At 39.1% G+C, this 72,089-nt stretch overlaps 3 protein-coding genes and 1 long non-coding RNA gene across 6 annotated transcripts; 3 read left to right on the plus strand and 1 right to left on the minus strand.

Moving 5' to 3' along the window:
- Window positions 1-8,536: 8,536 nt before the first annotated feature.
- On the plus strand, window positions 8,537-10,521 carry LOC110883708. 3 transcript variants are annotated; one of them, XR_002560578.2, is made up of 7 exons: window positions 8,537-8,601; window positions 8,690-8,779; window positions 8,992-9,120; window positions 9,696-9,798; window positions 9,966-10,052; window positions 10,180-10,241; window positions 10,334-10,521. It is a non-coding gene; the product is annotated as an uncharacterized LOC110883708 (long non-coding RNA). The 3 variants fall into 3 exon arrangements; XR_004870056.1 differs by having other exon boundaries at window positions 8,565-8,601; window positions 8,687-8,779; window positions 9,696-9,837; XR_002560577.2 differs by having other exon boundaries at window positions 8,565-8,601; window positions 8,687-8,779.
- A 13,459-nt stretch (window positions 10,522-23,980) lies between these two features.
- On the plus strand, window positions 23,981-26,326 carry LOC110883559. Its single transcript, XM_022131281.1, has one exon. It carries the CDS (start codon window positions 23,981-23,983, stop codon window positions 26,324-26,326), a length of 2,346 nt encoding a protein of 781 aa, XP_021986973.1.
- A 24,126-nt stretch (window positions 26,327-50,452) lies between these two features.
- Window positions 50,453-51,196, minus strand: LOC118482776 (secreted RxLR effector protein 161-like). Its single transcript, XM_035978438.1, has one exon. The coding sequence runs from the start codon at window positions 51,194-51,196 to the stop codon at window positions 50,453-50,455; it is 744 nt and encodes a 247-aa protein (XP_035834331.1).
- A 4,471-nt stretch (window positions 51,197-55,667) lies between these two features.
- Window positions 55,668-56,775, plus strand: LOC110883561. The gene is made up of 2 exons (XM_022131282.2): window positions 55,668-56,597; window positions 56,704-56,775. The coding sequence occupies exons 1-2, from the start codon at window positions 55,668-55,670 to the stop codon at window positions 56,773-56,775; spliced, it is 1,002 nt and encodes a 333-aa protein (XP_021986974.1).
- The last annotated feature ends 15,314 nt before the right edge of the window (window positions 56,776-72,089 follow it).

The following is a 72,089-nucleotide window of genomic DNA, read 5'->3' on the forward strand; positions in this document are numbered from 1 at the left end:
TTAGGTTGTTTTTTGTTAAGTTTTAACACCAATCGCATCAAGCGGGTACGATTGTTGTTCGTTCGTTAATCGGTCATCAGGAGGGTGTTCGATTTTTTATCCGATCATTACTGAGGGTGTTTGGATTCTGAGTTTTTTTGTTAATTCAAATCACGGCAAGAGGCTACGGTTCGAATTAAAGAAGACGGAAGCAAATCTGAGAAGTTTGTATTCCGGTTTGAAAAAGCAATCGCAAATCTGAGAAGTTTGGGTTGTTTAAGACACAAAATCTGAGAAGTTTTGTGATATCAAAGCATCAAGAGGGTGTTCGGTTGAGAAGTTTAGTCGCAAATCAAGCGGGTTTGGGGCTGATTGTTTTTGGGTTTGTATTTAGAGAGTCGCGAATCAAGCAGAAAGAAGAAAAAAACGCAGCCAAGAGGGTTGTTAAGAAAAGTCAGAAAACCGTGCGGAGAATCACGATAAGAGAAGTCGGTCGGTTCGCAAATTCCAGGTTCTACGTTCTATTTCTTCTGGAATTTATATAAGATTTAGAAATTGGTTCGATTCCACGTTAGAAAGTTAGTGTGAATTTTTTTGGGAATCATAGACTTCGGTTTTAAGAAAAAAACCAAAGTATAGAAAGTGAAAATTGTTGGAAAAGAAATTATGGCGGATTCAGGAGGAGCCTCTCCATCAAACGCGGTAGTGATTAAAGATAATAGTTCATTCTCCCAGTTTCAGTGTCCTATCTTAAAGTCTACAAACTATACGGTATGGGCAATTCGTATAAAAACCATTTTGAGGGCAAATGGTTTATGGGAAATGATAGAACCAAAAGAAAATACGCAAGCGGATGAAAAGAAGGATATGATGGTGACCGCTTATTTATATCAAGCACTGCCAGAAGATGTGATAATATAAGTTGCAAGTTTCAAGAGTGCAAAAAAAATTTGGGATGCATTAAAGACTCGACACGTCGGTGCAGATCGAGTGCAAAAGGCACGTCTTCAAACGCACAAAACAGAGTTTGAGATGTTAAAGATGAAGGAGGAAGACACTATTAATTCGTTCACTGCAAGACTAAATAGCATTGTCACGAGGGCAAGTGGTCTTGGATCAACTTTTGATCAACCAACTTTAGTACGGAAACTTCTGAGTTCTGTACCAAAAAGGTTCGTTCAAATTGTTGCAACCATTGAACAATTCGCTGATTTAGAAACAACGACGCTAGACGAGACAATTGGAAGATTGAAAGCCTATGAAGAAAGGATCGGTTTGGTGGATGAAAACCCGGCATATAATCAAGAGAAACTTATGTATACACGACGCGACAAGAACTATGGTCGTTGTCACACCCCGATTTCCACGTGTCACCGGTGGGCCCGGTGTGGGGTACGTGACGTGGTTGGCGTCGTCATAGACAAACAACACAACATAATAATGCACAGCGGAAGCAGAATAGATACATTTCAACTTTTAATTAAAATGACATAACAACATCATAAATAGTTGAAACGGATCCACAGGCGGATCAAATAAAAATAAGATAAAGTTGTTCAACAGATATTTTGTCGTCCGAGCTTGCGAGACTATAGTGGACGCTCTTAGGAAACAGCCAGCCTATTTTGTTTAGTACCTGCACTTAACCTTTTGGGAAAAATACGTCAGTTTACACTGGTAAATACAAATCGACTGACTCATTTTGAAAATGATTGAAAATTGATTTAAATGCACAAGGCATAAATATTTTTATTAACTTGGGATAATTATGCAATAGAAACTTGTGAACGAATTACATGCACTCGTATCTTTGGTGGCCCGGGATCTACTGTCCGGGCTAAAGATTAAATGACACACCACATTAAAGAGTTATACACGTCGGGTGTACGCCTACACCCCGTGCTCTGGTCGTGGCCATCTCGTAAGATAATGCCAAGGATATCCGGGACACAGTCAATAACCCCCCAAAGCCTTTAAGTAAGGCAAGACTGTTTAAACGAAGTCGCACAAGCTATTCAAGACTGTACACCCATAAGGCGCAGGACTTGTGCGCCCGATCAAGCGGTATTTTAAATACCGTACCCCAAGCCCGTATAGGGAAAATAAGTCAAAATGTATTTACCTGAGCAAGTATGTAACACAAACGGTAAGAGTGGTAGCTTTTACTGGGCCTCCTAATCTGGAACAAAGGTTTATAATTAACCTATTAGATTCCTAACGGGTCTTTTATTTAAGCCTAAGCTTTGACCGGTTAGTTTTAAGAATGATACGGTTCACGCACGATTAAGCGAAAGACCGGATAGAATGTGATTTAGACCCGACAAGTTTGAATACTTGTATAATATGGGTATACTAAATACATTCTGGATTTTGAGATAAAAATGATAACGTTTGACCCGTTTCGGTCAATTTACGCAAACTAGTTACGTGAACCGAACCGAACGCAATAAGGGCGTTACGGGTAGCCAAATGAGTCAAATGCAAGTTCCCTGAGATAATATGCTTTAAATATGACATAATATCAGTAAGTTATGTTCTATATTGCCCGGAATAATTTTAAACTCAATTTATGCCTTAGAAGGGCATTTTGGTCATTTAAAAGATCATAAAAGAGTAAAATTAGAAATCTGAGTTTCGGGTCTGGTTCATACAGAAAATATACTTAATTTAACATGTTATAACAGTAGGGTATGACCCATATACCAAATTTATCATTTAAAACCAAACTATGCACCGTAGGGGTATTTTAGTAATTTCACAAGGGCTAAAAATGCCAAAACTGGAAATCTGAGTTCAACATATTATACTTACTGTTATCATATGAAAATATACAATTTACATCAGTAGGTATAAGTCTTATATGTTTAAAACGAGTATAACGCTTACTATGCGCTTAAAACGCTAAATATGCGATTTAGAGCCGTTTCCGGGTTTATATATGAAAGCTGAGATTTTTATATTTCCAGAAGGCTCAAAATAATTTATTTAACATTTAAAATCAGTAGAAAAAGGTTTCGGGTCAAAAGGATGTGTAAAACTCATTTTATGGCTTAAACGGTCAAAACCGACATAACCCGAAATAACTAGGCGATCTAGGATCCGTTCAGCCAAAAATTAATTAAAAATCATCAAAATTCCCAGAATATTATAATACATCAGTTGGTAAAAAGTTTTGCATCAAAACGTGGCCAGAAATGGGTTATACACGAAAAGGGCCGTTTATGTAAATTAAGAACATAGTTTTACGCTAATGGCCATAACTCAAAATCTGGACCACCAACTGATCCGAAATTTTCGGTGCAAGTCTATATATTAGAAATAAAGATTTCTACTCTTTCACTTTTCTAAAAATCACGTTTTATATCAAAAAGGGCAAAATAGTCAACTTTATGCATAAATCGGAAACATGCATTCGAATCGGCTAAGCATAGACTTAATCAACAAAAAAATTCCAGAAAGTTTTACCAAAATAAAAATGGTCAAAAATACTCTCCAATACAGATCTCAAACATGCATGTACGAATCCGAATCGATAGTCTACGAATTAGTCGTCTTATAGGACTTTCGGTTCCGATTCGTATTTATACTATAGATTGTCGAGTTGATGATGATAAAACACATTCTTATATGTATTACAAGTTATTTATGATGATCAAACAGATTGCATGTCCTTTATATTAACATTCAAGCTTATTCTTGCAAAAATCACTTCTGTTGACTTTTTAGAAATACGTTTGACTCGACATTTAGCATGCATATAGTGGGAATCAGAGAATACCCTTTTGAGGGTTTGTTTCCCATATAAATACCAACATATTTGTGGTTTCAATTCGAGAAATGACTGAGACAAATTTGTTTAATCAGAAAGTCAAAGCATAAGAACAAACAGTTTGACTTTTACTAATAATCGATGCAAGAACGAATTAAAGATTGAATTAGGAGCTTACAAAGGTCCTATGGATGCTTAGATAACACTAGCAATCGGTCTTGATGATCAGATTAACTCCAGAAGTCTGCCTTGAAGGTTCTTGAGAGCTCTTGAGAGTAGAGAGTTCTTGATCAATTGTAAATGCCCAAGAATTTGATGAAACATCTGATTTAAAGCTGGAAATTCAGAGGTTACTGTGTCCTAGGCATGCATGCAATGTTATTGGAGCTTTTGGAGGCGAGAAACAGCTGTTTAGCACTTAAATTCGGACCCAAATCAACCCAATTCGCAAATTCTGTCGCTGGCAGCCCCATGCGGCCCGCTTGGGTCAGACCAGGCGGGTCGCCTGACCCCTGATCAGCAAAACTTGTTTTCATTTTGACAGCTTTAGTCCCTGAACTTGTATGCGATGTTTCGGCTGCTTATTTCGACCCGTAAACCCCCAAACTTGGTTTCTAAGAACCTTGGGACATTTACCAACATGGTAATGTCCTCGGATAACTTTGCGCTCAACCGAAAAGCCATGAAATTCGACGTTGACGCTTTTAGTCCCTTAAGTACGGTTTTGGCCATAACTTTCTCATACGTTGACGAAACTTCATGAAATTTTAACCACATATTCTAGTGAGTATATTTTAGCTTCTCAAAGCTTCGGGTCTGCCAAAAGTTCACTCAGAGGTATTAATTAAACATGTTGACACTTTTGGCCCCTATAGTTTGCAATACTTCACTTTTGTGCAATTTCCGCGTCGTATGATCCATGAACCATCCGTTTAAGGTTATAAACATTATGTGGGGTTATCATAGAGTCTATTTATCCATTGTTGACACTTTGGACCCTTACGTTCCATAGTTTTCACTGTTTGTCACTTTTAGTCCCTCTAAAGTATGTTTTCACATACCGGAACCTTATGACACGTGTCAATACATTATTGGACGGAATTTTTCGAGGTGTTACAGTCGTGGAAGGCGTTTTGGGAAGAATGGACAAGGAAGGTTCAACTCATCGCAAGACAAATGGCGTGATGGAAAGTTCAAACAAGAAGATGATGATGAAGACTCATCACATGATGTTTACAAGAGTAGAAGCAACCAAAGGAAGTTTAGGAAGGATTTAAGCAAGATAACATGCTACAATTGCCAAAAGTTTGGTCATTATGCCTTAGATTGTCCTGAGTCAAACCAAAGGGAAGCAGAATCAAATCTGGTACAAGAAGACGAGGAACCAACTCTCCTAATGGCAATCAAAGAAGACTGCAATGATCTACTTCAACAAGCACATAATGGCAAGCAAGACATGGAGAAGGATCAAGGTGCAACTTAAGGATGTTCGAGATTAGGGGGGTGAATGAAATCATAATCTCTTCACATCCTATTAGTATTAGGGTTCAATATGTAATTAGTTAATAGTTAGTTTTATTAAAATTAGATTAGTGATAGAAGTATGGGGACTAGATGTGACAAGTTAAAACTTAATAACCTACATGTTTTTGAATCGACACATCCAAGGGACGCATCCCTTCTCTAATCGACATCAGGAAACAAGAACAAAGGGACGTGACTATTCAAGGAGACATACCTCTTCAAATCGATTGAGAGCCACAAGATCAAAGGACACGACTCTTCATCAAAAGACACAACGGTTCAGACACACCTCTTCGATAAGTATAAATAGGGTTAGATTTTTCTATTGTAAAAAACATTCTCAATCATTCACTTGTACATATTCACGATTTGTATTCATTCAATCAAGGTTAGTTTATGTTTATTCGTTCATTGTGATTTTCATTGTTCGTTAAGAAGATTCTGGGCAACAATAATTGGGCTTAGTTTTTGACGTCAAGTTTGTAATTTGTATCTGTTGTGGGTGCAGAAAAGTGGTGTGGACTTCTATCGCACAGGGACTGTTATTTTACAAACGCACAAGGCAAAATCCAGGTAACCTTACAAGAATAGGAAGTACTTGTCTCTTGATTTGCGTCCTATTAAAACCAGAGCCATTCGTAGGCGTTTGACCAAACATCAGGTATCTTTAAAGTCTTTTGTTTATGATCTTCGGTGTGAGAATTTAAATGTGACGAACATGAATCTCCACTCCTGGTGTTGTCGTTGGGTTGGGTGGAGTATTTGGTGTTTATCTATTGTATCTTAATCCTTTTGTTAATCGGTTAGTCTTCTTTTGGTTTTGATATCTGTTTCGTTTTTTATGTTTGATCGTTCTTTGTTGCTTGCTTAAGGGGATTTTGATCAGTTTTGATTAGTATATGATTCTTGCTATGGTTCTTGGTGTGGTTTTTTGTTATAGATCTAAAAGCATTCTTAGCAATTTAAGGTTTGGTACTACAATTTCTTTCACAAAATAGTTCCAGTTGCTTGCCATGTTAACCTTCTTAAGTGTTTTGTAAGCTCGTAGATTGTGGGAAGAAAGTCATTGGCTGCCGCAGATGAAGTCACTTGTGATCAAACATGGGCATCGGACTTTAATCCTCAAGCAAACATATATGAAGACATTTTTTAATTTATTATTGTATTAACAATTAATCAATGTCGTGTAAAAGTTTAATGAAATAATATGTTACATTTTAATAAAAATACATGTTTATTAACTAATAAAAATAAACAACCCGGGAAGCAGTCCTGGGTGATAACCTAGTAAACAAATATAACTAAAAATTAAAAACCAAACCAACAGTTCCAGGTTGCTTAATAAATCAAGATTCAACAGGTGCAGTTTGCTTTAAAAATCAACATTCAACAGTTTCGATTATAGCTTGTGTGAATTTGAAAAATAAGTTTTATTATAAGTATTTCCAGAGAATAACAAACCTGATCCTTATCCACCAATACTGCCCTAACCCCTTCAGCAAAATCACTTCGAAGTGAAGCCCTTAATGCAATTCGGTATTCGGATTTCATAACGCCGTTTAACTAACACAACAAATAGAAGCATATAGCAAGCAATGTTATTAATTATTATCAAATCTATTATCTATATTAAACAAAACATTTTAGTGCCACTTGGCATAAATTTAATCCACTAATTGCCACCTGGCAACTTAATACTCCTCACAATTGTGATTTGAGCGGCAATATACCTCATGTACGCTTCAATTATACTCTCTCTCTCTCTCATTAATCGTTCCTCATCTACTAGAAAACCCTAATCTCTCTCTGTTGAATAAGAATCCTCTGCGTCTCTCTCTCAGTACCATCGGCGACAACATTCTATCGAAATTGACGGATAATTCTTTGAGTTTAAGGGTGTTCAAGGTGATTTTTAGGGTTTCAATTAGTATCTTCGTATAATTTAGGGTTCGATTTCGTATGATTTCATATTTTACCATGTGTTTAGGGTTCGATTTCATATAATGCAGGTTCAATTTCATACGATTTCTTGAATAAACATTCGTTTAGGATCCAACTGGTAAGATTTTCATCTTTTGTTTTTCGATTTGTAAATCTGTTTTGCATATCGTTTAGGATCCAACTGGAAACGCATATTGAAGCCTTATGAAAGGGTGTTTTGGAGATCACGTTTTTTTCAGGTATGGAAAAGTAAGAATGTAGTGGAAAGATCTATAAAATGTTTCTCATGGTTGTAAAATGTTTGATTTTCAACCTTAATTGTTCTTATCTTACCGGTATTGTTTTGTAATGTGAATTGTAAGATGGAAAGGTGTTAGATGCACTGCAACTGTTTGATGAAATGTCTGAGAGAAATTTCAATTTTTTGGGACAACTGTTAATTCTTCATACGTTGAATAATGGATTTGATAAAAAAAACGATTTAACAGGCTTTATTCAATTGAAATGCAATATGAGAATAATGAACTATTAAGAAGCAACTCAAGTTAAACTAATGAGGAAATTAACAAGAATGATAAAAGGCATAGTAATCAAACTAATGAGGAAATTCCTTTCTTACACGTGTTGGATACTTGGATCCATACTTGGATATTTGGTCTTACAGGTTAATAGGTACGTGTTGTGAACTAAGGTTTTGGTTCAGCATTTTCGTTGGGGATTTGGGGGTTTGGGTTATTGCTTTGCGATTGAGGTTTGATTGGCGTGTCGTTGTCTTTTTAGCTGTAGTTTCTGCATTCAACTCAGCGTTTGTCGTATTGTTATGCAGGTATGTTTTCATCTTTTGATTTTTATGTCTGTATTTTTATTTTTATTTGTGTTTGTTATGTTTTTTGAGGTTGTTTGATTCCAGTTCGTATTAGCCACCACCTCTAATTCAGGCCAATCTGAGTGTTCGGATACATATTGTGTTATAGCTGACATAAAAATGAGATAAGATAAACTGAGCGGGTCGGGTAACACGTCATGACCCGTTAATATTTTATATTTTTTTGAATTTTATATTTTCTTTTGATTCAATGTCAGTTTGTTGACTATACCATCTCCATTTTGTTTGCAGAACTCTTATTATTAGCAGCTCTTACATTTGATCCTCTTGAAATATAAAAAAAACCCATTAATGGTTAACATCAACAACCAGTGTTTACATTGTATATATATAGGTTGGTTTTTAAATGTCTTATTTTGTAACTTTAGTACATAATTGCATGTTAATCAACGAATTAAAAATATGCAATGAGATGGTTGTTTTTATTCTTACATAGGTGGTTCTCACTATTGTCGATTTTGTTCGAGCGAGTTTGACTTCCAACGGATCAGCAACATTCTTGGTAAAAATGATAGTTTTAATAACTTTTTTTTGGGGACAATACATTAACTTTATAGATTTATGTTTTAAAATATTAACTATACCAGCAGGAGTTTGGTAATTTCAAGTCTCCAATGTACTCAAGACTTCCTCAGTATTGACACCACCGCTGCCATTGGTGATCGATGACGGTAGTTGAGGTAAACGTTAATGGCAATCTAATATCGATGGTTTACAAAAAAATACGTTTGTCACATCATCAATTGTTTTGGGAACTTTTACTACATATTTTTTAACTAAATTTTTGTGTACCTATTTGGTTATATTATAAGAACTTCGTTGTTCCTGTTTTCTCATGACTTTTTGATGAATAAAACATGGATTTTAATTAGCTTTGATTGTTTACGAATAGTCGAGTAGAAGATCAGGTGTGGTTCAAGCAACACTATCGGAGAGATGTGGGTATCATTCACAGGGAATTCCTACTCTTTTTTTCGATGCCATCAATTACCTAATTCACATGAAAAATCTATGGATCAAGGTAAATTGATATCACCATATGTTTAAAACTGAAGTTGCAGAAGTTAATTATTACGATTTATTGAGTTTTACTTGAGTTATTTTTAGTTTTATCTTTGTATAGAGGGTTAAATTTGTGGGTGTTGCTTCAATCAAGAACTTTGTTTTGCTTGATTAGCTATAATTTAATATTAATTTTCTATATTTCGTGTCCGTTTGTATAATCATTGCCAACGACTATATTTAGGGATTTAGATTTCATCCCAATATGATAACACAAAATAGTAACTTGGATTATATTTTGTATGTTTTCGTCCCAATATAGATGAAGGAGGAGATCATTAGTGAGGTTGATAAATTATGACCCAATATTGACGTAGGGATAGGATATTCTTAGTTCCATTCTGGATGATGGTATAGAACCTTCAATGGCTGAGGAGACGGGTGTTATGCCAACGATCAGATTATTTGCAAGCCACCGTTCACCATACTCGCTTTTCAGTTTTCGTACACTAATATCTGTTGATCGTGTTTCAAAGCATCTGAAACACATGTGTTTATTAAAAATTGTTGAAGTGTGTTGGTGTATTGTTACAGGTTGAATCAAGCAGAGGGCAGAACACGAAAGGCGCGTACACGGTTATTTGTTGATCATGGAAATTAGGAGAAGAAGGTGATGCAACTGGTCTGTCAATATGAGGTTCGTTTGCAAAGATACATAGCTATGATTGATATGCGGGTACTTTTCGATAAAACAAAAACAAAACACGTGGTTCATTAAACTGTTATGCTCATTTACACCAAATTATAATATTAGGACATGTATAAACATGGTTGAGTTTGATAATTTATTGTGTATCTTACCAGACTAATGCTTTATTATGAAAGATTGATGCCTCTTTGAAGCAATCATATGCCTTTTATGCTGCATTTGATGGAATTCCAGGGCTACAGGTAACTTTATGATAACTATTATTATAGCATTTCATTTCGTTATCTTTTTGTTATATTACCTAACAATTGTATATTTGTACATGTTAAAAAATGAGCCCCCTCATTAGGGTGTATTTATTTGTGTTAGGCATCTGGAGCATATATATTTTCCATCCAAATGGTAAATATTCTATTGGCTCTCAGAAGCAGGTATTCATTTTTTGTGATATTATTTAATAGCGTTAAACATATGATTCGTGAAGAGACATGGTAAAAAAATACAGGTTATTTTTCTATTGCAGATTCGTGACGATAGAGTTGAGTGGGATCTTGAAGTGAATCAACTTATTGCATGAAACTGTTATCCTTTTGTAGTGGAAATAATGGCTATTATTACAAATTTCCTCACAATAGACATTTAGACTAAATATTTTTGTGGTGTGAATAATGTTTCTTTGGTTTATGGTAGTGGAAATGTGGCTTCAGGATATATGGGAATGCATATGGTCAATAGGTCGGTGTTTTTGACTTCTTAATTTATAAAATAATGAAGTCATTTGGTCAAAGTCAAACCTAATGCTCAAACCTAATGATTTGTATGCGTTCAAAAAACTTGAGTTTTTATATCTATTAGCGTGACAACTAAGGTATTTTCATTTCAGAAAGCAATATCTTAGTATGCGGTCATAGAACACAATCTTTGTTTCTTAAAATCTTCGCATTTATGAGCGTATGATGTTACGTCTTTGAAGGTTATTTCATTAGGTGATGATTGTTTTTTCAACTGGTCTAAAACGAATTCGAGGTTATTGGTTACGAAACTCCAGCAAGCAGAAGTGTTAGAATAATAGAGTTTCAGTTTATATTTAAAACCCGAAAACCGTATTTCTTACATTTACTTTTCAATTCCCTTTTGTTATGTTTGTACTACGATGCTTCGTTTTTTTGAATCTTTAAATTCAGATTGCCATAATAAGTTCATGCGTACAGTTCGTTTTCGATAAATAACATAAAACTTTTCTACCAAAAGTAATCGGTAGTGGCGGTATATATGATTCTTCAATTTGTGTCATTCTTTCGGTTATGATCGAGTATTGGAAAATGAAGTACTTAGAGAAATCATATAGTGTTTAAGTACAAGTGTTGAGGAGAAATTCCAAGACTATGTACCTGGGTACTGTATGATTTTAATAAAATCGCCTTTCAAATTCTTTTTAAAAGTCGCTTTAGTTACATTAATATGCATACTTTTAATCTCTCATTACTTTTAATTGTTGCAGTTGCCATTGGCTATAACTGATATTGACACATGGACAAGGTGTTAGCATTAATACATGTGAAGACTGGTAACCATGTGACCTTAAAATTCGATACTAAGCATTGATTAGTGGAATAGATTTTGAGATCTATTATCTATTATACATGTATATTTGATAGTGAAACATATACCAAGTTTTATATTTGTATTTATTTGATGAACTTTATAACAAAAATATAATCTTTTGAAGCGTCCGAACACGTCATGCAAAATTAACCAGCTATGTCATTTAATGTGCAACAACACGTGGGCGAAAATACATGAGTGGACCGGGTAATAATAGATACATCTAGAGGTGGTAGTTTGACCTGTTTTTATTGTGTTTGATTGGATTGTGCTCTATTTTAACAGGTTAAATTGGTAATATTAGATAAATATTCAACAATGAAAGGGACGAAAGTTAGACTATAACATGAACATTTTTTTTATTTGACATTAGAATTGTGATTCAACCAATGTAGTACACACCAATGAAGTACACTGGTCAATAACATATGTTATTTATTCGACTTAAACTATAAATCTTTATAAATTTATGAATTATATCGTTTTCTTTTATAACATGATAATATTAATATTAACATTTCAATAGTTAGTATTTCTTTAATTTATAAATATAATTATTTTCTCCCACATCGTTAATTTTAATTAAATCATTACATTGTTTCTATATTTGAAAATTATTTTTAATTTTGAACAATTAAAAGTATTTTCATTTCTTTAATTAAATCATTACGTTGTGAGTATTCACGGGTAATAACGATTACTTCAATAAATTAAACTTATTCATTTGTGTTTTAGTCCACCCGCGAACCTCGCGGGTTCTTAAACTAGTAATGTAATAAATTCATTATGGACTTTGTAATGCGCTATTTTAATACTTAGAATAAACTTAGAGACTAATTAATACTATAGCCCTGAGAAAAGTTATATGTATTATATATAAAATAATAAATAAATATGTATAATTTTAATTCGAATTTCGAATTGAGTTTAAAATTATAAATTCGTATTCGATTTACTGGACTCAAATTGAATCGAATTCGAATTCTTGATAATCAAAATGAAATCTTGATAATTGAATCGAACAAAATCGAATTTCGAAATCGAAACGAATTTTAAACACCCTGATAAAGTCCTTGCCTTCATTATTAACATAAAAGTCCTTTTTTGCATGACTAAAGTTCAGGACTTCCCAACAGTTAAAACAAAGATCCTCTTTTTCGCATAAGTAGCTTTATTAGAACTTTTTCATTAAATTTCAGTTTTTAAAAGTATAGGAATTTAATCATGCAAAGATAACGTTGAGGGACTTATATGCGAATCAGACAAAAAGTGTTTTGGGTCAACCAAACCCGAATCACGGATAATGGTTTAACGTTTGACCTAGACCAAGTTTTGATCGATTACCCAGCCCACCCGTTTTACCACCACTAACGAGAACATAAAGTCCGTTAAAACTTAAAAGTACCTTTGCTTTTCAGGCTTGTGCTAGAAACTGTAGCAGAGAATTCATCGGCTTTTTGGATCACAGTAGTACACAGTGTTTGAACTTCAGCTGCAACAGCAAGTCTGCTTACAATGCCACGGGCCATTTTGCTCAGTTTCCAACTTAATTTTTGCCTCTTTAACAATATCATGGAGTTCTTGAAATCGTGATGTTCCATCCAAAAGTCTAAAGCTCAGATATATCCTTTAGCAGAGACTATCAACACGCCATGCATCCTTAGCAATGACCAATTGCTTCTTCCAATACCTACCATAACGAAATGTCCAAACAAAAAAAAAAGAAACTCAAAAACTAACAGAAATATAATAGAAAAAGAAACAAGAAGAACAAAATTAACAAATAAATGAAAAAAAAACGCAAATGTTAGAGGTGACATATTCGACCCGTTTACTTATAATTGGGCTGTGTTGTATCTCTAACTGGTCAAACGGGTTATGTTAAAAGATCTAACTAAAAAGGCAACGGGTCAAAAGTTATCTGATGTGTATTCAATGCATAAAACCTTCTAAGTTGCTCTACAAATAAATAGTTGGAATATACTATAAGGCTATAGGGTGTGAGGAACATGATTGGGTCATTAATCGCCACGTAGGACCATTAATGGATTGCTACACCACCCCCTTGTCTCATCCACCATGATTCCCATGGATTAAACCATGGCAACCATGAGCCTACTTCCCATATTTAATATTTTCTTTCCTTTTCACAAAAATAAATTAAAGTAAGATAATAGTGGTTTGAGTCATGACCACACCCTTAGGGTGGTGGTTTTGGATGATGGATTAGAAGTAGGTGACATGGCGCTGATGTGGAGGGTCATGGTGATCATGAGGGTCATGACCACACCCTATAGCCTAATAGTGACAACATTTGTGTAATCATATATAGATGTTAGTAATAGCTAACGTAAATCAGTAAATGATTTACGAAATTATGTCCGAGATTATCTACACAAATATTGTAATTGATTATGTAATATTTAGTTTCCATGTACTCTTTGTATTGTAGGCCTATATATTGTATCTTATTGTTATGAATAAAATTAAGTGATTGAGTTCTCACATGGTATCAGCCTAAACGGGCGATCCCTCCTCCTTTGTTTTTTCTTTTTCTTCTCGGCTCTACCCTACTGCCGTCACTAATCTTCTATAACCACCGCCACTTTGCCGTCACTCATCTTCTTTCTTTATTTGTTGCAACCCCACCACCACAATATTCTTTGCTTATTCTTCTTTTTGACCACCGAACCCCTCCATTGACCAAATCACACAAGAATTATTTTTTGTCTGTGTTAGCAACCTTTTTTTTTCCAATCGTGCTCGCCATATCAATTTTTTGGTCTGTGTTTTGGTATCTGCCCAAACTTTATCTGCCACAACCCTTATAAAAAATTCCATGGCCACATCGACACCCAATACCACCGAAACCCCTCTCCATTCCCTCCTTCACTTCATACCTCTCAAACTAAACTCCACAAACTACCTAGCATGGTCCCAGCAAGTCTCTCTCGTTCTTACTCTTCAGAAGTTGATTGGACATGTTGACGGAACCACTTCCATACCACCCGAAACTGTTCTTGAGGCCGATAAACCTGTCCCAAACCCTGCTCGTACCGAATGGTTAACCAAGGATCAATCGGTATGTCTCCTTCTTCAGTCCTCTCTCTCCGAGGAAGCCATGTCCGAAATTATTGGCATCTCTAATGCTCGTCAGATTTGGCTTGCTTTGGAAACAGCGTATAGTCATCGTTCCACTGACCGTATGCATATCTTACGTGATAATCTGCGTATGCTACAAAAAGGTTCTTCCTCTGTTGCTGAGTTTGGCCGAAAATTTAAAACCATATGTGACCAACTTGCTGCTATAGGTCACCCGGTCGATGAAACTGATAAATGTCATTGGTTTTTATGTGGCCTTGGAACCACTTTTGAACACTTTTCCACAACCCACCGTGCCTTAGGCACTTCATCCTTTCGTGAATTGCTTGGGAAAGCAGAAAATCAAGAAACCTTTATGACATCCCTTCACAGTCAGAATACTCCTCAGGCTGCCTTTGTTGCTCAGCAGTCCCGTTCTGGTAACACATCTCGTTCCTCTTCAGGATCCTCTTATACTAATCGGGGTCGTGGTCGTGGTCGAAATTCTGGTCGCGGTCGTGGCAAACGACCCCCTCATTGTCAATTATGCAGGAAAGATGGTCACTATGCAAATACGTGTCCAAATTTGGCTTCCTTTGCTAACCAAGCCACTCCTCTTGATGCAAACTTGGCCCAGGCTTTTCAAGCTCAGTGTCATGTGACTGAAGAATACCCAGATTGGACCGGTGACACAGGTGCGTCGGCTCATATGACTCCCTATGTCCAAGATCTTACCAATGCTAATTCCGCAAAACCAAATGATTTAGTTCGGTTTGGAAATGGTCAAACCTTACCCGTAACCAATATCGGCACAACTTCCCTTAACAAAAATATTTCTCTAAAAAATGTTCTTGCTGTTCCACATCTCACTAAACGTCTTCTTTCCATTAGTCGCCTAACCAATGATTCTCCCGTTGATGTTCTTTTTTCTAACAACTTTTTTCACATTCAGGATCGAAACACCAAGGAAATCCTGGCAAAAGGGACTTGTGAGAATGGGCTATATGTTCTTCGGGAGGGAAATCATGCGTTTGTTGCTTCCTATTCAAATCATCATCTCAAAGCATCATTTGAACGTTGGCATGACCGTTTAGGACATGTTTCTTTTGATACTATTTCTAGATTACATAGACATGGTTCCTTATTTGTTACGTCTTTATTGCCAAAACCGAATATTTTGTGACAACTCGTACTTTAGACCTACCTTGTAACGTCACGTACTTATGTGAAACTATATGATTGATTTGATAAATGATATATTCGATACATGCTTGGTGTAAATGTATGTATGTATGATATGTGAATGCGTGTTTTACATGTGAATGAAACTCGAACCGCACAACACCAACACCACTCGATCGCACAAGCCCTTTGGGCCGTGTCATTTGTAATCGGACTCTAGGGGCGGCCCAAGTGAGAGTTCGGCCCACCCACCTTACACGCTTAACATATGGGAGTGTGATAACCCTTGGACATTTTTACAAAACACAATACACACACATAACCCTAGCTCTCCTCTCTCTCGTCCCTTTCTCTCTCGAAGCCGACGGCACCCAAGGCTCACAGTTTGGAATTGTTCTTGCATCATCTATCATTCGGTTAGTGTTTGGTTGTTTGATTGGTTTATGTTATGTGATTTCACATGTTTTAGAGTTGCATGATAATAGACTAGGGTCGATCCGATTATGTTGATATGCTTGGTTCTCGGATCGATTTGTCATGATTGGATGTTTGTTAATCGTCTGATATGTGTTTATATACGGATGATGTGCACAACTGTTGAGTTAATTTGCATGCTAGTAATCGGACCATATCATACGATTTGATAAGATGATGGATATATTGTTTATGTTCTTGATAGATTAGTGTTATGTTTAAATTAGGGTTCATGTGCATTGGAATGCTAGATATGCTAGTTTGATCGATTAGAGGCATGATTGGAAACTGATTAGTTGTTAATTGATTGTAAATATGGAAACTAGTAAAAGCTTGTAACCGATTGCATGACATCCGGAAGTTTGTTACGGATCGCACAAGACCGGGTCGCACAAGCTGGTCCGATCACACAAGCTGATCCGGTCGCACAAGAGACCCTGATCGTACAAGGGGTCTCCAGTCGCACAAGGCATTGCCCAGTCGCACAAGGGGTAATGTCGTTTAACTGTTGGGCCTTAGAAGCCCAAGACACAAACGCACGAGCCCACACTGATCGTACAAGTGAGCCGTTATGCTACTTGGGCTGAACAAGCCCAAAATCACTCGCACAACCCAACTCAACCGCACAAGATTAACTGGATCGCACGAATTGGATTAATTGCACATTGTTTACCTGTTGGGCCGGACAGCCCATATCACGTCGCACAAACTGTCCAAATCGCACAAGACTGGTATGATATTGTTGGGCCGTATTCTGTTATGTATTTGGGCCGGATGGTTTGAACTGTTTACCTATATGTCGGGCCGGGTAGTGTTTGGGCTTAGACTTTTGTATCGCATAAGGTGGTTAGGCTCGCACAAGCTAGACGGCCCAACCCTCCGAAACGCACAAGCTGATTATGATATGCTTTGACTGTTTACATGCTATACGTGTTGCTATGATTTATACGTGCATTACTTGAACCAAACCTGACTTGAACGATAACCCTGTTAGGACGTGGTTAACCAACCTTAGTTCAAGAACTCTTTCCTTTTGTGTGTATCTGCCGAGCAACCCAAGGTGAGTTCACACTCTTACCAAGGCATGGGATTCCCGGGGTGTTGGGAATGGGATTGATAAGGATAAGGTTGAATAGGTTCATACGGACACTGTTACTAGACTACCAAACCATCGTCCTCGGTTGTGCAGGACACATACGTAAAACCTACGTATAACTAAGTTACTCGCTATCCTCGGTTGTGAAGGATACTCACGTAAAGCCTGCGTGAACAGATACTTACTACTGCCTCGGTTGTGTCAGGCACTTACGTAAAACCTACGTAAACCCCCACGTACCCTATCCTCGGTTGTGAAGGATACTTACGTAAATCCTGCGTAAACTTGTACGTATTACTGTTCTCGGTTGTGAAGAACACATATGGTTACGCATAGTCTAGTGGATTAATGTTTGGGAAGCCCCCACCAATAGAAACCTATATTGGCCCAGTAGAGCCACTTGATACTCATGAACTTACTGTTACGCATTTGCTTTCTGTGAACTCGCTCAACTAGTTGTTGACTCTCTGCTGCATGCCTTGCAGGACCTTAGGTACATTATGGAGCTTGCACAAGGAGGAGCAGGTCGTTGTGGGCAAATGGATCGTGATTACTTATGTCATTTCATACATTAATACTTATGATTGGGTTTTTACATTAATGCTTCCGCTATACTTAACTATGTTGGTTTTGATAAACACCTTTCGTATTGATGGATAACTTTTACTATATATATTTACATGTTCAATATGATTGGTGGCTTGAGCCTGGTCAGTCACGCTCCCAAGCGGTGATACTCCGCAGGTGGATTTTGGGGGTGTGACATATTTGTTCTCCTTGTCAATTATCAAAATCACATCGTTTGCCTTTTGGTTTGAATAATAAACGTTCTGAACATGCTTTGGATTTAATACATTGTGATCTTTGGGGTCCTTCTCCTGTTGCTTCATCATATGGCTATCGTTATTATGCTATATTTATTGATGATTTTTCTCGCTTTACTTGGTTTTATCCGCTAAAGCAAAAATCTGAATTTTATGATGCCTTGTTAATTTTTGCACCTTTTGTCCAAAATCAATTGTCCAGAAAAATCAAAACCTTTCAGAGTGATGGTGGAACTGAATTCACAAACCACAGAGTTCAGAAGTTTTTCCATGATCATGGCATCCATCATCGACTCTCCTGCCCGCATACGCCTGAACAAAATGGTCGAGCCGAGCGAAAACATAGACACATTACAGAAACAGGTCTTGCGATGCTTTTCAATTCCCATGCCCCCGCCAACTTATGGACCGATGCCTTTGCATCGGCAACCTTCATCATCAACCGTCTTCCTATGGCCCTACTGGATTTTAAATCCCCCTTTGAACTACTATTCGGCCATACCCCAACCTACTCCACCTTTCGTGTCTTCGGGTGTCGTGTCTTCCCGTATCTACGGGATTATGCCAAACATAAGTTATCACCTAGAAGTGCCGAATGTATTTTTGTAGGTTATGATGCTAACTATAAAGGATATCGTTGTCTTGACCCTCGGTCAAATAAGGTTTACATAACGCGTCATGCTCAATTTGACGAAGACACTCATCCTTTTAGTGGCTCTATCAAACCGGTTGATGAAGCTACATTAGTTTTCTCGAACTTTGATGAGACCTTACCCTCCATTCCGCTACCAAATAAACCGCCCATCATACATCATTCTCCTTCAGCTCCAGTCCTACCCACTGCTACCTCTGAGCCCAATTCTGATCCTTGTCCCCTTTGTTCGGCCCACTCCACTTCTACCAGTTCCGTTTCCTCAACTCATACCGCACACCCGCCAATCACTTCCCACAACCCATCTACTTCGGCCCACAATTCACCCACCACCCATCCTTCATCTTCGACCCAATCCCCTACACCACCTTCCTCTTCCCAAAATCCACCAGAACCCGAACCACCTCAGCCTACACCTGAACCTAGCCCTACTCCGGGACCTCCTGTGCCACCGATGCCATCACATACTATGAGAACTCGATCCAAAAATGGCATCTTCAAACCTAAATATTTTGCTAACTTATGTTTATTTTCAGGTGCTTTACATTATGCGCTTCTTGCAGCTCATGACCCACGTGGTTATAAATCCGCAGCGAAGCACTCTAAATGGGTTTGTGCTATGGAGGAAGAGCTGGATGCTTTACACAAAAATAAAACTTGGGTTCTAGTTCCTCGACCTTCCAATGCAAACATTGTTGGTTCAAAGTGGATTTTCCGAACAAAATTTAAAGCCGATGGTTCCATTGATCGATATAAGGCTCGGTTGGTAGCGCAAGGGTTCACTCAAGTTCCAGGACTTGATTTTTCTCACACTTTCAGTCCAGTTGTTAAAGCCTCTACTGTGCGGGTTGTTCTTGCTCTTGCCACTATTTATGGTTGGCCATTAAGGCAGTTGGATGTTCGAAATGCCTTTCTGAATGGAAATCTGACCGAGACCGTGTATATGGAACAACCTACTGGGTTTGTGGATTCTCGTTTTCCGAATCATGTATGTCGCCTACAGAAAGCTCTTTATGGTCTAAAACAAGCACCACGCGCTTGGTTTCAGCGTCTCAGCAGCTTCTTGATTTCAAATGGTTTCGTTTGCAGCCAAGCCGATACATCTCTTTTTGTCTTTAAGAAAGGGGCTGCGATTATCTACCTCCTTGTTTACGTTGATGACATTATCCTCACCGGTAGTGACTCTTCTCTCATACAAACATTTGTTACTTGTTTGCACAAGGAGTTCTCTGTTAAAGATCTAGGTCCGCTTGGTTATTTTTTGGGGCTCGAAGTTTCTCATTCTGACACAGGGATCTTTATCAGTCAGGCTAAGTATGCTCATGACATACTTGCGCGTGCCGGTCTTCTGGATGCTAAACCTGTGGCAACCCCGCTTGCCACGACGGACACCTTTATCAGCAAAGGTGTTCCCTTTCATGACCCCACTCTTTACCGGTCACTCGTCGGGGCCCTTCAATATCTCACTATCACCAGACCTGATCTACAAGCTCCAACAATTTCGCATTTTCAGTCCGTTAAGCGGATTCTTCGCTATGTCAAGGGCACGATTACTTTTGGGTTGACTTTCTCCAAACCTGATACTACTACTTTAGTTGGCTATTCTGACGCTGACTGGGCCCGTTGCATAGAAACAAGGCGATCTACTTATGGATACTCCATTTACTTAGGCGGCAATCTTGTGTCTTGGAGTGCAAAGAAACAACCCACAGTCTCCAGATCTAGTTGTGAGTCTGAGTATCGTGCTATGGCAAATACCGCAGCTGAAATCATTTGGCTCACTCATCTTCTTCGTGAGCTGCATGCGCTTCCCATGGCTCGTCCTACTCTACTATGTGACAACAAAAGCGCTATTTTCCTCAGCCAAAATCCGGTTTCCCATAAGCGTGCCAAGCACATTGATATTGATTATCATTTCGTTCGAGAACTCGTCTCCTCCGGGCACCTACATACAAAGTTTGTTCCATCCAATCTCCAGGTTGCGGACATTTTCACGAAAAGTCTCTCTCGTCCTCTATTTGAAAAATTTCGGGGATTACTTCGTGTTGGTCCCCCACCTGTTCGATTGACGGGGGGTAATAGCTAACGTAAATCAGTAAATGATTTACGAAATTATGTCCGAGATTATCTACACAAATATTGTAATTGATTATGTAATATTTAGTTTCCATGTACTCTTTGTATTGTAGGCCTATATATTGTATCTTATTGTTATGAATAAAATTAAGTGATTGAGTTCTCACAGTTAGTTATTTAAAAAGTCAAAGGAAATGTATTATATAGTAATATAGATAAACTCAATTTCATTATTTTACATTTTATTTATTTTATGTTTTGAATATTTTATTAGTTATTTGTTTTGTTACAGATTGGATTGGGCCTTCAACTTTGTTGCTGATGATATGTTGCTGGGCTGTTTAGAGAAGATGGCCTTTGGATTTGTTGCAGCTCAAGACTTGGCTTTGTTCAGGCTTTATAAAGGACAGTGTGGATGTCATTTGACTTACGCACACATTACTCTTTCTCTCTCTTAAGTACGTACCAGATCTCTCTCTCGTTCTCTCTCCAGGGTTGACTTTGTTAGATCAGTTAGATCTCTTGTTGAGATCTGTCTGATCTATCTTTGTGAGTAGCAGATCATCGTGTTGATGATCTGCATGTGACATTGTGTGAGAGTTTATCATCTGTTCGTTGTTTCTTTGACAATTCCTACATCCAACTTCAGTTTATCTCCATCACATCAAATCATAAGTTTCTTTCCCAGGAGTCATGGCTTACAACTCAACACATGAGTATCTTAATATTGTGGATAGACTCACTGATGACTACAATATTCCAAACAATATTACAGATTCATTGTTGGGGTACCTAAAGTTTATATACAGATCAGAACTTGAAGATCGTTACAGGGCACCCATGTTATGGATTGGGATGTATATCGCGTTAGCGTCTCTGGTTTGTATCCTTGCCATGGTGGCTGAATTAGTACATGGTTTTCGCAGCAGAATGTTATGGTTTCCCTCAAAATATTTTAGTATTAATTCTGCTTCTCTTACGGTAATATCTGTTGCAATGAAGTTACCTGTGGATCTAACTGGTTCCATGCCGGGTTATGTGGACCAAATGGCAAAGCTCGGAAGCATGGCCTTTATGTGTACCATGATGGCTAATTTACTGCCTTCTTTAGGAACCATGGAGAGCAATGAGCTTTTATCAAACCTTGCAGCTGTGTCTGTTCAAGTCATCACCTTGGTTGTGAATGTTTGCATTCAAATGCAAACGGGAGCTGTATCCATATCAACCCATAAAGAAGATCCCCGTATCATACAACTTACTTCACCTACACATATAAGTACCCATCCTAATCCTGTATTACCCTTTATTTATGTGGTTTTGTTTGTTTTCTTGTTGATAGTATATATATGTTCATCTTTGGCGATTCTAAAAGATTGAGTCTCGGTCTCCTTCTCGTGTTCTTGTCGTGTTCAAACTCGGTTTGCATCTCCGGTTGGATTCCGCACAACCGGGTGTGTTTGTATACAAGGATTAGGCGACTAGATCCTCCACTAGCCGGACCTACAAGTGGTATCAGAGCCTTGGCTCTTCTCCTTGTTAAAACCGAGCGTTTTCGGGTTGTTTTCCGGGTGTTTGAAGTTCTTATATTTTCCGGAAAATCTGTTGAATCTTCGAAATTTCTGGTGTTTGGCTGCTAGTTCATCAGAAAAACCTTGCTTAAAACTGATTTGTGAATGGTTTGTTAAGGTTTTTAGTGAAGTTTGGAGCAAAACGGTGTTTCGGAAAGTTGTCGGCTTATCGGAAAATTCTAAGTTTCTGAAGTGTTCTTCAAATATTCATCCTATCTTCAAACGGTTCTTGATATTATCAACTTTTTGATCTTGATCTAAGAACTTGTCAACATGTTTGTGTATTTGAATTTATGGTTGGATTATAATATTGTTTTGGAAATTGTGTTTGATTAAAATAGTACATTACCATGCATGGTTGGTAAGTTTGGGAATGGTGAGCCGAAAGTGGGTGTATATTGTGTCAGATAATAGAAAGTCAATTTGAATTGACAGTCGCACAAGAATTGGTTATTCACACAAGGGATCGCAGAAGTTAGTTGAATCGCACAACACAGTTCCTCGCACAAGATCTGGATACTCGCACAAGAAGGATTGGGCTTCAATTGGGCCTATGTTGACTTTCTGGTTGGGATCCAGTCGTACAAGAATTGTCCTGTTGCACAAGACCTACAACATTTAAATTCTGTTTGTTTGGGCTGCAGTTCTGATATCAATCGCACAAGTTGTTTAGTCACACAAGATTTGAGTCGCACAAGACAGGTGGAACGTACAAGAGTTTAACCACTCGCACAAGACTCTTTCAGTCGCACAAGACTTGTCTACTCGCAAAAGTATTGGGCTTACCGAAATCACTTCAACATCTGCTTCGACTTTTAAGTCGTTTCGTCGACTTCAACGATTATCTTTGTTTAGTGGGACTTTGTTAAACATTGTCAAAATTCTTAAAAAAAAAAAAAATTTTACAAAAGTGTTTTAACCGTCTGTTTCAAGTGTGTTGATTAGGTATTCATCGTCAAGCATTTAAAATGAATCCAAGTTGGTGGGGTACTCCGGCTCCGGATGGGGGAAAGTATACGAATACGAGTTTATCTCCCTCATGGGCCGAATCTCCTGTGTCGACATCTTCACAAGCCAATGCCATAACAACCGGTCAATGGGCATTCGTATCAAATCAAACTCCGAGTATTCAAATTATTCTATTAAGCGAAAGCGAAACCGGAAGTTTAAATCGTCCTCCAAAGTTGATGCACTTGAACGAATATCCGGGTTGGGTTGATAGATTTCGTACATACGTTCTTGGTCAAAATACAGAATTGTGGATACGTTTCACCACAGATTTCGATCAAGCTATAGAGGTTGCTGCTTCATCTACTGCTACGTTTGCCGATCTTCCTGAAGATCAAAAGAAGACATATGATCTGGAAAAGAAAGCATACGCCATTCTCACTCAGGAGTTATTGCAAACAAAGTTCCATGGGTAGCCCGGAATATGGGATGAAGTATTGGATTCCATACTTATTAGCTTTAAAAGTTGTTATTGAATTTATCTTTATTCATGCATGATTCACATGTTTCGGTAATATATTTAGTCACCATCTGTAAATCCATCCTTGTTAAGCCCTTCCTAACACAAAATCCAATCAAATCATAAGTTTCTTTCCAAGGAGTCATGGCTTATAACTCAACACATGAGTATCTTAATATTGTGGATAGACTCACTGATGTCTACAATATTCCAAACAATATTACAGATTCATTGTTGGGGTACCTAAAGTTTATATACAGATCAGAACTTGAAGATCGTTACAGCGCACCTATGTTATGGATTGGGATGTACATCGCGTTAGCTTCTCTGGTTTGCATCCTTGCCATGGTGGCTGATTTACTACATGGTTTTCGCAGCAGAATGTTATGGTTTCCGTCAAAATATTTCGCAATTAATTCTGCTTCTCTTACGGTAATATCTGTTGCATTGAAGTTACCTGTGGATCTAACTGGTTCCATGCCGGGTTATGTGGACCAAATGGCAAAGCTCGGAAGCATGGCCTTTATGTGTACCATGATGGCCAATTTACTGCCTTGTTTAGGAACCATGGAGAGCAATGAGCTTTTATCAAACCTTGCAGCTTTGTCTGTTCAAGTCATCACCTTGGTTGTGAATGTTTGCATTCAAATGCAAACGGGAGCTGTATCCATATCAACCCATAAAGAAGATCCCCGTATCATACAACTTACTTCACCTACACATATAAGTACCCATCCTAATCCTGTATTACCCTTTATTTATGTGATTTTGTTAGTTTTCTTATTGATAGTATATATATGTTCATCTTTGGCGATTCTAAAAACCAAACAGATGATGGACTCCAAATACCAAAAAGGTCATGATATAGCTTCAAAACACATTCAACCATCACCAGGAGATATAGTAACAGTTGATGAGCTAGAAAACCATGTGAGAAAGCATTGGATGATGGTAGAAAGTGGCAGCTGCCTCCATTTCATAACAGCTTGCTTTTATACAACATCTGCTTCTGGGGTAATATGTCTATTAGTCACCATCTTACACACTTATACTATGTCCGGGACTATTAAAGCCATGTTGGCTAAGGACTATGATTCGGATTATGGCTGGTCCATGCTAGTAATTCTCACAGTGCAATCGATTGGAGTCCTGATTGGTACAATTGTACCACTTTCTAGATGTTTTGCAACCTTAAGCTTTGAAGGGTCAATCCACTTTAAGGTCTTTAAAGTAGAACGTCATTGGACTCAAAAGTTAAATGATTGGAAGCAAGCTAGTATAAGACTCCCATTTCTTAGTGGCAGACTGAACACAGTCATCGAGTCTTCGAAAAGGCTAATTATCTACATTTGTATACAACTTCAGAAGGGAGTTGTGGTGTTGTGCAAGATAATAGCCTTGATCCCGTTAGTGTTTCTGATATGCGTCTCTTATTTCAATTATTTGGATCGTTTGAAAGATTGTTTGAAAGATTGTTTGAAAGATTGTTTGAAGTCCATGTTTAGTTCAATGAGAGATGATGCTATGACCTTGGAACGTCGCCCATATCCAAATAATCCTACGCGTCCAATTGGCTACCCATATATTTTGCATATTGAAGAAAATGGGATGTGGGTTGGTGTGAGAACAATAGAAGGCTTTTCAAAATCAGTGAACCCATTGATACAAAAGGGTGCAAAAGGCCAACCCAATTATCTAATAAAGCTCATTCGAGAAAAATCTACCCATGGTTTTCGTGGAGTTGCAGACCATAATATTCCATCAGCACCATTACTTGATATTCAATCTTCAAATTGTTGGAGGTTAGCTGTGGTAACCCTTACAACGATTGCGGTTTCTCTTCCTGAAATCGAAAAGGAGGAAGTTGATTGCTTGTTGGAATGTGTTAGGGAAGGTCTAGTATATGTCACATTGGTGGAAAAAAGCCTGGATGTTATTTATGCTCACGTAATTCTTCAACATGCAGCTGAAAATTTGTGGCAAGAAATTAGATTCACCAAAAGATGGTTAGGAAACGATTTGCAAAACCCTGATTTTCAAGAGTATACAGTTGGACAAATTATTAAATGGTACAGGGATAAGGGTAAAGATTACGTGATGGATGAATACCGGAAATTTAACAATGATCATCCAAAGCACAGGTTTATTTGTGGCAGCTCGATGTACCGTATAACCGAATCAATTCTGCATACCTACAACACCATTGATGATGGCACCATGAGCCAAAAGGAACTACTTGATAGGTTATCATCAATGATCGCCGACATAATCGCAGCTTGTCTCACCAACTTACCACAAATCATAATAATGAAATGTCACTACATGTCTGCGATAAAGGAAAGGGAGGCCAGTGTTAAAGATGCAGCCCAACTTCTAGGTGAGACTAGAGAAATAATAAGACGCCTTCAACGTCGTGGTATTCCAAGCATGAATCCAAGTGACATGCCATTTCTTGACAAATGGTGTGCTTATTTTACGAATTCCAGATAAAGAAAAATTTCTTTGTTCTTCAAGTGATGAAGTAAGTTCATTTTTATTTGTTTTCCTTTTTCGATTCCGTCCTTTTGTACATACTTATATTATTAACACTTGAGTATGAACCACAGTAACGCTAATGTGATTTTCATGGGCATGCATCTTTACTACTCGAAGTCTCAAAGTCATCCAGGACGGTCAACTATGTTCCTTCAAGAAGTGATTTGCACAATTAGCACCCACAAAGTATGGTGACCAAGTCCTTAGTTCTCATATTAATTTGTACTCTTTCATGCTTTACTAGATGGTAAATTGTTGTCGGTTTGCAAGTGGTCGATTAGTATCTGGTGTGGCTTGAGGAATGCTTGGATGCATTTCTTTTTGGATTTGTTGTCGTGGTATACCACGTTTGGTTTGATTATACTCTCTGTTGGTGTTTATCTTATCATGTTAACAAGTTACCACCGGTTTCACTTATTTAAGTTTTCCTCAAAATTAAGAAGTGACCACCACATTATTACTTAACTAATTTAGGTTGGTGTTATAACTTTAGCAATGGTGAAATTCGGTTTCATGTATATCAGTATATGAGGTATGGCTTAGTGTAGGTCCCTCTCGGAGGATGACGAACCTAAACCTTGTTATACTAACCCACTAGCGAGTGCGGAATCCAAGCTAGCAAGCAAACCGGGATGAAGCAAGTATAAACAAACACACAAGGTTCACCGATTAACACCACTTGTATTAATACGAATGAAAGGTTCCGGTTACAAGCACAATGTTCACAAATGTGTTTTGCAAACTCTCAAAGTGTGTGTGTGTTTTTAGACAGAATGCTCTCAAACTCTCTATCTTTCTATCTGTGTGCATCTATCTTCTAACATACACTGCATGGGTATATATATACCCAGCTCAGGTTCCTTTGTCCGAAGGATCCGATAGATGGTCGAAAGATCATCTATCGATCACAATGTTATCCAAGGATTCACAGGGACCTCGAAGGATGATCTTTCGAGGTCCATCAATCGAAGCATATCTTTCGTGGAGATCGAAGGATCCACATCATCCTTCGATCTCTTATCCTTCGAGACAGACAACCATATACAATTATTGGCCAAGTCAAACCAGGAGGACGGTTGACTTGGTCAACTTACAGGACTGACAAGGACATCGTTTACATCGAGACCGAATACAGACAAAGTACAGACACAAGTGCACCAACAAACTCCCCCTTGGCTGTAGCTTTGTCTCGAACTTCGATGGTTGTAAATTTGTCTCGATATTGATCATCGTTGATCTTCATGTCTTCAAGACTCTGATGTCCTTTCAAGTCTTCAATGTCGGAGGATCTTCAAAGTCTTCACGTCTTGAAAGCAGAAAGTGTATCAACAAACTACCCGTATCATGTAGGAAGTGTGTTGACAAACTCTCCCTTAACATAAGCTCCCCCTTGAGCTATGCTCGTGAATGACTTGATCTTTATGAAGTGAGATCCTTGTGGTGTTGATGATGGCCAGCGGCAACTCGATCATTTTCATCTTTTGAGCGCCTTCACGTTGTGTCTTCATTCCGAAGCTCGTCATCGACCATGTTCTCCTAGCCTTTAGAATCTGCACATGCCAGAAATCTAAACGCGTAATGAGAACAACTGCTTGGAATATAGTATAGACAAATGACACACGAATGACCATGTCACAATCAAACACCATCCGACAGTTTGAAAGTTTAATAAATTTGTCAATTTTAGTTTAACTTTCAAAACTTGCAAATTTCGACCGTTTATGAAGATTTAGTCAGTTCGGTTTTCAGTCAGGTTTCAGGTAACGAAGACTCGAGTTCCAACATCGTACGATCGAAAATAAAGCAGAAATAAAATCTTTTTGGTATTTTTGAATTTTTCAAATGTAAAGACTGAAAGCAGTAAATAAATATATACAGACAATCTTTTTGCGAGTTTCGAGGGTAAGAGAATCATATCAGTGTACGGTCATGCCAAAACGCTCTTGTTGTTCAATTAGTTAACATTAAGATAAGCATCCTATAACAATTATCGGTATTGTTGTCCACTTAAGCTCAACTTATCAGATGTAATCATGGCGAGAGGATACGTTAAGGTATGGTTTATACTTACCGACCGGTGTTCATCCACATCACGACACATTCCCGTATCAAGGTATGCACGAGAATTCATCTTACCGGTGAGTATACCGATTATCATCTGTTTGACCGTATATGATGTGAGATTCTCACTTATTTGATTTGAAAACAAGCCCTATGTGATATAATCACTTATTGATGAGGAACTTGATTTTCATATGCATGAGGGCACAGGTGCAAGTCCGTGAACAGGTCAGTACTTCCGTACAGCAGAGAGACGAACTTGACACCCGGATAAATGTGATATATTATCACTTATTTGTTTGGACATGTGATTGTTTATCACTTATTGAGGTCGAATGCAGTATGTAATATGTACACGTATGTATAGTATCATGGAAGATCTAGACTTGTGTCCCCGTTATTTTTCGGTAAAAGATACAACCATGATACCCAGATGATAAGCAGCATAAAGACCGAATATCTCAGAACCTCGGCAATCTATCAAACGAAATTTCGGTACTAAGACCATATGCCAATGAATGGTTCCCACCTGATCTTCAGTCAATTTAAGATTTATATCACCCTACACACTTTAAAATGATTGTGAGCCTACCGATACATCTTATATAGAGCTGCTTATCGTTTTTCATTTAAGGTTTAAAGAGGTTTGGATAGACCACTGACGTACTATCATTTTCTCTTTTGCTCGCCAGGAAACTCATTTTTGCTTTTCTATTGTTTTTGTGTTTTTGAAATTTTTCGATGTTTTTGGATTTTCAGATTTTTGGATTTACCCCCCCTAAAATCAATAAACTAAGAGAAATTTAAAACACAAGGTATTTACAAAAATGATTTTCCGATGTTGGTTTTACTCTTGCTTGACCTTAATGCCGTTTACCAATAATAAAAAGTCAAATCTTGATTTGTCAAATGCTTTGGTAAATAAGTCGGCACGTTGGTCATCGGTGTGGACCTTAACAACATCGATTAGCCTTTTCTCAAAGCAATCACGTATGAAGTGATATTTGATTTCGATGTGTTTGGTCTTTGAGTGCTGCACAGGATTTCTAGTGATATCTAAAGCAGCAGAATTATCAACGTAAATAGGAGTAGTTAGGAATTCAAAACCGTAGTCCCGCAATTGTTGTTGGATCCAAAGAACTTGGGAGCAACAACTTGAGGCAGCAATGTATTCAGCTTCGCATGTTGATGTAGCGACACACGTCTGCTTCTTGCACTGCCATGTGACTAGGCGATTTCCTAAAAACTGACATCCAGCCGTTGTGGATTTGCCGTCGATTTTGCATCCGCCAAAATCAGAATCACTGAAAGCTACCAATTCAAAGTTATTATCCCTAGGGTACCACAGACCGGTGTCAGGGTACGCCTTCAAATAACGAAAAATCCTTTTGACAGCTGCAAGATGTGAGGCCTTCGGATTAACTTGATATCTGGCAAGCAGGCACGTTGGGTACATTATATCTGGTCTTGATGCTGTGAGGTACATAAGAGATCCGATCATTGCGCGATAGTTTGAGGGGCTAACAACTTCACCCTTCAAGTCAGGAGTAATTCCGTGATTAGTTGGCAATGGGGTACCAATGGGCGTTGCATCAGACATCTGGAACCGGCTCAAGATGTCGCCAACATATTTAGTCTGATGGATGAATATCCCAGACTCAGTTTGTTGTACTTGTAGGCCCAAGAAGAAGGTCATTTCCCCCATAGCACTCATCTCGAATTTATCCTGCATAATGCGCTCGAAATTCCTACACAAGACATCATTAGTTGAACCAAAAATAATATCATCAACGTATACCTGTACCAGAAGAAGATCTCCATCTTGTTCTTTGATGAAAAGAGTACAGTCAATAAGACCTCTTCGAAAACCGTTCTCCAGCAGATAGTGAGATAAGGTTGCATACCAAGCTCGCGGTGCTTGATGAAGACCATAGAGAGCTTTGTTGAGCAACCAAACCCGATCGGGATGGATAGGATCTTCAAAACCCGGAGGTTGTTCGACGTATACCTCTTCTTCAACCACACCATGTAAGAATGCACTTTTCACGTCCATCTGATAAACCTTGAATCCTTTGAAGGACGCATAGGCTAGAAAGATTCGAATTGCTTCGAGACGTGCAACAGGTGCATACACTTCGTTGTAGTCGATCCCTTCAATCTGACGAAAACCCTGAACGACTAAACGTGCTTTGTTTCGGATAACAACTCCGCGGTCATCCTTTTTGCATTTAAACACCCAACGGGTACCAATCTTCTTGTATCCAGCAGGTTTCTCTACGAGTTTCCAGACACCCAGCTTCTGGAATTGTTGCAGTTCTTCCTGCATTGCTTCAACCCAAGCGTTATCTTTCAAGGCTTCTTTCCAAGTTCTTGGCTCTTCCTGTGAGACATAACACGCGAAGGGCCAATCGTTTTGTTGCCCGGATTCTCGAATAGCCGCATACAAGCCTGCATTGTTGTTGTTTTGCAACATGTTCCTTGTTTAAATGCCACTTTGCACATTTCCTATGATGTTTTGTTGAGGATGGGTATTATGAATCCTTGTTTCAGGATTATCTGGAACTGGAATATTTATACCCAGGTTGTTAAGATTAAGATCAACAACCAAATCAAGGCCCGGAATTGACGAAGAGGATGATGCAGTAGCCTCAGCTGTTCTGTGGGCATCCACTGGAGGAGTACCCTCTGAAGTACCATGAACTGCTGTTGTTGGGGCTTCTTGATCTGCATCTAGAAATTCATCATCCTCTGAAGATTCGTTCAATTCGTTTGCATCATGAAAATCCTCATTGTTGAGAGTATTATTGTTCACCGAAGAAGATGGTTCTTGATTAACAAGAATTGGACGAACCACCGGTGAAACTGTTGCATTGTCACTCTCGAAAAACATCCTAGCCGCAGCACTTTCTTCAACGGCTTCAACATTGATCGAATTGAAAAAGTCATCGTACTCAAACATCCAAGGTTGACCCGGACATTTGACTGGCAAAGTGTGCCTTTGTACTCTGACTTCAGACCATTCCTCGACCCTTTTAGTCTCTAGATTCCAGACTCGTAAGTTAGGGGTGGCATACCCAAGAAAGTAGCCATCAATTGCTTTTGCCCCAAACTTTCCATTAGGATCGATGATTGTGCATGGAGCTCCAAACGGTTCGAGATAAGACAGACCTGGTTTCCGTTTTTGAAGAAGCTCAAAGCAGGTCTTGTTGTGCCTTTTGACTGTAAGGACTCGGTTCAGTGTGTAACATGCAGAGGCCACAGCTTCAGTCCAGAATGGAATGGGCAGCTGCGACTCTACCAACATTGTCCTAGCAGTCTCGATCAATGTGCGGTTCTTACGTTCAGCGACACCATTCTGTTGAGGAGTATAAGCTGCACTAAACTCATGAAGAATACCCTTTGAAGTGCAAAACTCCGTCATGGCATGATTTTTGAATTCAGTACCATTGTCGCTACGTATCCGCCTAACCTTCAATTTATACAAATTCTCAATCTGAATGATCAAGTTTTTGATAATACCAAAGGTTTCACTCTTGTGTGCCATGAACGCCACCCAAGAAAATCTTGAATAATCATCTGTAATCACGAGACAGTATTGGTCACCCCGAATACTCTTGTGCTTGATAGGACCGAACAAATCCATGTGCAAACGTTCAAGAGGTACTGCCACCGTGTTGATCTTCTTTGTAGGGTGCTTCTTCTTTGTTTGCTTTCCCTTGTGGCACGAAACACAGACGTCTTGAAGATGGAAATTTTTGAGGGGAACACCATTCACCAATTCATTTGATACCAAATGATTCATTTTGCGTAAGTGAATGTGACCCATTCGTCTGTGCCAAGAGATAGTGTCTTTTTCTGTGGCTTTGGAAACGAAACAAGTTGCTTGTGCAGACGTAGTAATAGCTTGGCTCATATCAAGGACGTACAAATCATTTATCCTTGGAGCCGACAAGAGAATCCATTCTTTTGGAATTTTGAAGCCGGGCTTCAGCACATAACATCCATTAGCATCAAAGTGTACTGAGAACTGCTTGTCACAGATTTGAGAAACACTAAGAAGATTGTGATCAAGTTGTTGCACAAAGTTGATCTTGTCAAAGCTGACAATCCCATTGGATATCATTCCTTCACCCGTTATATATCCACCTTTATCTCCAGCAAAAGCAACATAACCTCCTCTAATAGATTTGACGTCGTAGAGAAGCTTCATGTCGCCTGTCATGTGCCTGGATGCCCCACTATCAACAATCCAATGACTACTGACAGTTCCTCCTGGAACACCCTGCACATGAACTCAAATGAATTAGTTGGAGATGGGGACCCAAGCCATTGTGGTCTTGGGTCTTCCATTTTCATCAATGACAATAACTTCTTGTCTTTGATGGTTGGTGAATTGTGATGGTCCCCCTGATTCAGTAACCGATTTTGGTTTCCAGATCTGTTTTGTTTTACCAGTGTCTTTCTTTAAAATTTTAACTTCTTGATTGTTTGAAGTTTTAGAATTGTCTGGTTTTACAGCAACAGATTGTTTTTGAACCACATCGGTTTTAATTGCTTTTTCAATCTTCTTGACCTGTTGGCGTTTCTGTTTCTTTTCCCTTTCTTTTGCAAGGCGGGGATCTTGTTTTACAGAAACAGATCGCTTACGGTCATTGTGGTCACGGGGAACATCAACCTTTTCTTTTTGCTTATGAAGATATGGACAATTTCGAATAACATGTCCAATTGTTCCACATTCAAAACATGATCTTCGTTCAACAAACCCCGAAGTATCATGTGTTCGTCTAGCCGATGATGACGAACTTTGTGAACCCGAGGTACTAGGTTTTGAACTGCTTGGTTCATTCCTTTTCTGTATAATAGCTTTCTTGACAAAATCTAAGTTAGATTTGTTTTCAAAAGTCTCAATTTTATCCGTTCCCGTCGATTTCACAAAGTTAACGTTTTTCTTCTTCTTTTGATTCGGCTTCTTTTGGGCTTGAGCCGGTGATTTTCCTTTGGGCTTGGTGTGATTTTGCTGTTTTGGCACTGTTGGTAATTTCTTGTTCCCAAATTGTTTTCGAATTTCAGCCTTTGGAATAGGAGGACACTGTGTAACTGTAACACGTGGTCCTGTCTTTCCCAGAAACTTACTTGTCGAATTTTCAAAGACTTTACAGATTAAGGATTGATTAACATTCTTAATGGGAAAATCTTTGTCTGAGTAAATTTTATCATCACCAACAAGAGTGTACAGCAAATTCACACTCTCCGGCTCTTCTGCAGATGAGGACTCAGTTGCAATAGTCTTAGCGGGTTTTACAGGGGGATCACATAGAATGTGATTCTCAAGAGGTATGTCCTCATTTTTGGCTACCGCATCAGACTTTGCTGGGACAGCATCATCAGATTCATCATCAGAAGAATCAGCATCCTCAATCACAACTGGAGGATCTTGATTCTGTTCAGCACTTACAAATGTATCTGCTGACACATCTGAATCTGAGGATACTTCCTTTTGGTATCCGAGTCCTGCAGCAAACTCTTTCACATCTAGAGGCACAGATGGTTCAAAGAACACCCTGTCCTCCTCATCCGGCATGGCATCATAATTATGTCTCACTGGTGGTGGACAATTCTTATAGCCTATGCACGTGACGTCCCTTTTCTCCTTTTGGACATCAATGATGTGATCCAACACATAGCTAGAACTCAAATAACTGTCTAACTTGAGTTGGATTGCCTCATTTTCCGTTTTTACACAAACCATTTCTTTTTGCATTGTCTCAAGACGAGAGATATACAAATTAATGTCCGTTTGTTTTCTGGAAACCATTTTAGTTAACTCGGTTTTATCTTTCTTTAATTTTTCAATTACCGATTTGAACTCCTTTTCATGGTTTTCATAAAACATATTGGCTTCTGTGCATTTGGAAAGGTCCACAGTCAATTTCTGATTGTGGATAAAAGTCACATCATACTTTTCTTGCAAAGCTTCATGCTTACTTTGCAAGTCACCCAAATTCTCATTCACTGCAGTATGTTTGTCTTGCAAGTCAAACAAACTAGCTTGTAAAGCATCATGTTTGCCTTGCAACTCAGACATACTTTTCTCTAAATCAGCACACCTAGCATGCAATCTATCGCATTCATCACAATTATCAACAGTGGGTTCATCGACACATACCTGACTTGATGAACCGTCGACATTAGCCATAAAGGCTGAATGGAGAGAAGACGAAGTATAAGCAGCTTGATCCACCAGAATAGATCTTCTTTGAGTTTCTGCTGCAGCTTCCTCCAAAAGCTCATCAATGTCAGCATCACCCAAAACATTAGATGTCTCACCCACATGATCATCACCTGAACTGGATGATTCTTCATCAACACTCCTGCTGTACCCAGACGAGTCTTCATCTTCAGAAGATTCACCACCATTGGCGGAAGATTCTCCACCACTGGTGTGAACTAACTCCTTCACAACCTGAGCAAAACATGCTGTTCCATCGGGAGCATCACCACCCAACTGGATTGACCAGTCACAACCTTCATCCACCTGGACTGCAAGTGCCCGTTTAGTTTGGTTGTTGACAGGCACCAATGTACGCTCATTGTTTCTGTTCTGCTGGTTGCCTTGGTTTCTGAAGGGGTTTTGATTCCCGTGCTGGGTTGGCTTTGTACATTCCCTTTTAAAGTGACCCCGTTCACCACAGTTGAAGCACTTAACTGCCTGTTTATCGAACCCATACTTGGTGTCTCTCTTACTCTCCAAGCTGGTTCTGCCAGTACTTTCCATCCAATCCTTTGCCCTTCTCACAGCACTCGCAAAGGCCCACTTGATATCCATCAAATCCATCTCTTCTTTATCAATCTGCCTATAGTCTTCTTGTGTCAGATTAATGTTGCCAATCTGACCTTCTATTAACCCGCAGTACGCACTCACTACAGTGTTAAGCAGCTCCATGTGTTCCTTAGCTACTTCCACACTGACTTTTGAGAAGCTTGAAGTGTCGAGCTGTACTGTACTTGGCTTTGATGGTTGACCAGCAGATGATATTCCTCCATAACATGCACGTTGTGTTTGAGCAGGAGGAGGAGGAGGTGGTTGTATTGGATTTCCATACATGTCTGTGGTGGGAGGTGGCTTAACAGGAACTTGCACCGGATTGCCATACATATCCGTGCTTGTGACAAACGCCGTCTGTAGTGGAGCATGTGGACCGGTTCTTGCAGACGAAGTACTGGAAGTTCCATAATACATTTCTGGATTTTGTGGCAATGGAACTCTCTTCGCCTTTAATGTTTCCTCCTGATCCTTGTTTTCCAGAAGCTGCACGAAGTCGTTGATATTTGTAGTTCTCAACACCCCGTTATACTTCAGGATTTCCAAGAAACTGCTCCATTGGGGAGGCAAAGCATCAGCAAACTTCTTCACTACTTCAGCTTGAGTTGTCGTTACACCAAAATTATTCAACTCAGTAAGCAAATGATAAAACCGGCTTGTCATGTCTCCCAGAGACTCCTTATCCATGCATGTGAAACAGTCGAATTCTTTCTTGAGCAGATCATGACGCAACTGACGTGTTGCTTCATTCCCTACTCCTCTAGTTTTCAACCCGTCCCACAACTTCTTGGTTGTCTTGAAACTGACAAACTGGTGGTAAATATCCTTGCTTAACGCCTGAGTGAGAATGGCGTATGCCTTCTTTTCCAGATCATATGTTTTCTTCTGATCTTCAGGAAGATCGGCAAACGTAGCAGTGTCTGAAGCAGCAACTTCTATAGCTTGATCAAAATCTGTGGTGAAACGTATCCACAGTTCGGTATTTTGCCCCAGTACATACGTACGAAATCTGTCAACCCAGCCCGGATATTCATTTAAATGCATCAACTTCGGAGGACGATTCAAACTTCCGGTTTCGCTTTCGCTCAATAGAATACTTTGGATGCTCGGAGTTTGATTCGAAACTAATGCCCATTGACTTGATGATATGGCATTTGCTTGTGAAGATGTTGATACCGGAGACTCGGCCCATGAAGGTGATAGACTTGTGCACGTGTACTTTCCACTATCGGGAGCCGGTGTACCCCACCATGAGGGAGTGGAACCAGAACTGGTATATTTTCCACTGTCTGGAGCCGGATTCCACCAACTCGGATTCATGATTGATGAGAAAAATAAGGTCTATATCAATGTCTCGAAAGATCACACACAGCCGAAAGATCCTGGTTCGAAAGATCTGAAAAACAGAAACTTGTTAACAACAAACAGACCACAATCGAAAGATCAAATCTTGTTCGAAGGATCAACAGTGCTCGAAAGATCACTGTTGTATCTCGAACAATGATTTCGAAAGATTCACAAGCTCGAAGGATTCACTATTTGAAAGATCCTTATCTTTCGAGTCTATATCCTTATCTTTCGATGAACTGTCTTTCGAATAGATTCCCTGGTTCGAAGGATAACACTCTGACTTCGAAGGATGGGTCGAAAGATGTATATCTAACGAAGCTTCCTTGATCGAAAGATGGTCTTTCGATGTCGAAAGATATCCTTCGAAACCCACTGACACACTGACACTGATGTGAAAGGTTGGTGAAAAGGTGATGGGTTGGTGAGGGTCAACTTTCGGCAAAAGGTATGGACAGACTGTACCTTCTTACCAACTTTGAAAATATTACCCAAAATGGACACCCCTTATCCAGAACCAGTCACCGGAATAATGACCGGAGATATGGCCGGAAATCACCAAAAGCTTAAAAACAAGTTTTTAAGTTACCCAACCCGCTTATGAACACTCCCGGTAAGTTTAGAACACGTTTTTATGCTAAGAAGTCCAAGAAGAACACTAAAAACGGGATCTAAACCAAGTGTCCAAACACACCAAGAACTTGAACAAAAACCCGGTTTTAAACAAGGTAAAGAGCCTTAGCTCTGATACCACTTGTAGGTCCCTCTCGGAGGATGACGAACCTAAACCTTGTTATACTAACCCACTAGCGAGTGCGGAATCCAAGCTAGCAAGCAAACCGGGATGAAGCAAGTATAAACAAACACACAAGGTTCACCGATTAACACCACTTGTATTAATACGAATGAAAGGTTCCGGTTACAAGCACAATGTTCACAAATGTGTTTTGCAAACTCTCAAAGTGTGTGTGTGTTTTTAGACAGAATGCTCTCAAACTCTCTATCTTTCTATCTGTGTGCATCTATCTTCTAACATACACTGCATGGGTATATATTTACCCAGCTCAGGTTCCTTTGTCCGAAGGATCCGATAGATGGTCGAAGGATCATCTATCGATCACAATGTTATCGAAGGATTCACAGGGACCTCGAAGGATGATCTTTCGAGGTCCATCAATCGAAGCATATCTTTCGTGGTGGAGATCGAAGGATCCACATCATCCTTCGATCTCTTATCCTTCGAGACAGACAACCATATACAATTATTGGCCAAGTCAAACCAGGAGGACGGTTGACTTGGTCAACTTACAGGACTGACAAGGACATCGTTTACATCGAGACCGAATACAGACAAAGTACAGACACAAGTGCACCAACACTTAGGCCCAGGTCCAGTAGGCTTTCGAGTTCTGCCAAACCCAATGGACACAACGATTATGAAGGCAACAATATTTTTTTTCAGTTTGTTTAACATTAGGTTTTCTTGGACGTTTTGGTGTCTTTGGTTGTAGTTTAGGGCTGTCTTGGAGCCCACTTGGTCTTGTATTCCTGATTTGACGTTTTCAAAGCAATTATTCACTTTTAAAAAGATATTAATGTGTATATATCAAAGCGACTACAAAAGGACCCTGGCCTAGCTAGCACTCAAGCGGAATCCAGTTGTGTTAAATGGTGTCTATCGCCCCAATCTCGCTAACTGGGATGTTGTTACCATAAGAATAGTTACAAGGACCGTTTTGTAATAATGTAGAAGTTAATAAGGTTTGGGGGGTTAATTGTAAAACTGTGATAGTATGGGGTTATTGTGTAAGCAAGTTAGTTGGGTTAGTTAGTCGTTGTTAGTTGTACTTAAACGAACTAGAACAGTAATAACAATACGCTTGGTTTGATCGAATTCCTCTTCTGTTTCTTGTTTAATCGTGTCAAGTGGTATCAGAGCTATTCAATCCTTGGACACTCTTGATTCGTCGAAATTTCTTCAGTAATTGGCCTACATCCAGCTTCAATTTCACTCGTTCATTCAAAAAATTGGTATATTCATTTCAATTCAATAGGAATTGATCAATTGTTCGGTCCATTTCAATTCGTTTCTATTCTATATTGATCATCATTAATGATGTATGGGAAGATGAGGGTGAAGAGGAAACATATGAGCCAACAGTTAATGATGCATTAGATCCTCAAATTTCATTAAATGCAATCATGGGTGTACCATCTTACTCCACTATGCAAGTCACTGGATCAACAGGAACTAAACCACTACATATCTTAATTGATTCTGGCTCAACTCATAACTTCTTGGATGAAAAGATTGCTTGCAGAATGAGATGCCCTACCTATTAAACCGAACCGAACCGAGCCACATCCACACAAAAGTGCATCAACACACGTGTCAAGCAGGGCTGGTTAACCTCTATCAGCCAAGTATTTTTTTTTTCTGTTTATAAAATAATTTGTCTTAGATATGATTAGAGAAAATATATTGTTTTTTTAGATAAACCATTTCATAGGCATTTTATAACTGTTTTCTTTTTCGCTACAACTTTAAATTTATCAATTTGACCTGTAAAAGTTAAGACAGTATATGCTGATGAATAAACCAATTTAAGCATTAAGGGTATAAGGAGTGGTTAAACACTTTAAAGTGGTAAACTAAAAAATCAACCAATGAGAGTGTGCCACGTCAATCAGTGAAAAGTGTTTAAACTTTGGTGAAAAGTGTTGGCAATGGTTTAAACACTTGGTGAAGTGGTAAACTTTTTTTTAAAAAAAAAGGAAAAAGGTGTGATTGGTTGAGAGATGGCATGGACCCCACCCCACAACACCCTCTCTCCCATATACTCCCTCTCTCTCTCCTGCTCCCTCACTCTCTCTCTTCTTCCCGAGTCGGCAACAGGTCACCGAATTGTTTTGTTTGCCGCGTCGCCAAAAGGTCGGCGCCGGTGTTTGCCGATCGGCAAACTGGCTTGCCGCACGTTGCCGAGTCCCACTCCGTATACCCTAAGAAAGCAAAGCAATTTATACAATGCAACCCAACCAATTAATATCACCCATGTTGACCACTCTGATCTGTAGCTTTCAGGAAGGATAATAACTGAGACAAACATATACCTGAGATGGATCCCACCCACAGTTTTGTTTTATTGGGTTGTAGGAGGAACACCATTATTGTCATCGCATTTCAAACATGGCAGATTAAAGAAAAATACATACACCTCTTCAGACAGTTTTTCCTTAGAAGCACATATAGATGCTCAAACTAATAGAATCACAAATAACTTGGACAAAATCAAATCAAACTAATAGAATCACATATAGCGCCTGCCCCTTAAACTATAGGGTATGGAGGGGCTTGGGTTGGGGGCATTGCTCGACACGTGGCGAGGGTGGGATCTACAAGTTAATACTCAAAAACTAGGGGTGTGGTGTGGTGTGGCGTGGCTTAACTTGGTGTTGACAGCCATGTGGATTTTTGTTTTTTTGGTTTGGCAACGGCTACCCCAAACGGCTAGATCGTGTTAGAATTATTAAACTAGTTATGTTATGTTTGTTATATGCTATTCGGATTTATATATATATTTAGGAACACTTATAAGGTTAGTTAATGATAAGTATATGTAATAATCAAGGGATAAGCGGGAAACCTTTTCGAATAACTGTAATGGACAGTTACCCGCCAAAATCCCTGAACCGCCAAATGTTTTAGTATAAATTGATGTCACCGGAATCAATGTCCGGTACCAAGACATTTCTGTTACACTTGAATTGTCCATTTGATTCCGTTTCATATTCTGCACTCACATTCTTGATATTCATTTTGTTCTAATCAATCGAGAACATGAATGAATCAATGTCTTCAACTTCCGCTGTAAACATGAGTTCTATCCCCCAACATAGTGGTATCAGAGCGATGTTGGGAAAGATGAACAATACCGAAATTAAACCAAACTCTACATTACTTCCCTCTCAACACTGCACGGATGAGGCAAAGAAAAAAATCAACCGAAATCTAAAAGAAAAGATATGTTACTACTGTCGACAACCGGGGCACAAGATTCATGCGTGTAAAAGAAAAGAAACCGATGAAGCGACACAATTGATACGGCAAGCAGTAAGTGAAGGAATACAGAGACAAGATGGAGATGTCAACAATCATCAAGAAATGATTGTTGTTGGTACCGAAGGAGGGTTATGGAATGATATTTGGTACGTAAGTTCTGTATTTAAACACCATATTGCCGGGAATTTAAACGTGTTCAAACGAATCAAACATATAATCGGGGTGAATACACGCACCGGTGAACATAATTTTTTGTTCACACGGGGGGTTGGATCTATAGAAATAAAAAACGGAAACGAAAACATGAGAATTCAAAGCGTCTTTTATTCACCGGAACTCGATCGAAATGTATTGAGTCTAGATCAATTGACGTTGCAAGGATTTACGGTCAAAAAGGCCGGTGATACTTGTAGAATTTATCCAATGTTTTCTTGCCCGGTGAATAACTTGTTCAATGAAACGAGTGGGATGACACGGGAAGAAGAGTTAGGCTTACAGGAGAAGCAAAAGATTATCGAAGAGAATGTTCTTGATGAAGAATTCAAGCAACGGTATTTGAATTCCTATTTTGAGGAACTTAATCTGTCGTCACAAGAAACAGATTGGAGTGTTATGATCGTCAATGCCATGGAGTTCAAAGAATTTGAAGATTGCAGAGCCTTCATGAATCTGCTGGACGATCGGGATTTTGTTATCAAGTATAAACATATACTTGATACGAAATTTGAGGAATTAGTTAAATGGTTCCTGTGCAGTTACATGGGAATAAGAACTAGACATGTTCCACCAATGGATTCATACAAGAGGAAGGTTAATCTACTGAGTCTGTATCTACTCGTAGCCATGGATGGGGGTTATCAAACTGTAACAACCGAGAACACTTGGCCTGCAATAGCCAAAGATATGGGTTTCAATTATGAAGATGGTGACTACATGAGAGCCACATACGCCGCATATCTGGATGTCTTAGAATATTATTACAAATTCAATCATGTACAACAGAATATGCAGGACAAGAAGATAGTTCTGGACGAAGGAACATCCTCCGGCTTTCATCAAGAAGGTTCGAAGAATGCAGGAACTGGCAATCAAAATGCGGTCGAAATGGAATCTGTTGTTTTATTTGCAGGAGTAGACGATGATGACTGGAATAAAGGAAAGCGAAGAAAGCGCTTTAATTTCAATTATGCAAAATGGGCAATGGATGAAGCAAATCGAAGCGTACTGGATCAAGCTCGTAAACATAACCTAGTTTAAGGGGGGTTATGTTAGAATTATTAAACTAGTTATGTTATGTTTGTTATATGCTATTCGGATTTATATATATATTTAGGAACACTTATAAGGTTAGTTAATGATAAGTATATGTAATAATCAAGGGATAAGCGGGAAACCTTTTTGAATAACTGTAATGGACAGTTACCCGCCAAAATCCCTGAACCGCCAAATGTTTTAGTATAAATTGATGTCACCGGAATCAATGTCCGGTACCAAGACATTTCTGTTACACTTGAATTGTCCATTTGATTCCGTTTCATATTCTGCACTCACATTCTTGATATTCATTTTGTTCTAATCAATCGAGAACATGAATGAATCAATGTCTTCAACTTCCGCTGTAAACATGAGTTCTATCCCCCAACAGATCGAACCAGCCAAAGGACTGTACTCTGTCTCTCGCCACCGACTCTCAAAACGGCCCTCGTTTCTCACCCGCTCTGATACCAAATGTTGGTTCAGGTCCCTCACTAAACACTCTCACAACTTACGATCTGTTTGTGTGTGAAAGAATGAAAACTGTAGAGAATGTAAACTTGCTGTTTATTCGATAAAATGCAAAGGGTACATAAAACCTACTACTAGTCTATTTATAATAAACTAAACACATGCATAAATCAAAACCCCCACGTACACCTGTAACAACTAACTGCCTTTTATTCAGCTATAAATTTCCACGTGCACCTCAAGTCTCCAACGTTCACTTTCTTCCCTTCTAATTCGGTCAACTATGACCACTTCTTTAGCCACATTCAATCCCTTGAACAACTAAATAATGACCCGTTCAATGTCCCATTAAACAACGACCCGATAACGCACCGACCCGTGACCCGTAACATCAAGATTAACCCAACATTCACCCCCTTAATCTTGATTCGGTTCTTTCTTCTGGTTTGTCTTCAGTCTTGCTAAGCTTTCTTGATTCGAACCTGTTCTTGTTTGCTTGTCGAATCTTCTTGCTAACTTTTATGCTTTCTGAACTTGTTCTTTCTTTCTTGCTCAATCAAAGTTCAACTTTCTTGCTATTTGAATCATTAAGATTCAATCTTTCTACTTTCTACGAGCCAATATGACTCGATTCTTGCTCTTGCTTCACGAACCACGCAGGCCCGGCCTTTCTCTTTCTTACGTGAACGCTTTCGGTCTCTCGTTCACGACTCGGTCTATTGTGAACTCTTTTGGTCTTTGTTCACAGTTTCGGTCTTTCTTTCTTTCTTCGTCTACTTTGGTGCAAACCTACGGTCTTTGTCACACCCACGGTCTCGATCTCATGTGAACCTCTTCGGTCTCGGATTCACAATTCTGGTCTTTCGGTCTAAGCATTCTTCAAGAAACGCTTCTTTCGGTCCGCGGTCTCTCACCGGTTTCTATTACTCCGGTGACGGTCTCGGTCTTCGCTGCCGTGTGCAGCCGGTCTTCTCGCCGACCTCTCTTTCTCCCACCAGAATTAACATTCCGACAACAGTCTTTCAAGCCGTTCGGTCTGCACGGCGCGGTCTTCTCTCTTCTTGCTGATGCTGCCTCTTCAACCCTGCAGCAAAAAGGCTGCATTCTTAACCCGGTATCTTTCTTTTATGGCGCCTATCTTTCTTTCTACGGATCGAGAACCACTTTCTGGTTCATGATATCTTACTTTCTGGACAACATCGTTTCTTCAATTAACATGCCCCGTTCTCTTTCTTTTTCGGTGACATGTTGCTTCTTTCTTTCGATGCTTCCTTCTTCGGTCCTTACAGCCAAAGGACTGTACTCTGTCTCTCGCCACCGACTCTCAAAACGGCCCTCGTTTCTCACCCGCTCTAATACCAAATGTTGGTTCAGGTCCCTCACTAAACACTCTCACAACTTACGATCTGTTTGTGTGTGAAAGAATGAAAACTGCAGAGAATGTAAACTTGCTGTTTATTCGATTAAATGCAAAGGGTACATAAAACCTACTACTAGTCTATTTATAATAAACTAAACACATGCATAAATCAAAACCCCCACGTACACCTGTATCAACTAACTGCCTTTTATTCAGCTATAAATTTCCACGTGCACCTCAAGTCTCCAACGTTCACTTTCTTCCCTTCTAATTCGGTCAACTATGACCACTTCTTTAGCCACATTCAATCCCTTAAACAACTAAATAATGACCCGTTCAATGACCCATTAAACAACGACCCGATAACGCACCGACCCGTGACCCGTAACATCAAGATTAACCCAACATTCACCCCCTTAATCTTGATTCGGTTCTTTCTTCTGGTTTGTCTTCAGTCTTGCTAAGCTTTCTTGATTCGAACCTGTTCTTGTTTGCTTGTCGAATCTTCTTGCTAACTTTCATGCTTTCTGAACTTGCTCTTTCTTTCTTGCTCAATCCAAGTTCAACTTTCTTGCTATTTGAATCATTAAGATTCAATCTTTCTACTTTCTACGAGCCAATATGACTCGATTCTTGCTCTTGCTTCACGAACCACGCGGGCCCGGCCTTTCTCTTTCTTACGTGAACGCTTTCGGTCTCTCGTTCACGACTCGGTCTATTGTGAACTCTTTTGGTCTTTGTTCACAGTTTCGGTCTTTCTTTCTTTCTCCGTCTACTTTGGTGCAAACCTACGGTCTTTGTCACACCCACGGTCTCGATCTCATGTGAACCTCTTCGGTCTCGGATTCACAATTCTGGTCTTTCGGTTTAAGCATTCTTCAAGAAACGCTTCTTTCGGTCCGCGGTCTCTCACCGGTTTCTATTACTCCGGTGACGGTCTCGGTCTTCGCTGCCGTGTGCAGCCGGTCTTCTCGCTGACCTCTCTTTCTCCCACCAGAATTAACATTCCGGCAACAGTCTTTCAAGCCGTTCGGTCTGCACGGCGCGGTCTTCTCTCTTCTTGCTGATGCTGCCTCTTCAACCCTGCAGCAAAAAGGCTGCATTCTTAACCCGGTATCTTTCTTTTATGGCGCCTATCTTTCTTTCTATGGATCGAGAACCACTTTCTGGTTCATGATATCTTACTTTCTGGACAACATCGTTTCTTCAATTAACATGCCCCGTTCTCTTTCTTTTTCGGTGACATGTTGCTTCTTTCTTTCGATGCTTCCTGCTTCGGTCCTTACAGCCAAAGGACTGCACTCTGTCTCTCGCCACCGACTCTTAAAACGGCCCTCGTTTCTCACCCGCTCTGATACCAAATGTTGGTTCAGGTCCCTCACTAAACACTCTCACAACTTACGATCTGTTTGTGTGTGAAAGAATGAAAACTGCAGAGAATGTAAACTTGCTGTTTATTCGATAAAATGCAAAGGGTACATAAAACCTACTACTAGTCTATTTATAATAAACTAAACACATGCATAAATCAAAACCCCCACGTACACCTGTAACAACTAACTGCCTTTTATTCAGCTATAAATTTCCACGTGCACCTCAAGTCTCCAACGTTCACTTTCTTCCCTTCTAATTCGGTCAACTATGACCACTTCTTTAGCCACATTCAATCCCTTAAACAACTAAATAATGACCCGTTCAATGACCCATTAAACAACGACCCGATAACGCACCGACCCGTGACCCGTAACATCAAGATTAACCCAACAGAGTCCGTAGTCATAACTGTAGAAGAAACGAAAGATTTGGAAATTCTGTCCACCGAAGAACTCATGGGTATACTTCAATCTCATGAACTGTGGATGAAATTATATGATGATGTTCCTATGGAACATGCATTTCAAATGCAGAATTCGAGTACGGATAAAACCAGACAAGCAAGGGGACGGGGTAAGAATAAAGGCAGAACCTGGGGCTCAATTAGATGTTTTAATTGTCAGAAACTCGAACACATGGCAAAGTTTTGTCCGAAGAAAGACGTAGATGATAAGTCTGACAATGTTTTAATTCATAAGGAAGATGAATTAGAAGAGCACCAAGAAGATACCATGTTTATGATTTTTAACATGGAAGAAATGATTAAGGATGATTGCTGGTATCTGGATAGCGGGTGTAGCAATCATATGACAGGCAATAAAGGTTTGTTTGTCAAGTTAGACGATTCACTTCAAAAGGAAGTAAGAACAGGCGATGATAAAAGATTAGAAGTTCAAGGGATCGGGGAAGTAATGATCTCAATAAAAGGTCAAAAAAGGAAGGTTCAAAACGTGTTTTATGTAAAAGGTTTAAAACACAACTTGTTAAGTGTAGGTCAACTGCTACAAAAGGGTTACAAAGTAGAATTTGTTAAGGAACGATGTATTATTAAAGATACAAACGACAGGATTGTAGGAAACATCAAAATGTTAAATAATAAGATGTTTCCTTTGAACCCTGGGAATGACATATCACTTGCACTATCCATGACAACAAATAAAGACATTAAGATCTGATCGTGGAGGTGAATATTGTAGCAAAGCATTTCAAGACTATTTAATGACAAATGGAATACACCATCAATTAACAAACAGTTACACTCCTCAACAAAATGGGGTGGCAGAACGGAAAAACAGGACTTTGATGGAACTTAGTCGAAGTATGATGAATATGAAGAATTTACAATATAAGTATTGGGCCGAAGCAGTGGCCTGCACTACGTACATATTGAACCGAACAGTTACAAAAACAAGACCTAGTATGACGCCATATGAAGCTTGGAATGGACGAAAACCAAGCGTGGAGCATTTTAGAGTATTCGGATGTTTGGCATATGTACATGTTCCAAAACAGCTTCGTAGCAAGCTTGATGTAAAAACGGAGAAAGCTGTGTTTGTAGGGTACAGCACAACCACAAAAGGGTACAAGTTATATAGTCCTCCCACAAATAGAATCATAATCAGTAGAGATGTCATATTTGATGAAAGTAAAACATGGACACCCGAATCCAACACCACAACAATACCGTTTATGATGGATAATGAAAGCAGTTCAGTCACCAGATCTCGATTGAATCAAGAACCAACACATGATGCCTCTAATGAAATTCGAGATACTCCCGAAAGCTCTAATGTCAATGACAGAAACAGTTCGGGTGGGGTTGAAGTAACTGGAACTTCCGAAAACACAGATTCAAATCCCATAGATCCTACTGAAAGTAGTGATAGTTCATCCACTGATTCTGAAAATGAGATCATCAAACACGGAGTGTTGGAAGCATATACAGGAATACACGGGAACTCACAAATGAAGAGATATCTCAAAAGTATGGTAACAGCCAATCAGTCAACTTTGTTTTCTATACCAACACAGATCCTTTGTCATATGAAGAAGCATGCAAAGATATAAAATGGCGAGATGCTATGGACAAAGAAATAGAGTCTATACACAAAAATCAAACATGGGAATTAGTAAAACCTCCAATAAATCAGAAACCGATTGGAGTAAAATGGATTTACAAGACTAAGTTTGATGAGCATGGAAATGTAGACAAGTATAAAGCAAGATTAGTAGTGAAAGGATATAAGCAAAAGTTTGGGATAGATTATCAAGAAGTTTTCGCCCCTGTAATTCGATTTGAAACAGTTAGGATAGTTCTAGCACTAGCAGCAAGAAACGACTGGTATTTACATCAGATGGATGTAAAGACGGCCTTTCTAAATGGAAACTTAAATGAACAAGTATATGTGGACTGTGGAACAACCTGAAGGATATGTCAAGGAAGGACATGAAGAAAAGGTATGTCTTCCTAGACGTGCCCTATATGGATTGAAACAAGCTCCTAGAGCCTGGTACAGTCGAATAGACAACTATTTCAAATCAAATGGGTTTAAGAAGTGCACATATGAACACACGTTATTTATCAAAGATACCAACGAAGGAAAGTTGGTGATATGTTTATATGTCGATGATCTAATCATAGCAAGCAACTCTATGAATTTGATCAATGATTTCAAAAACAAACATGATGAAGGAAGAATTTGAAATGACAGATATGGGGAAACTACACTATTTTCTTGGAATGGAAGTTTCATATGAAAATGGAAATATAACACTTTCTCAAAGAAAATATATGCGAAGTTTATTAGAAAAATATAAAATGACACAGTGTAGTTCAGTTTCTACTCCTATGGAATATGGAGTGAAATTGTCAAAGGAAGATTAGGATACATTTGCAGATGAAGGAATGTATCGAAGTCTAGTTGGTAGCCTCATGTACCTTACCAACACCAGACCAGATATCACGTATGCAGTGACTAAGATCAGCAGGTACATGGAAAATCCAAAGAAAAATCACTGGGAAGCAGGCAAGCGAATACTCAGATACATTAAAGGAACGTTAAATCAAGGTGTCATCTTCTCTAAAGGTGGACAAAGAAAACTGATAGGGTTCAGTGATAGTGATTACGCAGGAAATATAGATGACAGCAAAAGCACATCAGTTCCTGGCAATCCAAGAAACAGAAGGTTGTGGCATTATCATCTACAGAAGCAGAGTATATGGCCTTATCTTTAGCCGGATGTCAAGCAATTTGGATCAAAGGCATATTAGATGAAATTCAAGGTAAAATAGAATATCCAATACCAATTTATTGTGATAACAAGTCAACTATCTGCCTAGCAAAAGATCCAGTCTATCATGGCAAAAGCAAACACATTCGTGTAAAGTACCATTTCATCCGGGATCAAATCAAGAAAGGAGAAGTGGAAGTATTATACTGTGCAACGAAAGATCAAACAGCAGACATTATGACCAAGGCATTACAAAACAAGGACTTCACAAGACTAAAGACTCGTCTAAACATGGAGACTATCTAGCTTACGGGAGGGTATTAGATAATTATATTCATATTATAACCTAGATAGTGTGACATGTATTTTGTATATATTTATATATCCTAAAGTTTGCAGCGGTTATACCCCCGGGCCGCTTGTATATGTATTACTCGTTCTGTACGGATTCATTTTATCAATTCATATATTTTTTCTGTATGAACAATTCATCCTAGACGAAACCCTAGAAATCCTTACACTGATGACTACCATATTCCTAACAATATTACAGATTCATTGCTGGGGTACCAAAAGTTTATATACAGATCAGAACTTGAAGATCGTTACAGCGCACCTATGTTATGGATTGGGATGTACATCGCGTTAGCGTCTCTGGTTTGCAACCTTGCCATGATGGCTGAATTAGTACATGGTTTTCGCAGCAGAATGTTATGGTTCCCCTCTAAATATTTTACTATTAATTCTGCTTCTCTTACGGTAATATCTTTTGCAATGAAGTTACCTGTGGATCTAACTGGTTCCATGCCGGGTTATGTGGACCAAGTGGCAAAGCTCGGAAGCATGGCCTTTATGTGTACCATGATGGCTAATTTACTGCTTTCTTTATGAACCATGGAGAGCAATGAGCTTTTGTCTAACATCGGAGCTTTGTGTGTTCAAGTCATCACGTTGGTTGTGAATGTTTGCATTCAAATGCAAACAGGAGTTGTATCCATATCAACCCATAAAGAAGATCCCCGTATCATACAACTTACTTCACCTACACATATAAGTACCCATCCTAATCCTGTATTACCCTTTATTTATGTGATTTTGTTAGTTTTCTTGTTGATAGTGTATATATGTTCATCTTTGGCGATTCTAAAATCCAAACAGATTTTGGACTCCGAATACCAATACGGTCATGAGAGAGCTTCAGTAGACATTCAACCATCACCAGGAGAAATAGTAACAGTTGAGAAGCTACAAAACCATGTTAGAAACCATTGGATGATGGTAGAAAGTGGCAGCTGCCTCCATTTCATAACAGCTTGCTTTCATCCATCATCTGCTTCTGGGGTAATATGTCTATTAGTCACCATCTTACACACTTACACTATGTCCGGGGCTATTAAAGCCATGTTGGCTAAGGACTATGATTCAGATTATGGCTGGTCCATGCTAGTAATTCTCATAGTACAATCTATCGGAGTCCTGATTGGTACAATTGTACCACTTTCTAGATGTTTTACAACCTTAAGTTTTAGAAGGTTCTTTTTAATCCAGTTGAAGGTCTTTAAAGTAGAACACTACTGGACTCATAAGTTATATGAGTGGAAACAAGCTAGTATTGTTGGCCCGAACTTGGATCTTGATCTCTAACGAGCGTGATAACAAACTTGAATAATAAACAATAATCGAACTTGTATATATCCGAAATGTATGAATGTGAGTATATACAAATCGAATAACTAGAATCGAATTTTCAAATGAAACAAATTTCAGCCCTATTTATAGACTTGAATGGATGCGAATGAAAGGACACGTCTCTTCGTGAATAGTCGCGTCTTTTGGATCTTGTGGATGAGATTGCTTGTGAAGAGTTGTGTCGATTTATAGCCATTTATCCGAACAGTTGCGTCTCCTTTGGTGGTGTCTCTTGGCCGATCGGTATGAGGAGAAGGGAGGGGGACACACCCCTTCGGTGGTGGTGGTGGTTATAATCTTCCATCTTGTCAATTTCGGCCCCTATACTTTGTAACCGCTAATTAAATAACTTTAAACTATCTATCTAACTAATCATGGTGTTAAGAGATTAACCGGTTTTCATTCACCCCCTTAATCTCGAACATCCATGAGTTGCTTTAAGTCTTGAATTCCGAGCAGTTCTCTCATTGTAGCAAACTTGATCCTTGCTAGTGCCTTTGTTAGTATATCTGCTCGTTGTAGTTCTCCACTTATATGCTCCACAGTGATATCTTCGTTTTCCACGCATTCTCTTATGAAGTGATAGCGTGTGTCAATGTGCTTGCTTCTTCCGTGAAAGACTGGGTTTCTCATGAGTGCTATTGCTGAAACATTATCTACTCTGAGTGTTATCTTCTCTTCCTTCCAGCCTGTGATTTCACTTAACAATCTTTTAAGCCATAGTGCTTGACATGCTGCTGCAGTGGCTGCCATGAATTCTGATTCGCATGATGATAGTGCCACTGTTTGTTGTTTTTGTGTACACCAGGTTATAGGTGATTCTCCAAAGTAGAATACCAGACCAGTTGTTCCTTTTCCTTTGTCTGTATTAACTCCAAAACTACTGTCGCTATAACCTGTGATCTTACATCCTCCTTGTCTTTTGTAAATGATTCCATGCTCTTTGGTTCCTTTGATGTAACGTAGTATTTGCTTTACTGCTTTCAGGTGTTGCTCCTTTGGTTCTTGCATGAATCTACTAAGTAGACTGACTGGGTAACATAGATCTGGTCTTGTATGCAATAAGTACCTGAGAGAACCTATCAGGCTTCTGTAATGTGTTGCATCTACTAGATCTCCTTCTTCTGTCTTTGTTAATTGAGTTCCTGGAGTCATGGGTGTCTTTGTGTCATTGCATGATAACATATCAGCGTCTTTGAGTATCTTGTTGATATATCATGTTTGCTTGATGCCTATCTCACCCCCTGTTTGAATTACTTCTATTCCCAGATAATATGCTAGCAATCCTAGATCGCTCATATCAAATTTGTTCTTCATCTGAGATTTGAAGATGTCTATTTCCTTCTTTGATGTTCCAGTGACTATCAAGTCATCAACATAGACTCCAACTATTAGTGTAGAGGCTTCACTTGTTCTTGTATAGATTGCGTTCTCTAAAGTACACTTCTTGAAGTTAAGTGACTTTAGGGTTTGATCTAACTTCGTATTCCAAGCTCTTGGTGCTTGTCTCAATCCATACAGTGCTTTTGATAGTCTGTAAACCTTTCCTTCATTTCCTGGCTTTATAAATCCTTCTGGTTGTGATACATAGACTTCCTCCTTGAGATCTCCGTGTAAGAATGCAGACTTTACGTCTAGATGATGTACCTCCCAACCTTGATATGCTGCTAAAGCCAACATTAGTCGTACTGTTTCCATACGTGCTACTGGTGCAAAGACTTCGTCAAAGTCTATTCCGTGTTGCTGAACATATCCCTTTGCAACTAGCCTTGCTTTGTGTCTGACAATATTTCCGTTTGCATCTTTCTTTGTCTTGAATACCCACTTTAAACCTATTGCTTTGTGACCACTTGGCAGTTCCGTCAACTTCCAAGTGTTATTCTTGTTTATTGAGTCTAACTCAGCCTTCATTGCTTCAATCCACTTTCTGTCACTAGATGCTTCCTTGTAATTCCTTGGTTCTTCTTCTGCGAGTAATAATTCATGTGGATCTAGTTGTATCTCTTCTGTCTCTTCATACAGGTCTTCGAGACTTCTTAGTCTTACTGGAGTGTCACTAATACTCTCCGTTGTGCTTTCAGAAGTGGATGGACCTCCACTTGATAAACTGCTTGAATTTCCTGCTGAGTTCTGATTGTGTGAATATGTTGGCGGGGTTACATAGGAGTCTGGTTCTTCTGTCTGATCTACTCCTGAATTGTCATGATGTGGCCTGCTACTGCCTGGACTACTTGGTTCATTTTCTTCTAACTCTGGTGGTATGTCATCTTCTTGAATGACAAAGTTAGTCCATTCGGGATTCCCTGAATCTACCGTTTCCATATAACTATTCCAGTTCCATGGTTGACCTTCCATGAACTTTACATCTCTACTGACACATATCTTGTTCTTTGCTGGATCATATAATCTGTACGCCTTTGATCATTCTTCTATTCCAAGGTATACCATAGGTGCGCTTCTATCATCTAACTTCTTTTGTTGAAGTGGTAGTACCTTAGCGTAAGCAGTGCAGCCAAAAACCTTCAAGTGTTCTAAATTTGGCTTCCTTCCTTTCAATGCTTCATATGGTGTCTTGTTCACCAGGGCTTTTGTCGGAACCCTGTTTAGTACGTATATCGCGTGTCGTATTGCTTCACCCCAAAAGTTCTGTGGCATGTTCATTGCCTTTAGCATACTGCGAGTAGTTGACAACATCGTCCTGTTTCTTCTTTCCACTACTCCATTTTGCTGTGGGGAGTATGGTGCTGTAAGCTGTCTTGCTATGCCGTTGGTTTTGCAATACTTGTTGAATTCAGCCGATGTGAATTCACCTCCTCTATCCGTCCTTAGCATCTTTAACTTGGTCTGCGCTTCCTTTTCAACCTTTTCTTTGAACTCCTTAAATTTTCGAATGCTTGATCCTTGGAAGTTAGTAAATACGCCCACATGTAGCGAGTACAGTCGTCTACAAGTAAGAATATATACTTCTTCCCAGCATGTGTTGGTGGAGTTATAGGACCACACAAATCTCCATAGACTAAGTCCAGAGGTTTTAAAGATCTGAACTTTGCCTGATTTGGAAATGGTGCCCTACTATGCTTTCCTAATAAGCATGCGTCACAGACTTGACTAGCATGACTTATTTGTGGAACTCCATGTACCAAGTTCTTACGAGTCATTTCCTTAATAGCGTCGAAGTGTAAATGGCCTAACCTTGCGTGCCATAACCATGCTGTGTCTTCGGTCTTTGATAGTAAGCAGATTGGTTTTCCCGTTTTCAGTTTGACTTTGTACAGCCTGTTCTTCATTCTCTTGACTCGCATTAGTAGCTTTCTATTTCGATCTCGGATAGTAAGTAGATCTCCGTCCATAACCACTTTGCAACCGATTTCTGTAAGTTGTCCGAGGCTCAATATATTGGTCTTCAGACTTGGAATGTAGTATACTTGTGAAACAATCTTTTGTTCTTGGTTCAGACATTCCAGTAATATTGAACCTTTGCCTTTAATCTCTACGTGTGACCCATCACCGAATCGTACTTGTCCTGTCACCGTTTCATCTAACTCCTTGAAGTGACTTCGCACTCCTGTCATGTGGTTGCTCGCCCCGTTGTCTAAGTACCATAGATTTTCATTTTCTGAGGCATAACTTGTCGGTTTTATATGTTCCTCGTTTAGCAGAGCCCTTTCTTGAACATTTTCTTCTTGTATTGTCATTAACAATACGGGTGCTTCGTCTTCCTCGACGAGGTTTGAATGTTCTTGCACTTCGTCTTTCTCAGAACAGTCCTTCTTGTAGTGTCCAAACTTTTGACACTTAAAGCATTGGATCTTACTTAGGTCGGTTCTCGCAAACTTCCTCCAATTTCTAGAATTTCCATTTCTAGATCTAGATGTAGATCCTTCGTTTCTGGGACTTTGCCTATTTCCGTTGTTTCGCCAATTTCCACGCGTCTGGTTAAATCTACCACGACCGCGGTTTCCAGATTGCCTTCCTCTGTTGTTATCCTGATGTGTAAACATAAGCCTATCTTGGCTTTCTCCTTGGTTTCCTTTCTTTAACTTGAGACGTTCTTCATACGTCTTTAGTCTTCCTTGTAGCGTCATAGTTTCTAGATCGGAGTATTGTTCCATAGAGGCAACGATTTGAGTAAACCTATCTGGTATGCCATTTAAGAGTTTGCGTACTAGAGTCGATTGACTCATAGTCGATCCTACTTCTGTTGCTCGGGTAACGATACTATTAATCTTTGCGGTGAACGAATCAATAGTGTCATCATCCCTCATTTGCAACATTTCAAATTCTGACATTAGCGTGTGCATACGCGCCTTTTGTACCCGATCTACGCCAACGTGTCTAATCTTTAGATTTTCCCAAATCTCTTTTGCGGTTTTACAACTTGCAACTTGCAATACAACGTCTTCTGGTATTGCTTGAAACAGATATGCAATTGTAGACTTATCTTTCTTAGCGTCTACCGTTGCATTTTCTGCCGGTTCAATCGTTTCCCACAAACCATTCGCTTCAAGAATCGTCTTGATACGAATAGCCCAAACCGTATAGTTTGTTGGTTTCAGAATCGGACACTGAAACTGGGAAAGAGAATTTCCATTTATCTGACTTTGCCCGGATGATCCTGACATATCTTCCTGCCGAATAATCTTCACTTCTACTAACCTTTCCTTTTGGTTTCAATATATCTTAACAACCCCGATTACCCGAATCGTGTAATAACCAAAACAACCAAATCAATCTAATTCGCACTATAACCCCGGAATCAAAACAAACGAACCCTAGATTCCTAACCGTTCGGTTCAACCGACTTTCCTAGAACCGAAAATAAAAACTCTGAAATGAAACTTTGCGAATTTAAAACGAAATTGAAACCTGATCGCGAATTCCCTGCGATGCCTTGCGATTCCCACGCCTAGAGCCTGACGCTCTGATACCAATTTGTTGGCCCGAACTTGGATCTTGATCTCTAACGAGCGTGATAACAAACTTGAATAATAAACAATAATCGAACTTGTATATATCCGAAATGTATGAATGTGAGTATATACAAATCGAATAACTAGAATCGAATTTTCAAATGAAACAAATTTCAGCCCTATTTATAGACTTGAATGGATGCGAATGAAAGGACACGTCTCTTCGTGAATAGTCGCGTCTTTTGGATCTTGTGGATGAGATTGCTTGTGAAGAGTTGTGTCGATTTATAGCCATTTATCTGAACAGTTGCGTCTCCTTTGGTGGTGTCTCTTGGCCGATCGGTATGAGGAGAAGGGAGGGGGACACACCCCTTCGGTGGTGGTGGTGGTTATAATCTTCCATCTTGTCAATTTCGGCCCCTATACTTTGTAACCGCTAATTAACTAACTTTAAACTATCTATCTAACTAATCATGGTGTTAAGAGATTAACCGGTTTTCAAGTATAAGACTCCCATTTCATAGCCGCAGACTGAACGTAGTCATTGAGACTTCCAAAAGGCTAATTCTCAACATTTGTATACAACTTCAGAAGGGAGTTCTGGTGTTGTGCAAGATAATAGCCTTGATCCCGACTGTGTTTGTGATTTGTTTCCATTGTTTGAAGCATGTTTTTAGTTCATTGAGAAGATAGATAAGAACTTTAGATCTCGAAACATGGATATTCGCCCATATATTTTGCATTTTGATAATGGGATGTGGGTTCGTGAGAGAACAATAGAAGTTTTTTTAAAATCAGTGAACGCATTGATACAAAAGGGTGCAAAAGGCCAACCCAATTATCTAATAAAGCTCATTCAAGAAAAATCTACTGCTGGTTTTCATGGAGTTGCAGTATTTGACCAGACTGATGACTATAATATTCCATCAGTACCATTTTCTGATATTCAATCTTCAAATTGTTGGAGGTTAGTTGTGGTAACCCTTACAACGATTGCGGTTTCTCTTCCTGAAATCGAAAAGGAGGAAGTTGATTGCTTGTTGGAATGTGTTAGGGAAGGTCTATTATATGTTACATTGGTGGAAAAGAACCTCAATTTTATCTATGATCTTCAACAAGCAGCTGAAACTTTGTGGCAAGAAACTAGCACCAATAAATGGTTAGGAAACAAGTTGCAAAACCCTGCTTTTCAAAAGTTTACAGCTGGACAGATTGTTAAATGGTTCAGGGATAACGCTAAACATTACTTGGAGGATGCATGCCGGAATGAGGATACAGAGCACAGGTTTATTTGTGGCAACTCAATGTATAATATAACCGAAACAATTCTGTATACCTACAAGACCAACATTGATGATGCCACGCTGAGCCAAAAGGAACTATTTGATAGCTTATCATCAATGATCACCGACATAATCGCAGCTTGTCTCACCAACTTACCACAAATCATAATAATGAAATGTCACTACATGTCTGCGATAAAGGAAAGGCGGATCAGTGTCAAAGATGCAGCCCAGCTTCTAGGTGAGACTACAGAAATAATCAGACTCCTTCAAGATCATCGTATTCCAAACATGAATCCAAGTGACATGCCATTTCTCAACAAATGGCGTGCTTATTTCAGGAATCCTTCTTCTAGTGATGAAGTAAGTTCATTTTTATTTGTTTTCCTCTTTCGATTTCGTCCTTTTGTACGTACGTATATTATTAACACTTGAGTATGAACCACACTAACCCTAATGTGATTTTCAGGGGCATGCATCTTTACTACTCGAAGTCTCAAAGTCACCCAGGGCGGTCGACTATGATCCTCCAAGAAGTTGATTTGCACAATTAGCAACCACAAAGTATGGTGACCAAGTCCTTAGTTCTCATATTAATTTGTACTCTTCCAAGTTTTACTAGATTGTAAATTGTTGTCGGTTACAAGTGGTCGATTAGTATCTGGTGTGGCTTGAGGAATTCTTGGATGCATTTTCTTTTTGGATTTGTTGTCTTGGTATACCGCTGTTGGTTTGATTATACTCTTTGTTGGTGTTTATCTTATCATGTTAACAAGTTACTACCGGTTTCACTTATTTAAGTTTTCTTCAAAATTAAAAAGTGATCACCACATTATTATTTAACTAATTTAGGTTGGTGTTATAACTTATAGCCATGGTGAAATCCGGTTTCATGTATATGAGGTATCGCTTGCCTGATGTGACGTTTTCAAAGCAATTATTCACTTTTAAAAACATATTAATGTGTACATACCTACAAAAAGGACTTTGGCCTAGCGCTCGAGCGGTATCCAGTTGTGTAAAATGGTGTCTATCGCCAAGACAATGAGGGTTCCAAAACTACATAACACTTCCAAAACATAAATATTATAGTTTTTCGATGGATATTCATTTGTATTTATGTGAGGTAGGTTAGATTGTTGTTTAAAAGAAAAAAAAAATGGGCCTATAAGTCCTCACATAAATTCAAATGGGAAAAAGGTACCCTGGTATTGGAATCCACCTACTTGATATCGCCATACTACTGCACGAAGATCGCCGCCTAGTTGAAAAAGTATCCGAAGATTCTATTGAAACTGCTTTGCGTCGTATGCATAAGGTAGTTGTTGGTTTTTCATCTTTTATTTTGTAAAATCAATGACTCTTATTATATTCTTTTGGTTATTACCAACAATTTATAGGTTTCGAGGTTGAAGTGATTCGAGGATCCTGCTCGACTGACTGTTTGATTGGGTTGTTGATAAAACTTATTAGTGTGTTTCAAATGTTCTGGACTTGCACTTGGGTTGTTGGTAAAACTTGTTAATATGGTCATGTTCTTGGTTAATCTCACAAAATTCAGTATGCTAAAAGCCAACTGTTTGAACCGGTTTAGTAATTCAAATCCATATTTTGTTTTGCTTCCTTTACATTTCTACTTTCATCTACAGTTAATTCAAATCCACAAAGTTTATGTTAGGTTTATGTAATCATAACCCTGGGCTTATCGCTCAGTGGTTATGGAAATGGGGGAAAGACTCCTGGCCGAATGGTCTCGAGTTCGATTCCTCATCCACCCGGGTTTTACCGGCGCTGCATTGTCGTGCCCTCGGGCGGGTGCAGGGTCGGTGTAGGTCCCTCTCGGAGGATGAGGTTCAACCTTAACCTTGTTATACTAACACACTAGCGAGTGCGGAATCCAAGCTAGTGAGCAAACCGGGATGAAACAAGCACAAACACAAACACACAAAGATTCACCGATTAACACCACTTGTATTAATGCGAATGAAAGGTTTCGGTTACAAGCACAATGTTTACAAATCAGTTTTGCAAACCCTCTAGTGTGTGTGTGTGTTCCTGGACAGAATGCTCTCAATCTCTCGAGTGTATCTTTCTGTCACTTGTGTCTCTAACTAATGAACACACATTGCATGGGTATATATATACCCAGCATAGGTTGTCTTGACCGAAGGATCCGATAGATGGTCGAAGGATCATCTATCGATGTCAAAGCCATCGAAGGATTCACCGGCACCTCGAATGATGGTGTATCCTTCGAGGTCTATTAGTTTCCATCGAAGCATATCTTTCGTGGTCATCGAAGGATTTACACTATCCTTCGATGCCTTATCCTTCGACATAGACAACCATATACAAACTGTTTTGCCAAGTCAAACCAGGAGGACGGTTGACTTGGTCAAACTTACATGACTACTAAGGACATCGTTTACATCGTGACTGAATACAGACAAAGTACAGACACAAGTGCACCAACAAACTCCCCCTTGGCTGTAGCTTTGTCTCGATCTTCGATGTTTGCAGATTTGTCTCGATCTTGATCATCTTTGATCTTCATGTCTTCAAGACTCTGATGTCCTTTCAAGTCTTCAATGTCGGAGGATCTTTAAAGTCTTCACGTCTTGAAAGTAGAGAGTGTATCAACAAACTACCCGTATCATGTAGGAAGTGTGTTGACAAACTCCCCATTAACATAAGCTCCCCCTTGAGTTATGCTCGTGAATGACTTGATCTTCAATGCTTAAGATCCTTGTGGTGTTGATGATGGCCAGCGGCAACTTGATCATCTTCATCATTTGAGTGCATTCACGTCATGTCTTCAATCCGAAGCTTGTCATCGACCATGTTCTCCTAGCCTTTAGAATCTGCACATGCAAGAAATCTAAACGCGTAATGAGAACAACTGCTTGGAATATAGTTAACATAAACAAATAACACGCGAATGACCATGTCACAATCAAACACCGTCCGACAGGTTGAAAGTTTAATAAATTTGTCAATTTTAGTCTTTAACTTTCAAAACATGCAAATTTCGACCGTTTATGAAGATTTAGTCAATTCGGTTTTCGTTCAGGTTTCAGGTAACGAAGACTCGAGCTCCAACATCGTACGATCGAAAATAAAGTAGAAATAAAATCTTTTGGCTTTTATAAAGTTTATATTAAAACTTACCTAAAATCTTTTTGGTATTTTTGAATATTTCAAATGTAAAGACTGAAAGCGGTAAATAAATATATACAGACATTCTTTTTGTGAGTTTCGAGGGTAAGAGAATCATATCAGTGTACGGTCATGCCAAAACGCTCTTGTTGTTCAATTAGTTAACATTAAGATAAGCATCCTATAACAATTATCGGTATTGTTGTCCACTTAAGCTCAACTTATCAGATGTAATCATGGCGAGGGGATACGTTAAGGTATGATTTATACTTACCGACCGGTGTTCATCCACATCACGACACATTCCCGTATCAAGGTATGCACGAGAGTTCATCTTACCGGTGAGTATACCGATTATCATCTGTTTGACCGTATATGATGTGAGATTCTCACTTATTTTGATTTGAAAACAAGCCCTATGTGATGTAATCACTTATTGATGAGGAACTTGATTTTCGATGCATGAGGGCACAGGAGCAAGTCCGTGAACAGGTCAGTACTTCCGTACAGCAGAGAGACGAACTTGACTCACGGATAAATGTGATATTTTATCACTTATTTGAGGGACATGTGATTGTTGATCACTTATTGAGGTCGTATGCAGTATGTACACGTATGTATAGTATCATGGAAGATCTAGACTTGCGTCCCCGTTATTTTTCGGTAAAAGATACAACCATGATACCCAGATGATAAGCAGCATAAAGACCGAATATCTCAGAACCTCGGTAATCTATCAAACGAAATTTCGGTACTAAGACCATATGCCAATGAATGGTTCCCACCTGGTCTTCAGTCGGTTTAAGATTTATATCACCCTGCACACTATAAAATGATTATGAGCCTACCGATACATCTTATATAGAGCTGCTTATCGTTTTTCATTTAAGGTTTAAAGAGATTTGGATAGACCACTGATGTACTATCATTTTCTCTTTTGCTCGCCAGGAAACTCATTTTTGCTTTTCTATTGTTTTTGTGTTTTTGAAATTTTTCGATGTTTTTGGATTTTCAGATTTTTGGATTTACTCCCCCTAAAATCAATAAACTAAGAGAAATTTAAAACACAAAGATATTTACAAAAATGATTTTCCGATGTTGGTTTACTCTTGCCTGACCTTAATGTCGTTTACCAATAATAAAAAGTCAAATCTGGATTTGTCAAAAGCTTTGGTAAAAAAGTCGGCACGTTGGTCATCGGTGTGGACCTTAACAACATCGATTAGCCTTTTCTCAAAGCAATCACGTATGAAGTGATATTTGATTTCGATGTGTTTGGTCTTTGAGTGCTGCACAGGATTTCTAGTGATATCTAAAGCAGCAGAATTATCAACGTAAATAGGAGTAGTTAGGAATTCAAAACCGTAGTCCCGCAATTGTTGTTGGATACAAAGAACTTGGGAGCAACAACTTGAGGCAGCAATGTATTCAGCTTCGCATGTTGATGTAGCGACGCATGTCTGCTTCTTGCACTGCCATGTGACTAGGCGATTTCCTAAAAACTGACATCCAGCCGTTGTGGATTTGTCGTCGATTTTGCATCCGCCAAAATCAGAATCACTGAAAGCGACCAATTCAAAGTTATTATCCCTAGGGTACCATAGACCGGTGTCAGGGCAACCCTTCAAATAACAAAAAATCCTTTTTACAGCTGCAAGATGTGAGGCCTTCGGGTTGACTTGATATCTGGCAAGCAGGCACGTTGGGTACATTATGTCTGGCCTTGATGCTGTGAGGTACATAAGAGATCCGATCATTGCGCGATAGTTTGAGGGGCTAACAGCTTCACCCTTCAAGTCTGGAGTAATTCCGTGATTTGTTGGCAATGGGGTACCAATGGGCGTTGCATCAGACATCTGGAACCGGCTCAAGATGTCGCCAACATATTTAGTCTGATGGATGAATATCCCAGACTCAGTTTGTTGCACTTGTAGGCCCAAGAAGAAAGTCATTTCCCCCATAGCACTCATCTCGAATTTATCCTGCATAATGCGCTCGAAATTCCTACACAAGACATCATTAGTAGAACCAAAAATAATATCATCAACGTATACCTGTACCAGAAGAAGATCTCCATCTTGTTCTTTGATGAAAAGAGTACAGTCGATAAGACCTCTGCGAAAACCGTTCTCCAGCAGATAGTGAGATAAGGTTGCATACCAAGCTCGCGGTGCTTGATGAAGACCATAGAGAGCTTTGTTGAGCAACCAAACCCGATCGGGATGGATAGGATCTTCGAAACCTGGAGGCTGTTCGACGTATACCTCTTCTTCAACCACACCATGTAAGAATGCACTTTTCACGTCCATCTGATAAACCTTGAATCCTTTGAAGGACGCATAGGCTAGAAAGATTCGAATTGCTTCAAGACGTGCAACAGGTGCATAGACTTCGTTGTAGTCGATTCCTTCTATTTGACGAAAACCTTGAACGACTAAACGTGCTTTGTTTCGGATAACAACTCCGCGATCATCCTTTTTGCATTTAAACACCCAACGGGTACCAATCTTCTTGTATCCAGCAGGTTTCTCTACGAGTTTCCAGACACCCAGCTTCTGGAATTGTTGCAGTTCTTCCTGCATTGCTTCAACCCAAGAGTTATCTTTCAAGGCTTCTTTCCAAGTTCTTGGCTCTTCCTGTGAGACATAACACGCGAATGACCAATCGTTTTGTTGCCCGGATTCTCGAATAGCTGCATACAGGCCTGCATTGTTGTTGTTTCGCAACATGTTTCTTGTTTGAATGCCACTTTGCACATTTCCGATGATGTTTTGTTGAGGATGGGTATTATGAATCCTTGTTTCTGGATTATCTGGAACTGGAATATTTATACCCAGGTTGTTGAGATTGAGATCAACAACTAAATCAATGCCCGGAATTGACGAAGAGGATGATGCAGTAGCTTCAGCTGTTCTATGGGTATCCACTGGAGGAGTACCCTCAGAAGTACCATGAACTGCTGTTGTTGGAGCTTCTTGATCTGCATCTAGAAATTCATCATCCTCTGAAGATTCGTTCAATTCGGCAGCATCGTGAAAATCCTCATTGTCGAGAGTATTATTGTTCACCGAAGATGGTTCTTGATTGACAAGAATTCGACGAACCACCGGTGAAACTGATGCATTGTCACTCTCGAAAAACATCCTTGCCGCAGCACTTTCTTCAATGGCTTCAACATTGATCGAATTGAAAAAGTCATCGTACTCAAACATCCAAGGCTGACCAGGACATTTGACTGGTAAAGTGTGCCTTTGTACTCTGACCTCAGACCATTCCTCGACCCTTTTAGTCTCTAGATTCCAGACTCGTAAGTTAGGGGTGGCATACCCAAGAAAGTATCCATCAATTGCTTTTGCCCCAAACTTTCCATTAGGATCGATGATTGTGCATGGAGCTCCAAACGGTTCAAGATAAGACAAATCTGGTTTCCGTTTTTGAAGAAGCTCAAAGCAGGTCTTATTGTGCCTTTTGACTGTAAGGACTCTGTTCAATGTGTAACATGCAGAGGCCACAACTTCAGTCCAGAATGGAATGGGCAACTGCGACTCTCCCAACATTGTCCTAGCAGTCTCGATCAATGTGCGGTTTTTACGTTCAGCGACGCCATTCTGTTGAGGAGTATAAGCTGCATTAAACTCATGAAGAATACCCTTTGAAGTGCAAAACTCCGCCATGGAATGATTTTTAAATTCAGTACCATTGTCGCTACGTATCCGCCTAACCTTCAATTTATACAAATTCTCAATCTGAATGATCAAGTTTTTGATAATACCAAAGGTTTCACTCTTGTGTGCCATGAATGCTACCCAAGAAAATCTTGAATAATCATCAGTTATCACGAGGCAGTATTGATCACCCCGAATACTCTTGTGCTTGACAGGACCGAACAAATCCATGTGCAAACGTTCAAGAGGAACTGCCACCGTGTTGATCTTCTTTGTAGGGTGCTTCTTCTTCGTTTGTTTTCCTTTCTGGCACGAAACACAGACGTCTTGGAGATGGAAATTTTTGAGGGGAACACCATTCACCAATTCATTTGATACCAAATGATTCATTTTGCGTAAGTGAATGTGGCCCATTCGTCTGTGCCAAGAGATAGTGTCTTTTTCTGTGGCTTTGGAAACGAAACAAGTTGCTTGTGCAGACGTAGTAATAGCTTGGCTCATATCAAGGACGTACAAATCATTTATCCTTGGAGCCGACAAAAGAATCCATTCTTTTGGAATTTTGAAGCCGGGCTTCAGCACATAACATCCATTAGCATCAAAGTGTACTGAGAACTGCTTGTCATAGATTTGAGAAACACTAAGAAGATTGTGATCAAGTTGTTGTACAAAGTTGATCTTGTCAAAGCTGACAATCCCGTTGGATATCATTCCTTCACCCGTGATATAACCTCCTTTATCTCCAGCAAAAGCAACATAACCTCCTCTAATAGATTTGACATCGTAGAGAAGCTTCATGTCGCCTGTCATGTGCCTGGATGCCCCACTATCAACAATCCAATGACTACTGATAGTTCCTCCTGGAACACCCTGCACATGAACTCAAATGAATTAGTTGGAGATGGGGACCCAAGCCATTGTGGTCTTGGGTCTTCCATTTTCATCAATAACAATAACTTCTTGTCTTTGATGATTGGTAAATTGTGATGGTCCCCCTGATTCATTAACCGTTTTTGGTTTCCAGGTCTGTTTTGTTTTACCAGTATTGTTCTTTAAAATTTTAACTTCATTATTGTCTGAAGTTTTTGAATTGTCTGGTTTTACAGAAACAGCTGTTTTGTTAACCACATCGGTTTTAATCGCCTTTTCAATTTTCTTGACCTGTTGGCGTTTTTGTTTCTTTTCCCTTTCTTTTACAAGGCGGGGATCTTGCTTTGCAGAAACAGATTGCTTACGGTCAGTTTGGTCATGGGGAACATCAACTTTTCCTTTTTATTTATGAAGATATGGACAATTTCGAATTATATGTCCAATTGTTCCACACTCAAAACATGATCTTCGTTCAACAAACCCCGAAGTATCATGTGATCGTTTAGCCGATGATGTTGAACTTTGTGAACCCGAGGTACTAGGCTTTGAACTGTTTTGTTCAATTCTTTTCAAAACAGTAGCTTTCTTGACAAAATCTAAGTTAGATTTATTTTCAAACGTTTCAATTTTGTCCGTTCCCGTCGATTTCACAAAGTTTACATTCTTGTTTTTCTTCTGATTCGGCTTCTTTTGAGTTTGAGCCGTTGATTTTGCTTTTGGCTTGGTATGATTTTGTTGTTTCTGCACTGCTGGTAATTTCTTGTTGCCAAATTGTTTTCGAATTTCGGCCTTTGGAATAGGAGGACACTGTGTAACTGTAACACGTGGTCCTGACTTTCCCAATAACTTACTAGTCGAATTCTCAAAGACTTTACTGATTAAGGATTGATTAACATTCTTAATAGGAAAATCTTTGTCTGAATAAATCTTATCATCACCAACAAGAGTGTACAGCAAGTTCACACTCTCCGACTCTTCTTCAGACGAGGACTCGATTGCAACAGTCTTAGCGGGTTTTGCAGGAGGATCACATAGAATATGATTCTCAAGAGGTATGTCCTCATTTTTAACTACCGCATCAGACTTTGCTGAATCAGTATCATCAGATTCATCATCAGAAGAATCAGCATCCTCAATCACAACTGGAGAATCCTGATTCTGTTCAGCAGTTACAAATGTATCTGCTGACACATCTGAATCTGAGGATACTTCTTTCTGTTATCCGAGTCCTGCTGCAAACTCTTTCACATCTAGAGGCACAGATGGTTCAAAGAACACCCTGTCCTCCTCATCCGGCATGGCATCATAATTATGTCTCACTGGTGGTGGACAATTCTTATAGCCTATGCACGTGACGTCCCTTTTCTCCTTTTGGACATCAATGATGTGATCCAACACATAGCTAGAACTCAAATAACTATCTAACTTGAGTTGGATTGCCTCACTTTCGGTTTTTACACACGCCATTTCTTTTTGCATTGTCTCAAGACGAGATATATACAAATTAATGTCAGTTTGTTTCTGGAAACCATTTTAGTTAACTCGGTTTTATCTTTCTTTAGCTTTTCAATTACCGATTTAAACTCCTTTTCATGGTTTTCATAAAACATATTGGCTTCAGTGCATTTGGAAAGGTCCACAGTCAATTTCTGATTGTGGATAAAAGTCACATCATACTTTTCTTGCAAAGCTTCATGCTTACTTTGCAAGTCACTCAAATTCTCATTCAATGTAGTATGTTTGTCTTGCAAGTCAAACAAACTAGCTTGTAAAGCATCATGTTTGTCTTGCAACTCAGACATACTTTTCTCCACATCAGCACATCTAGCACGCAATCTATCACATTCATCACAATTATCAACAGTGGGTTCATCGACACATACCTGACTTGATGAACCGTCGACATTAGCCATAAAGGCTGAATGGAGAGAAGACGAAGTATAAGCAGCTTGATCCACCAGAATAGATCTTCTTTGAGTTTCTGCTGCAGCTTCCTCCAAAAGCTCATCAATATCTGCATCGATTGCTGCATTTGATGTCTCACCCACATGATCATCACCAGAACTGGATGATTCTTCATCAACGCTCCTGCTGTACCCAGAAGAGTCTTCATCTTTAGAAGATTCACCACCATTGGCGGAAGATTCTCCACCACTGGTGTGAACTAAATCCTTCACAACTTGAGCAAAACATGTTGTTCCATCGGGAGCATCACCACCCAACTGGATTGACCAGTCACAACCTTCATCCACCTGAACCGCAAGTTCCCGGTTGGTTTGGTTGTTGACGGGCACCAATGTATGCTCATTGTTTATGTTCTAGTTCTGCTGGTTGCCTTGGTTTCTGAAGGGGTTTTGGTTCCCGTGCTGTGCTGGCTTTGTACATTCCCTTTTAAAGTGACCCCGTTCACCACAGTTGAAGCACTTTACTGCCTGTTTATCGAACCCATACTTGGTGTCTCTCTTACTCTCCAAGCTGGTTCTGCCAGTACTTTCCATCCAATCCTTTGCCCTTCTCACAGCACTAGCAAAGGCCCACTTGATATCCATCAAGTCCATCTCTTCTTTATCAATCTGCCGATAATCTTCTTGTGTCAGATTAATGTTGCCAATCTGACCTTCTATTAACCCACAGTACGCGCTCACTACAGTGTTAAGCAGCTCCATGTGTTCCTTAGCTACTTCTACACTGACTTTAGAAAAGCTTGAAGTGTCGAGCTGTACTGTACTTGGCTTTGATTGTTGACCAGCAGATGATGTTCCTCCATAACATGCACGTTGTTGTTGAGCAGGAGGAGGAGGAGGTGGTTGTATTGGATTTCCATACATGTCTGTGGTGGGAGGTGGCTTAACAGGAACTTGCACCGGATTGCCATACATATCCGTGCTTGTGACAAACGCCGTTTGTAGTGGAGCATGTGGACCGGTTCTTGCAGACGAAGTACTGGAAGTTCCATAATACATTTCTGGATTTTGTGGTAATGGAACTCTCTTCGCCTTTAATGTTTCCTCCTGATCCTTGTTTTCCAAAAGCTGCACGAAGTCGTTGATATTTGTAGTTCTCAATACTCCGTTATACTTCAGAATTTCCAAGAAACTACTCCATTGGGGAGGCAAAGCATCAGCAAACTTCTTCACCACTTCTGCTTGAGTTGTCGCTACACCAAAATTATTCAACTCAGTAAGCAAATGATAAAACCGGCTTGTCATGTCTCCCAAGGACTCCTTATCCATGCACGTGAAACAGTCAAATTCTTTCTTGAGCAGATCATGACGCAATTGACGTGTTGCTTCATTCCCTACTCCTCTGGTTTTCAACCCGTCCCACAACTTCTTAGTTGTCTTGAAACTGACAAACTGGTGGTAGATATCCTTGCTTAACGCCTGAGTGAGAATGGCGTATGCTTTCTTTTCCAGATCATACGTTTTCTTCTGATCTTCAGGAAGATCTGCAAACGTAGCAGTATCTGAAGCAGCAACTTCTATAGCTTGATCGAAATCTGTGGTGAAACGTATCCACAGTTCGGTGTTTTGACCAAGAACGTATGTACGGAATCTGTCAACCCAGCCCGGATATTCATTTAGATGCATCAACTTTGGAGGACGATTCAAACTTCCGGTTTCGCTTTCGCTCAACAAAATACTTTGGATGCTCGGAGTTTGATTCGATACTAATGCCCATTGACTTGAAGATATGGCATTTGCTTGTGAAGATGTAGACACTGGAGACTCGGCCCATGAAGGTGATAGACTTGTACATGTGTACTTTCCACTATCTGGAGCCGGTGTATCCCACCATGAGGGAGTGGAACCCGAACTTGTATATTTTCCACTGTCTGGAGCCGGATTCCACCAATTCGGATTCATGATTTATAAGAAAAATAAATGCTAAATGAATATTCCGAAAGATCACACACAGCCGAAAGATCCTGGTTCGAAAGATCTGAAAACAGAAACTTGTTAACAATAAACAGACCACAAACGAAAGATCAACAATTGTTCGAATGATCAACAGTGTTCGAAAGATCACTGTTGACTTTCGAGCAATGGTTTCGAAAGATTCAAAATTTCGAAAGATTCACACTTGAAAGATCCTTATCTTTCGAGATAAATCCTTATCTTTCGAACAACTATCCTTCGAATAGATTCCTGGAACGAAAGATAATGCTTAGACTTCGAATGACTACTCGAAAGATGCTTATCTATCGAGCTGTCTTTGATCGAAAGATGGTCTTTCGATGTCAAAGGATATCTTTCGAATGCTTCTGACTCACTGACACTGATGTGACAGGTTGGTGAAAAGGTGATGGGTAGGTAAGGTCAACTTTCGGCAAAAGGGATGGTCAGATTGTACTTTCTCTACCAACTCAGATTTTCAAATAACATATTACCCAAAATGGACAACCTTATCCAGAAACCGGTCACCGGAAGTATGACCGGAATTTGACCGGAAATCACCAAGTTCCTTAAACACAAGTTTTAAGTTACCCAACCCGCTTTTTCACACACCCGAAAGGTTTAGAACACGTTTTTATGTTTAAAAATGCAAGAAAACCACCAAAAACGGGTACTAAACCAAGTGTCCAAACACACCAAGACTTGAACAAACCCGGTTTTAAACAAGGTAAAGAGCCACGGCTCTGATACCACTTGTAGGTCCCTCTCGGAGGATGAGGTTCAACCTTAACCTTGTTATACTAACACACTAGCGAGTGCGGAATCCAAGCTAGTGAGCAAACCGGGATGAAACAAGCACAAACACAAACACACAAAGATTCACCGATTAACACCACTTGTATTAATGCGAATGAAAGGTTTCGGTTACAAGCACAATGTTTACAAATCAGTTTTGCAAACCCTCTAGTGTGTGTGTGTGTTCCTGGACAGAATGCTCTCAATCTCTCGAGTGTATCTTTCTGTCACTTGTGTCTCTAACTAATGAACACACATTGCATGGGTATATATATACCTAGCATAGGTTGTCTTGACCGAAGGATCCGATAGATGGTCGAAGGATCATCTATCGATGTCAAAGCCATCGAAGGATTCACCGGCACCTCGAAGGATGGTGTATCCTTCGAGGTCTATTAGTTTCCATCGAAGCATATCTTTCGTGGTCATCGAAGGATTTACACTATCCTTCGATGCCTTATCCTTCGACATAGACAACCATATACAAACTGTTTTGCCAAGTCAAACCAGGAGGACGGTTGACTTGGTCAAACTTACATGACTACTAAGGACATCGTTTACATCGTGACTGAATACAGACAAAGTACAGACACAAGTGCACCAACAGTCGGGTTTTCCCCGGAACTGGTGGCATGGTGGGCTAGGGGCTCCGTGCGTGCAGGTTGGGCTGCCGCGGGCTACCTTTCGGCCAATGGGTGCCGCGTACGAAGTACCCTGCGATTCTTATGTTGGATGTTCAAAAAAAAAGGGTTATGTAATGATTTCGTGTCATATCTAAAATTCACATGACATACTTATCCGCTGTAATCATCAGGAATCTAAAACTACAGAAAAAAACAATTTATATGAATACATGTATCACACATACAGATCTCTTAAAACTTACAATGCTAATGTAGTTGTCACTGGATGACTAGATGAAGATGATTTAAACACAGAGTTCTTCGGCCTGCGAGCCCAGTGGTTCAAAGAGAACTTCCACTTCACTTGTTTCAACTTCCTCTAAGCTTGGTGGGTTCCACTTGGGATTCTAGTAAATTTTCGAAATTATTAGAAAGAAAAACCAAAAGATGTTCAATGAAAATAAAATCAGAACAGACCCAACTTAAACCAGACGCGATAAGTTTAGATTAATGATACCGCATACTTCAAATACTAGCTGACTGAATCGTTAAAACCGAAGCAAGTCAGACAGTTTGAAACTTATGTGGTTGGTTCACGGTTTGGTTTTGGCAGTTTGACGGATTACTAGTCCAACCAATTGTTTGGAACTTGGAACCGCCTAGTTAGCCTTTAACGTATTTTTTTTATTGTTGGAGTTAGCAGTTAGATATATATTGTTATATTCACGAATCATATATACAAAACGGCATTCTTTTATGTTTAATAAACAAATATAACTAAAAATTAAAAACCAAACCAAACCAACAGTTCCAGTTTGCTTAATAAATCAAGATTCAACAGGTGCAGTTTGCTTTATAAATCAACATTCAACAGTTTCGATTATATCTTGTGTGAATTTCAAAATTAAGTTTTATTATAAGTATTTCCAGAGAGTAACAAACCTGATCCTTATCCACCAATACCGCCCTAACCCCTTCAGCAAAATCACTTCGAAGTGAAGCTCTTAATGCAATTCGGTATTCGGATTTCATAACGCCGTTTAACTAATCACAAAAAATAGAAGCATATAGCAAGCAATGTTATTAATTAATTATCAAATAATGTCATAAAAAACCCTCCACCAAAGGGAATTAAATGAAAAACATATGGGAACTCACCTTGGACAACTCGTTACCATGATTTCCGCGCGCAGCGGCGACTTTAGAGAAATATTTTTGTGTAAGAACAAGAGAAAACGGAGCACCTTTTTTAATCCCCGAAAGAGCCTCTGTAGCCCACTGTGAAACTGCTCATAGTTAAGAACAATGTTATTAATTATCACAAAAAAAAAAAAAAAAAAAAAAACTAAAAGCTTTATAAAGCACTAGAGTAGAGGTGGCATTTCTAACTAATTTGCCCTAAAATGAGTCAATTTGGGTTGTAAAGTATTCTCTCCAATGGTCAAAAGCCACCCAAAGTGTATTCAAACAATTAATCACCCCTAAACTGTTGTATAGAAGAACTATATTTATAAAATCTTAAACTTAAAGGTCGGTGCATTTTTCATATATGCCCCTCCTTTTTTTTTCGGTCTTTACTATCAACTTCTTTTTTGTTTTACACAAGCACTATACCTTTACAGCCGGTTCGAATCTCCAGCTTCTAATTTAGAAACATGTAGTTGAGTCATTTCTTTTTTATTGCTGATAAGTACTAATACTAAACTAACATATGTTAGTTATTTTGATAATTTTTCTTATTTTAATTAGCTAACAAGTACTAATACTAAAATAGCATATGTTGGTTATTTTGATATTTTTCTTATTTTAATTAGAATAAATTACTTTTTGAGTACCTATGTTTTAATTCTAACCACTTGAATCCAAAATCAAAAAGTTTAACGACCTGAGTCCCTAACTGCTCATTTTATAACGTTTTAAGTCCAATTCTTAACACTTGTATAATATTAAAACAAAAGGTCGGTTGCCACAGCCACCGCCTTTGCTTATATATAATTGATTTTTGTGTAAATAAAAACTAAATGGCAATGTGCTTTGGTGGTTTGTGTGTTGCATTATAAAGATGAGGTCAGTAGTTCGATACATGGCCCCTTCATTTTTATAAACAGTGTTTTAATTCATGTGATGATACTTTCCTTTAACTATAATCTTTTTCTTAAGATAATACTCATATTTGACTTGCTAAAACTAATTAGTTACACATAGTTATAAATAAATTTATTTATTTAATATATCATAAAAATAAAGGTTGGTCTCTAAATTTTCTAAATTGAAACCTACGCCCCTTATTCTTTAGATAAGTTACATCATCTTTAACTTGACACTGCAATGTCCGACGGATTATTATCCTTTTTTTTTTATTTATGTCTAACCACGTTAATGCCTAAATTACTTCTAAGACTTTACATCGCTATTTAAATTACTTTCACGACTCTACACCGCAACGAACGAAAATACTCTTTTTATCTATGTCTAATCACGTTAAAGTCACAAACGTAACGAGGGTGACAAAGTCAAAAACGCGTAATGTCACGTGCAGACACCACACATTAATGTCATCATCGTACACCATAGCCGCAAATGCCCGCAATGCTTATATAGGTTACACTTAGTTAGATCGGAAACATCGAAACGTTTTATATGGTTAATGCATCACATAACATGTCTATAAGCAACTAAGATGCCGCCGCCGCAACGCGCGGCTATGGCAACAATCTAGTTATTGCTTAAACTAAAATAATATTGTAATGGAAAATTGGATTTAAATAATCCCAACTATTACCTATTGGTCGTCACAGTCCCAACTGACAAAATGTTTTGTGGCAGTCCCAACTTTTAACCTATTTTATC

This window comes from Helianthus annuus, chromosome 10 (genome assembly GCF_002127325.2).
Source record: "Helianthus annuus cultivar XRQ/B chromosome 10, HanXRQr2.0-SUNRISE, whole genome shotgun sequence".
NCBI lineage: Eukaryota > Viridiplantae > Streptophyta > Magnoliopsida > Asterales > Asteraceae > Helianthus > Helianthus annuus.

Bases quoted from the DNA above. Each gene is read 5' to 3' on its own strand.
- LOC110883559 (XM_022131281.1), top strand. From the start codon at position 23,981: ATGGCTTATAACTCAACACATGAGTATCTTAATATTGTGGATAGACTC.
- LOC118482776 (XM_035978438.1), bottom strand. From the start codon at position 51,196: ATGACTCCAGGAACTCAATTAACAAAGACAGAAGAAGGAGATCTAGTA.
- LOC110883561 (XM_022131282.2), top strand. From the start codon at position 55,668: ATGGATATTCGCCCATATATTTTGCATTTTGATAATGGGATGTGGGTT. The intron at 56,598-56,703 runs GTAAGTTCATTT...TGTGATTTTCAG, and splicing joins ATCCTTCTTCTAGTGATGAA to GGGCATGCATCTTTACTACT.